Genomic DNA, 67,958 nt, shown 5'->3' on the forward strand with positions numbered 1-67,958 from the left:
AGTCATTCCTAGTTTGCAGTGCCGGAGGAGTAGTTGTTCCAAATCAACATTTATTTGTCACATACACATGGTTAGCAGATGTTAATGCGAGTGTAGTGAAATGCTTGTGCTTCTAGTTCTGACAATGCACTAATAACCAACAAGTAATCTAACCTAACAATTTCACAACAACTACCTTATACACACAAGTGTAAAGGGATGAAGAATATGTACATAAAGATATATGAATGAGTGATGGTACAGAACGGCATAGGCAAGATGCAGTAGATGGTATCGAGTACAGTATATACGTTTGAAATTAGTAATTTAGGGTATGTAAACATTATATTAAGTGGCATTGTTTAAAGTGGCTAGTGATACATTTATTACATAAATTTTTCCAATATTAAAGTGGCTAGAGTTGCGTCAGTACGTTGGCAGCAGCCACTCAATGTTAGTGGTGGCTGTTTAACAGTCTGATGGCCTTGAGATAGAAGCTGTTTTTCAGTCTCTCGGTCCCTGATTTGATGCACCTGTATTGACCTCGCCTTCTGGATGATAGCGGGGTGAACAGGCAGTGGCTCGGGTGGTTGTTGTCCTTGATGATCTTTATGGCCTTCCTGTGACATCGGGTGGGGTAGGTGTCCTGGAGGGCAGGTAGTTTGCCCCGGTGACGCGTTGTGCAGACCTCACTACCCTCTGGAGAACCTTACGGTTGTGGGCGGAGCAGTTGCTGTACCAGGCGGTGATACAGCCCGACAGGATGCTCTCGATTGTGCATCTGTAAAAGTTTGTGAGTGCTTTTGGTGACAAGCCAAATTTCTTCAGCCTCCTGAGGTTGAAGAGGCGCTGCTGCGCCTTCTTCACCATGCTGTCTGTGTGGGTGGACCAATTCAGTTTGTCTGTGATGTGTACGCAGAGGAACTTAAAACTTACTACCCTCTCCACTACTGTCCCTTCGATGTGGATAGGGTGGTGCTCCCTCTGCTGTTTCCTGAAGTTCACGATCATCTCCTTTGTTTTGTTGACGTTGAGTGTGAGGTTATTTTCCTGACACCACACTCCGAGGGCCCTCACCTCCTCCCTGTAGGCTGTCTCGTCGTTGTTGGTAAGCAAGCCTACCACTGTAGTTTCGTCTGCCAACTTGATGATTGAGTTGGAGGCGTGCATGGCCACGCAGTCGTGGGTGAACAGGGAGTACAGGAGAGGGCTCAGAGCGCACCATTGTGGTGCCCCAGTGTTCAGGATCAGCGGGGTGGAGATGTTGTTACCTACCCTCACGACCTGAGGGTGGGGTCGTTTAGCTCAGTTACCTTAGCTTACTTGGTAACAGGAACTATGGTGGCTCTCTTGAAGGATGTGGAAACAGCAGACTGGGATAAGGATTGATTGAATATGTCTGTAAACACACCAGCCAGCTCGGCTGCGCATGCTCTGATGACGCGGCTGTGGATGCCTTCTGGGCCGGCAGCCTTGCGAGGGTTAACACGATTAAATGTTTTACTCACTTTGGCTGCAGTGAAGGAGAGTCCGCAGGTTTTGGTAGTGGGCCCGTGTCAGTGGCACTGTATTGTCCTCAAAATGAGCAAAGAAGTTGTTTAGTCTGTCTGGGAGCAAGACATCCTGGTCCGCGACGGGGCTGGTTTTCTTTTTGTAAATCCGTGATTGACTGTAGACCCTGCCACATACCTCTTGTGTCTGAGCCGTTGAATTGCGACTCTACTTTGTCTCTATACTGACACTTAGCTTGTTTGATTGCCTTGCGGAGGAAATAGCTACACTGTTTGTATTCGGTCATGTTTCAGTTCACCTTGCCCCGGTTAAAAGCAGTGGTTCGCGCTTTCAGTTTCACACGAATGCTGCCATCAATCCACAGTTTCTGGTTTGGGAATGTTTTAATAGTTGCTGTGGGTATGACATCGCCAATGTACTTGCTAATAAACTCGCTCACCAAATCAGCGTATTCATCAATGTTGTTTTTTGGTGGATTTACTGCCTTGCTCAAATGCAGAGTGCCAGACTTTTCCACCTTACCCGCTTGGTGATTCAAACCTTTTCTGGGGATGTTAGGTTAATATTCCCAAAGTAGCTTTAGCCTACTACAAATTACCATGTGCATCTCTCATTTAATCATTTAATAGGCTATTATTTCAAGTATTTTGCTGTATGCATCCGAAACGGGTTTTAATATACAGTAGAGTTGAACAGATGAACAGACAGTTGATATTTTGCATTGAAGTGTGTAGGCTACCACTGTAAGTGGGCCTACTATAAATGTACATTTTTGGGGTGGAGTAGACAGACAGTACATTATATTTAGGTTCGGGAAAAAGTACCTACTAAATATTATTGAATTCAAATGATCTATTTACAGGTTTACAACAATTTGCTATTGATTTTTTCTTTAAGAAACTGACCCACCAGAGACAGGCCCTACATCAAATGTCACTGGAAAAGATTGCAACATTCTGCCAACACCTCCAGAGACATTTGATCAAGTTCACCATATATATTCTTTAGACACTTCCTTGTCCTAATTCCAATACTTCCAAATTATTCAGCCAATAAGGGCCTTATTTTCACCATAAAAGGTGAATGATGAGCTTTTTACAGGTGGAGTTATTACACGCGTTCACATGAGCACCGTTTCAAGAAGGGTCTGGTTTATAACCGGAAACATGCATATATATGAATGTTGTTTCAGAAGCATCGGCACCCCACCAAGGCAAACACCGTGGGAAACACTGACATATGATTCTGACTTGTAAGACTCTGGCTATGTCCCTATATGACCTTGTATCCTCTGTTCAGTGATGGTCACAGCACCACCCCATCTTTCTGCAATAGCCTGACAGACAGCAGTGGGTGTGCGACAGGCCAGGCTAGGTGTTTGTGGTTGGAAATAGATCTGACTGTCTTGTGAGGCTGTCTTCTAGTGGTCTGTGTAATTTGAGAAATATTGTCTGAAATCCATGTAAATTCAGAATAATATATGGCAGTAACGTTCCTATCTGTCAAAAGTTCAAAAGGTTTCATAATATATGCCATCTGGTTTGCTTAAATAACACATTTGAAATGATTTATAATTTTACTTTGGTACTTAAGTATATTTTAAACCAAATACTTTTAGACTTTTACTCAAGTAGTATTTTACTGGGTGACTTTCACTTCTACTTGAGTCATTTTCTATTAAGGTATCTGTCACGACTTCCGTCGAAGTTGGTCCCTCTCCTTGTTCGGGCGGCGTTCAGCGGTCGACGTCACGGACCTTTTAGCCATCGCCGATCCACTTCTCATTTTCCATTGGTTTTATCTTGTCTTCCATCACACCTGGTTCCTATTCCATCCATTACATGTTGTGTATTTAACCCTCTGTTCCCCTCCATGTCCTTGTCCGTAATGTTTTCGTGTAGTGCTTGTGCACGGTATGCTGGTGATTACCAGGTTTTGTTTGACCCATTTCATGTATTGTTCTGTTGACGGTGGTTTATGTTTATTAAACGACACCATTGTAATTCAGTTTTCGCTCTCTAGCGCCTGACTTCTCTGCTGCCAGTACGCACCTCATTACAGTATCTTTACTTTTACTCAAGTACAAATATTGGGTTCTTTTTCCACCACTGAAAGTCTCTTAAACTGAACTGCATCTCTGTCTCTGCCTGATCTTTAACTAAAGTCCCACAGTAGATGGGCATCACCATAAACCTCATCTGACCATGCTTTCTGGAAGAAATGTTTGGGGTGTGGTCATTTTGTTCTCAATGCTACATGTTGAGTTTAACCCATCAATGAGTTTGTGACCATATTCAAGATGTTCATTATGTAAAACCACTGCAATGATGTCCTTTTGTTTTCAGTTGGTTTGTTTCGATAAGCTTTGCTGGTTTGAGATCCAGGCAGTTTATTTGGCAGCTCCTTCCAATAAAGGTGTCTTCAAGAGGTAATTTGCATTAAAAAAAAAAATATTGCTTATGTAAACGTAGTGGTTAACTGTTATTTATTTTCTACCCTCAGAAATACAGTATTGTTAGTCATTATTTTTGGTCCTCTCGTGATCTTGGTCATCTGTATCTTTATGAAAGCACTGTTGTATTTCATCTTTTATTTCTGTCTCTTTTATCTAGTGGAATAAACAGATTGAAGTAATTTTGGTGTACTCTTGTTAATGTGTGTTATTTCTCTCAAACAAGCTAATCTACTGTAATCTACTGTAATCTACTGTAATCTACTGTAATCCTCAAAGTTTTAATAAACTTTGATTGTTTTTTATCTGCCTCTTTATTTTTTCCCTTTAATGGGCCTAGAATCCATTTAGATGTTGCAATTGTAATATATATTTTTATTTTGATAGACAGTATTAACTGCCTGGTGTTACAGTTTTCTTCCGTCGAAAGAGAGTCGGACCAAAATGCAGCGTGGTTAAATCGAGACATCTTTAATGACGACGAAGACGAACAATACAAAAACAACAAACGGAAAATGTGAAAACCTATACAGCCTGTCTGGTGACAACTAACACAGAGACAGGAACAATCACCCACAAACACACAGTGAAACCCAGGCTACCTAAATATGGTTCCCAATCAGAGACAACGAGAATCACCTGACTCTGATTGAGAACCTCAGGCAGCCATAGACTATGCTAGACACCCCTACTCAGCCACAATCCCAATACCTACTAAAACCCCAATACAAAAACACAACACAAAATAAACCCATGTCACACCCTGGCCTGACCAAATAAATATATAAACACAAAATACTAAGACCAGGGCGTGAAACCTGGTTAAAGGAATACCATGAGATCTGGGATTTGTTTGGTCCCTTGCTGAAAATGGAGGAGGGACAGAGATCATGGTCCTGATTGGTCCTTTGTGTGTTTCACAGTATGTATGACTGCTTCCTGACCCACCTGAGCCTGGAAAGAAATGACGGACGGCAGCGTGGCGTGTGTGTTTGTGGTTTCTCTCAATGTGTATCAACCCTGGGGCAGCAGGTAGCCTATTGGTTAGAGCGTTCGGCCAGTAACCGAAAGGTTTCTAGATTGAATAACCAAGCTGACAAGGTAAATATCTGTTGTTCTGCCCCTGAACAAGGCAGTTAATTCACTGTTGCTAGGCCTTCATTGTAAATAAGAATTTGATCTTAACTGACTTGCCTAGTTTAAAAAAATAATATCAACCCTTGTTCTTCTATATTTAGCTATTTGAGCTTTCTGGGTCTTTTCAAAGTGTCTATCCTGTACTCTACCTCTAGATCATGTGACCTGACTGTCCAATACTGAGATCTGTAAGTTCTGTGTGTCCTGCTGTCCAGGTGTCTGCCCCTCCATGGTGTCTGTGAACTTGTCCGGGAACCTGGCGGTGACCTAGGTGGTACTCCAAAGCCTCCTCTCCACCTAGCGACCTTTGACCTATCTCAACCTCCAAGGCACAGTAGGCCTATAGTAGTCATCTCTCGAGGTAGAGTGTCATGAGTCTTGCAAGTGAAACAATGTTCTCCCCCAAGTTGGTGTGAGCTTCTGAAGACACACAGCTTCACACTGTGGTTTCCTTGTTCTTAACACACTGACTGGCCTTCTTCTCACTGTTTAATATTTCCACAAAGGAGGGTGTTGGGTGGGCTTCAAGATACTGTGGGAAAGTTCCTAGTCACACATTAGTGTTGTCACCTCAGTGTATCACTTTATCACTCAGAGATTGGGCCAAGGCAATTATGTTTAGGGTAACTAATTTCGTCACCTGTTATAGTGATTTCCAATTTATAAAAAGCAATTACTAAATGATTTCTGTTAGTGCAATTTGTGGATGGTGCTACTGACACCTTGTTAACTATTTAATTAAGCATACCCATTTGTTTGAATGCTGCTAAGCAGGGGCACAACTTTCAGTGGGGATGGGAGGGTCATGTTCCCCACACAGTTTTAGCCTGCTTGAATGAGGACCCCACGGACATCAAAGAGTGGGCTGATAGGCTATGTGAAAGCAAAGGTTCTGGAAGAATGGCTAGACCAGCACGGTAGAGTTGAGCATACTGTTGTTCAGTGTGTATGTGTTGCATTCTTTCACCAAGTTGTAAAAGCAAGCAGAGCAGAAACGGGCTATTATTTAGTTGACTGATGTAGCTGGAAAGGTAACTGCTGTTTAACTTCACAGAAAAAAATGAACTACGGTTTATTCCCAGTGCATACCGTGCTGCAATGATCTCTGTTGGAACCCGCAGGTCCTGCAGGCACCCGAGGGAATACAGCCCTCTAGTGCAGTCACAAAACACTGCTCATCATGTCTTCGCATGTCTTCACAGGATCAGATGATGACACGGGTACCAGAAGGGTCAGAAAGACATGGAAGACCAGGTGAATTTTGCAGTATATTAACAATTTCAGTGAACGATACTAAGTTCAACCTCGAATTGATGGGTACACCCCCCCAACAATTTTTTTGGGGGGGGGGCTGCCTCTCGTGCCTGCTCCGCTGTGCTAACTCCTCGTAGCTTCGCCACTCTGTTTTAGCTGCTTCCAGTTCCTCCTTAGGACGGCGATATTCACCAGCCTGTGCCCAGGGTCCCTTGCCCTCCAATATCTCCTCCCATGTCCATTCCTCCAGAAAGCGCTGCTCCTCCTTACCACGCTGCTTGGTCCGTTTGTGGTGGGAAGTTCTGTCATGACTGTCGTTCAAGGAAGACCAAGGTGCAGCGTGGTGAGCGTACATTTTCTTTTATTTAGTAAAATGTCGCCAACAAAACAAGAAATAACAAAAACGACCGAGAAGCTTACAAGGGCTATAGTGCCCCTAACAAAGACAACTTCCCACAATGACAAAGGGGAAAAAGGCTGCCTAAGTATGATTCACAATCAAAGACAATGATGACAGCTGTCCCTGATTGAGAACCATACCTGGCCAAAACAGAGAAATACAAAAACATAGAAAACAGATCATAAAATGCCCACCCAAATCACACCCTGACAAAACCAAATAGAGACATAAAAAGGCTCTCTAAGGTCAGGGCATGACAACTTAGGACAGTGTTTGAGTGAGCTAGCACAGGTGTCCATGTGCTTGCACAGGTGCCTGAGAGCTATGACTGCGCCAAGGGCTAGCATATTGTGTGTTGTTTCTTCGTGTGCAGGTATGTCTTTTATTTTGTCCGAATTATGTTCTGTATCATCTTACTTGTATTGTATAGTGTGCTGTTGTGCACTGAATGTGTGCACGCAGCACCTGTTATTTCCTTTTGACCCTCTCTTTTGCCTGACCTTCGGCATAGCAAGGTGCCTGAGAGCTATGACTGCGCCAAGGGCTAACATATTGTGTGTTGTCTCTTCGTGTGCAGAGCAAATAAAAAAATAATTCAACCAGCAGACCTCCAGTTGTGGCATTGTCCCTTCGGCCCCTCTTTCTCCACCTCTTCTTTACTGCAGATCACAGGGATCGGGGCCTGTTCCCAAGGAAGCAGTAAGTCCTTCGCGTCGGACTCGTCAGAGTTGTGAACTGAAAAAAAGGATTGTGCTAGTCTGTGGTAAGTAATCGCAGGCCTGATGTCTAGAAGTTATTTTCGGTCATAAGAGACAGTAGCGGCAACATTATGTACAAATAAGTTTAAAAAACAGTAAATACAACAGAATACTAATGTCATGTTTGCAAAAACACTACAATGAATACAAGAGAATATAAATATAGTAATACTACAGTATTTAGACAATAGGACAGTGTGCAGTATTCTACACAATTCTATAGTGAGCACTACATGATCGAAGGGGGAACGTCCGAGGAAATCCCCGTCATGATCTCCCCAAGGACAGCACGTTCAAATCCAAACAGCATCGACAAAGCTAGCAGGAAAGCTAGCTAGCTGTCCAATCGACCTAAAAGTTATAAAGTAAGCACTATATAATCGAGGTATAGTATAGTGTACTACAAAATATTATAGTAAGCACTACATGATCGAGGGATACTACAGTGTGTAGTATAGAATAATCCAGTATACTTTCAGATTGATGTGCATTGTTGAGAATTGCTAGATATTACTGAGCTGTTGGAGCTAGGAACACAAGCATTTCGCAACACCCACAATAACATCTGCTATGTGTTTGCGACCAATAAAATTTGATTTGATTGGTACAAAATAATATAATAAGAAATACACGATTGAGCTACATTGTGGAGTATAGGATTCTACAGTTTAAAATAGAATTCCGTAGTAAGTACAGTAGTATATTATAGTAAACTATTTTTTATGTGGGTTGTTTGGCTAAAGAACTGCACAAACTATCAGTGTCAAGGTAGATACTTAGTAGAGGACATTTGTCAAGGAAGGTATACAATAAAGACTGCAATTATAATAAATATATCCATAAATCAAGACATTTTTAACATAATTTTTTCAAACAATTGGTTCTGTTTCTGGTGATGACTCTGGCTTCTCTGTAAAGTCATTGTGATCTGTGGTTTGCTAACCAGTAAACCTAAACCACAGGTCTGAGGCAGGTGCCTTGGAAGCTGTGAAAACAATTCACAGGTTGAAAGGAAAGTAGAGTATGTCATCCACTTATCTGCTGCACTACTTTGCCTTTGGTATTCAAGCCAAGAAGCATGTGCTGATATCCTCCTAGTATTTCATTTTCATTTTATCTAAAAGACATCATGGGGACACTATGACGTGTGGGGGTGTGACCTGTCCAGGTGTCTGCCTGTCTGTCCCTCCATGGTGGCTGTGAACCTGTCCGGGAACCTGGCGGTGACCTAGGTGGTACTCCAAAGCCTCCTCTCCACCTAGCGACCTTTGACCTATCTCAACCTCCAAGGTACAGTAGGCCTATAGTAGTCATCTCTCGAGGTAGAGTGTCATGAGTCTTGTTCTCCCCCAAGTTGGTGTGAGCTTCTGAAGACACACAGCTTCACACTGTGGTTTCCTTGTTCTTAACACACTGACTGGCCTTCTTCTCACTGCCACCAATCTGAAGTTCTTGATGAACTTGCGGTAAAAGTTTGTGATGCCCAGGAAACGCTGAACTTCCTTAACAGGCTTGTGGGTGGGTCAATCCGCTACCACCCCTACCTTCCTGGAGTCCATTTGGACTCGACCGGGTTCCATTACAAATCCCAGGAATTGTACTCGGGATGAATGGAATTCACATTTTCCCGTCTTAACATAGAAATGGTTGTCTAGGAGGCGTTTGAGTACTTGTCTGACATGCTTTGTGTGTTCTTGAAGGGAGCTCGAAAAGATGAGGATGTCATCCAAGTAAACGAACACGAATATGTTAAGCATATCCCTAAGCACATCGTTTATGAGCGCTTGGAACACAGCCGGGGCGTTGGTCAGGCTGAAGGGCATCACCAAGTATTCGTAGTGACCAGTAGGCGTGTTGAAAGCGGTCTTCCACTCGTCACCGGGTCTGATCCGCACAAGATGGTATGCGTTCCGCAGGTCAAGCTTAGTGAAGACAACTGCTTCCTGGAGCAGCTGTGGCCATAAGGGGTAGCGGTTACGGACGGTTATGGCATTGAGTCCCCAGTAGTCGATGCAAGGACATAATCCACCGTCTTTTTTGGCCACAAAGAAAAACCTTGCTCCCGCCGGCGAGGTGGATGGACGCATGAGGCCTGCTGCCAGAGCGTCCTTGATGTAGGTATCCATAGCAGCTCGTTCGGGAGGAGATAGGGAAAAGATCCGACCCCTGGGGGGGCAGGTGCCCGGAAACGGGTCGATGGGGCAATCGTAAGGTCTATGGGGTGGTAGCATGGTGGCCCTCTGTTTGCTAAATACTGGTTTGAGGTCATGGTAACTCTCGGGAACTCGGGACAGGTCGATGGATTCTAGAGACTCGGGAGGAGAACTCGGGGAACTCGGGAAGATACAAGTGGCTTGGCACGTAGGACCCCACTGCTTGATAGTGCCCACAGACCAGTCAATGTGAGGGTTATGGCTGTGAAGCCAGGGGTATCCAAGGACGAGAGGGAACTCGGAACAGGAGATCAGATGAAAGTTCATCACCTCCTGGGTGTTGGGAAACTGAAAGTCGCAAGGAGGTAGTGACACGAGTGACAAGTCCAGATCCCAAAGGGCTTCCATCCAATGTAGTAACCCTCATGGGGTCACTTAGAGGTTCAGAGGGAACGCCATTCTCCTTCGCCCAGACACCATCCATGAAGTTACCTGCGGCTCCAGAGTCTACCAAGGCTTGAAGGGGAAGCTCGTGGTTGTCCCAGGAAAGGGTGACTGGAATGAGCAGGTGGGAGTTGGATGGATTGGAGGAGGTTATGTTTCCCGTTACAGTCCTCCCAGGCCTGCACGGGACAGTGCGTTTCCCTGGAGCCCGGGACACTTGGAGCGGAAATGGCCCGGTTTGCCGCAATATAGACAGCATCGCACCCTCATCCGGCCGTCTCTCTCAGCCTGGGAGATGCGTCCAATCTGCATGGGTTCCGGTGGAGCCAGCGAGGATAAAGGTGGAGACTCGGAGCTGGGACCGATAGGAGCTAGGGTGAGAGGTCTACGGTTGAGTTCTCTCTCTCTCAGACGCTGGTCTATGCGCAAGGCCAACTTGATCAGGGACTTGAGGTTGTCCGGTGGTTCCTGAGTGGCCAGTTCATCTTGGATGGTGTCGGAAAGACCCTTCAAAAAGCACACTGTGAGCGCCTCATCGTTCCAGCTACTCGCTGCTGCCACCATGCGGAACTGGATGGCATAGTCCGTCACGCTGCGCCGACCTTGGCGGAGAGTCAGGAGCTGTTTGGCTGAGTCAGGGCCGCTGGTAGGACCTTGAAATACTCGCTTGAATTCTTCAGCAAAGGTAGAGTAGCTGGCACAGCAGGGACTTTGGGCATCACACACAGCAGTAGCCCAGGCTAGGGCTTTTTCTGACAGCAGGGTGATGATATATGTGATCTTGGACCGGTCGGTGGGAAACGACGAGGGTTGCAGCTCGAAGGAGAGAGAACATTGGGTAAAAAAAAGCTTACAAGCACCTGGATCACCTGAGAACCGTTGGGGAGGTCGGCAGACAAGGTTCAGCCAGGGGGTTAACTGCCACGGGCACTTGAATCTGATGTACTGGGGCAGGAGCGGTTGCCGGGGAAAGTCGATCAGATATCTGCTTTATGGAAGTCAGCATCTCTGACAGAAGTCGAGAATGTCTAGCCATTAAGGCCTCTTGCTGACCCAGAGCAGCTTCGTGGCATTGGAAAGTCCCCTCGTGGTGGGACAGCATGGAAAAAATGTCCTGGGTACTGGCTGCCTCTGGGTTCATTTTGTTGGCTCTGTGTTTCTATCAGGACCCAGTTATGAACTCGGGTCTCCGGTGTGAGAAACAGTCACTTAGTAAACTGAGCCACTAATAGTCGGCAGAACCCAGAAGATGAGGCAGACACAGCAGTACTACAGACGGTGATTTAATAAAGAAAAAAGGAAAAGATCTTCAGGCAAAAATATAAATCCACAACGTCAAAAGTAATTCCAAGAGAAAAAATTTATATCCTCCAAGAGACAAGGAAAAGTGGTAAGAACAGCAGGGAAAAAACAAACCTCAAAAGAATAATAAAAAATAAACAAGAACAAAACCAGAGTACCTCAAGTTCACAGCATGGCTGGGGCTGGGTGCTAACATACAAACACAGAGCAAAGAACTGAGGAAAACTAAGGGTTTAAATACAATCAAGGGTAACGAGGCACAGGTGCAAATAATAACTGGGAACAAGGGAAGACAAAAGGGTCAAAAAGCATAATGGGGGCATCTAGTGACCAAAACCGGAACAACCCTGGCCAAATCCTGACAATCCTAACTTCTGTTCTCAAAGACTCTGCATCAAAACTCAACAGGACAGACAATGTCTTCTCTGTTTCACCACGCTGCATCACACCAAACAGCTGGTGTCATAGACACCAGGAACCTTCCATTTAATCTGATCCCCCTCAACACCTAATCCCACCCCTGTTATCACTCATTTAATGAATGAGTTGGACTAGCTGCCAGAATTAGTCTGCTAGGGGTGTATTCATTTCTCGGATTCTGTTGAAAAACGTTTTGCAATGGAAACCATTTACTCCAAATGGAAAATGTTTAGCAACGAATACGACAGTTTCTATTGGACAGATACAGGTAGGTCCCTTCCCGTTTCATTCAATTTCATCTGTTTCCTTCCATTTGGTTCATATAGTAAAAGCTAAACGTTTTAATTTGCAAAACGTTTTTAAACAGACCAAAGGTTTCAATGTACTTCCTGAATTGACTGGAATTAAAATATAATTGATCCCAACCCTGCCGTATATTCAATGTGTCAAATTTAGTTTCACTGATGTTTATACCTAGTAAATGTGTCGAGTGGGTAATCTGCCTCTACTATTAGTCCTATTAGCCAACGTACAATCATTGGATAACAAAATAGATGAGCCACGATCATGAATATCCATACCAACGGGACATTAAAAACGGTAATATCTTATGTTTCACCGAGTCGTGGCTGAACGACGACATGGATAACATACAGCGGGCGGGTTTTACACTGCATCGGCAAGATAGAACAGCTGCCTCTGGTAAGACAAATGGGTGGTGGTCTGTTTATATTTGTAGACAACAGCTGGTGCACAAAATCTAATATTAAGGAAGTCTCAAGGTTTTGCTCACCTGAGGTAGAGTATCTCATGAAAAGCAGTAGGCTATTTATCAAGAGAGTTTTCATCTATATTTTTTTCTAGTTCTCTATTTACCATCACAAACTGATGCTGGTACTAAGACCGCACTCAATGAGCTGTATATGGCTATAAGCAATCCGGAAAACGCTCATCCAAAGGCTCATAGTAGCTGAGGACTTTAATGCAGGGAAACTTAAATCCTTTTTACCTAATTTCAACCAGCACGTTAAATGTGATAATGAACACAAAAAACCTTGCTTACGCAGGTTCTAAGAAGCCCATTTATAACTTACAGACTTGTGATCTATAAATCTCAAATTAACTTAAAATTAACGGCACCTGAACGTGCCTTAAAATCTGTGATTTCCCATTATAGGATGCTAGCACAAATTAGTGTTTAGTCAGGAATAACCATGGACCAAAAGAGAAAAGCAAACTTTTTGGAAGACGCAATCACTTGTGACAGGATGCGGCTGAATGATGGCTATGATATACCTGACCTGTCACTTATTTCCCTATGGAATATCCCAGTAGTGAGGAATCCCATCCCTTGGACAGATACGGGTATGGTATGATTACAGCGTGTCTTCCTTTCCAGATTAGGGGCTAAATCCGCGCACAAATCTAACGGAACATTTCTTGGGAGACGACAGCGATTTATAAGCCATGGATCATCATGCACAAAAAAGTAATTCCGGTCTCTGAAAACTCTCTCTCTTCTAAAATCACGGTTTACAATGTCTTCCAATAACGCAAGAACAGCCATGGTTACTTTTTTCTAATTTGACACACTACTTATAGAACATCGCATCCTGTTTCTAATTCAGACACCTTGCGTCTGGCAAATAATTCCTCACACCTTTAATTGATAATTCCTAACAAATTGTTCATTAAGTTAGTGCAACGTTCACCACAGACTTGGAAGTATATGCGTTCCAAACTGCAATACCCCTATATAACCAGTAGGACAACCACTTACGTCAAGTCTAGACTTTACTTAGAGATAAGATCATTTCCACTTTAAAGTAAGGTTTTATAAATAACTACTTGTACGTGGTTTTCTGCGTAAGTAATATTTAAGATAAAAATTGACCAAAACCTATGTTTTTTCTCTCTCGTTCTGCAGTGTCGTTGTCCTCCAGTAAGGGATTCTCTCTGAGGACAACTGACCACCACCCCCAACCTTCCAAGTCACCCCAGACCCACCACAGCACTCAGCAAGTCAGAGACACAGAGTAAGAGCTGACCTGACTCAAATACTATTTGAGCATTTGCTTCAGCCTGCCGAAAGTGCCAGGTGGGCAGGGTTGCACTTCTGGACCTATTGATACCATTGCAAAAGACAACCTCAATCAAGTACAGCAGATACAGAATCAGCTAATACCGGAACATCAGTCATCAAGATTCTGTCTTGATTCATACGTAGACGTTGATGAATGTTAGGGATGAAAGTATGGAGATGGCGATATTAAGGTCCTAAAGAGGTAAACAAACAGTCAAAGATATGTCTTGGACTTTGGTGCAAGAGTGACGATGACACCCAATTGGAATTTTCCACTTGTATTTTGCATCATTGGATAGGCAGTTTATGTGAACAAATAGGTATTGAATGGTTTCTGACATAGAAATATAATGACTAGACTGGTTTACCCATCACAAATCATGAACTTGAATTCGGATTTAGGAACTATTTCTGGCATTTGAACACCTGAAGTGCATTGTTAATCCATGCAATTTGTGAGTGTGTCTGTGTGTGTGTGATGTGATGTGTGTCCAGAGGAGAACAAGCATGTGGTTGGTCTGTATGAGGTCAGGACGTCAGTCGCTCTGTGTTAATGTGTGGCCTCAGCCTGTCTCACTCCTCCGTCTCTCTTCTCCTCCTCACCCTCAAACTGCAAGCTAGACTAACCCAGCTGTCTGGCAATCATCTCCACGACGACCTCTTCCCAGAGCTACAATGCCCGGACTCCACCTCCTGAAAGTGGGAGTGTATGTGGGAGTGTCTTAAGACGACAGTGAATGCCTTGGAAGGGCATCCTCAGCTTTCTTTCCCGGTTATTTATTATGGGTCATTTGTATTTACTTAGTTAAATTTGTATAAAGTTAGTGTCATTTTTTGAGTAGTTGATATTGCTGGGGAAATACTCTCAGCTGGACAGCAAGTGATGCTATGAAAGTCTGGGGCCTCATTTATAGTTCGCACAAAACATACCCCAAAACATTTGTTTTACACAAAAATGGGCATTTATAAAAAACTGAACTTGTAGTGATAATGTGCTTTTATTCCAGCATGCTTTAGACCATGCGTACGCATTGCAAGCAAGCAAGTAGGGGATACCTAGTCAGTGAACTGCAGACTTTTCCACCTTGCCGGATCAGGGATTCAAACCTTTTCTGGCCATGATGGGTTCATATTCCCAAAGTAGCTTTAGCCTACAACAAATGACCATGTGCATCTCTCATTTAATCAGGCTGCTATTAAGTATTTTGCTCTATGTATCCGAAAGGCAGCACAGATTTAATATACAGTAGAGTTGAACAGATGAACAGACAGTTGATATTTGGCATTGAAGTGTGCCGGCTACCGCTGTAAGTGGGCCTACTATAAATGTACATTTTTGGGGTGGAGTAGACAGACAGTGCATTCATTATATTTAGGTTTGGGAAAAAGTCAACGCTAAATATTATTGAATTCAAGTGATCTGTTTACAGGTTTTCGACAATTTGCTATTGATTTCTTTCTTCAAGAAACTGACTCACCAGAGACAGGCCCTACAGCAAATGTCACTGGAAAAGTTAAAAACATTCTGCCAACACCTCCAGAGACATTTGATCAAGTTCACCATATATATTCTTTAGACACTTCCTTGTCCTAATTCCAATACTTCCAAAGTATTCAGCCAATAAGGGCCTTATTTTCACCATAAAAGGTGAATGATGAGCTTTTTACAGGTGGAGTTATTACACGCGTTCACATGAGCACCGTTTCAAGAAGGGTCTGGTTTATAACCGGAAACATGCATATATATGAATGTTGTTTCAGAAGCATCGGCACCCCACCAAGACAAACACCGTGGGAAACACTGACATATGAAACTGACTTGTAAGACTCTGGCTGTGCTATGGCCCTATATGGCCTTGTATCCTCTGTTCAGTGATGGTCACAGCACCACCCCCTCTTTCTGCAGGGAGCAGTGGGTGGGCGACAGGCCAGGCTAGGTGTTTGTGGTTGGAAATAGGTCTGATTGGTGTATGAGGCTGTCTTCTAGTGGTCTGTGTAATTTGAGAAATATTGTCTGAAATCCATGTCAATTCTGAACAATATATGGCAGTAACGTTCTTATCCATCAAAAGTTCAACTCAGACAAGTTGAATACATTTTAAAGGCAGACATTTTTTATTGTATTTGTCAGACAATCATTAACCAATCCAGCAGTTTTACACTGATGTGCTTAATATATGCCATCTGGTTTGCTTAATATAACACATTTGAAATTATTATACTTTCACTTTTGAAACTTAAGTATATTTAAAACCAAATGCTTTTAGACTTTTACTTAAGTAGTATTTTACTGGGTGACTTTCACTTCTATTACAGTATCTTTACTTTTACTCAAGTACAAAAATCGGGTTCTTTTTCCACCACTGAAAGTCTCTTAAACTGAACTGCATCTCTGTCTCTGCCTGATCTTTAACTAAAGTCCCACAGTAGATGGGCATCACCAATAACCTCATCTGACCATGCTTTCTGGAAGAAATGTTTGGGGTGTGGTCATTTTTTTCGGAATGCTACGTGTTGAGTTTGACCCATCCAATGAGTTTATTAATTTGACCATATTCAAGATGTTCATTATGTAAAATCACTGCAATGATGTCCTTTTTGTTTTCAGTTGTTTTTTTTTCGATAAGCTTTGCGGGTTTGAGATCCAGGCAGCTTATTGGCAGCACCCTCCAATAAAGGTGTCTTCAAGTAGTAATTTGTATTTCTAAAAATCTATTGCTTATGTAAATGCAGTGGTTAACTGTTATTTATTTTCTACCATCAGAAATACAGTATTGTTAGTCATTATTTTTGGTCCTCTTGTGATCTTGGTCATCTGAATCTCTGTGAAAGCACAGACTATCTCGAGGAAGTAACAGATTTAAGTCATTTTGGTGTACTCTTGTTAATGTGTGTTATTTATCTTTCAAACAAGCTAATCTACTGTAATCCTCTAAGCTTTAATAAACTTTGTTCTTTATCTGCCTCTTTATTGTTTCCCTTTAATGGGCCTAGAATCAGTTTTGATGTTACAATTGTAATTTTCATGACACAAGGCAAGACCCAGATGCAGACACAGGAGGCAGATGATTGGAGTCTACAATGTTTATTAATCCAAAAGTAGGCAAGAGAATGGTCGTGGACAGGCAAATGGTCAAAACCATATCAGAGTCCAGGAGGTACAGAGTGGCAGACAGGCTCGTGGTCAAGGCAGGCAGAATTTTTATTTTATTTGATTTATTTCACCTTTATTTAACCAGGTAGGCAAGTTGAGAACAAGTTCTCAATGGGGTGGAGACAATAACAAGGACAGGTGAAACTGATCAGGGTTTGACAGTAATATATATTTTTATTTTGCGAAGGTGTTGTCTGCGCTGTTGCATTACTCAGAAGTGATGCTTTTCTGTGGAAAGTACAGTAGTATTCTATAGTAAGCTGTAGTCTTTTTTACGTGGGTTGTTTGGCTAACTATCAGTTTCTAGGTAGATACTTAGTAGAGGAAATGTGTCCATGAAGGTATACAATAAAGACTGCAATTATAATAAGTATATCTGTAAATTAAAATAAATTTTTAAGACGGCAGTGAATGCCTTGGAAGGGCATCCTCAACTTTCTTTCCCGGTAATTTATTATAGGTCATTTTATTTACTTAGATTAACTTTATACAATGTCATTTTTCATTTTTAAAACAACTGGTTCTGTTTCTGGTGATGACTCTGGCTTCTCTGTAAAGTCATTGTGATCTGTGGTTTGCTAACCAGTAAACCTAAACCACGGGTCTGAGGCAGGTGCCTTGGAAGCTGTGAAAACAATTCACAGGTTGAAAGGAAAGTAGAGTATGTCATCCACTTATCTGCTGCACTACTTTGCCTTTGGTATTCAAGCTAAGAAGCATGTGCTGATATCCTCCTAGTATTTCATTTTTGTCCTCTCTAAAAGACATCAGTTCTTGGTCCGTATCTCCGAGGCCATACAAGCCACTGTACCTTTGAGAGGACATTCTGGGATTTTCAATGCTATGACGTGTGGGGGTGTGACCTTGCCATTTTTATCTTCCTGCCGCGACTATGTTTTTCACCTACTGTACCAATTGACTGTAATGTAAAATAAAACCTACAATAAAAGATAAATAACAATATTTTTTAAACCCCAAACACATGTCTCAGGAGCAGTGGTGACCTGTCATTCAGGGCAGGTGGGGCAGAGCATTAATACGTGTCACATATCAGTTTGCATACAATGTACAATGTATCATTGAGTTAACAAAAAGCTGGTTCTCCAGGAGATGCTGAAGGACATGTTGGACGTGAAGGACATGTTCTTGAGCTGACCGGGAAAAAACAAGGATGTCGTAAAGGTAGACAAACACAAACCAGTTCAACATGTCATGAAGCACATTGTTGACCAGGGCCTGGAGCACTGCGTGAGCATTGGTCAGTCCAAATGACATAACAAGGTACACATAGTGCCCGCTAGCTGTGTTAAAAGCTGTCTTCCATTCATCTCCTTCCCGAAGCTCCAACATTGAGAAGATTGTCACCCCCTGGAGAGGCTCGAAAACTGAGGAGATGAGTGGTAGAGGGTAATGTTTTGTAACTGTTATGTCATTAAGGCCCCAGTAGTCGATACACGGCCGCAGAGTTTTGTCCTTTTTCAACACAAAGAAGAACCCTGTGCCGGCGGGGGAGGCAGAAGGATGAATATGCCCGGCAGCAAGAGATTCCTCAATGTACTTTCCATGGTCTTGGTCTCCGGACCCAACAGGGAATAAAGACGCCCCCGAGGCAATGTAGTTCCTGGTAGAAGGTCGAGAGTGCAGTCAAAAGGTAGATGCAGATGGAGAGATGTAGCGCGGGCCTCTTTGAAAACCTCCCGGAGTTCCTAGTACTCCGCGAAAATGGCCAAGAGATCCGAGGCCTCTCCCAAGCCCGCAGGAAGACATCCCGTGGCAGGTTGTGCCGACTTCAGACAATGGCGTGAAAGAACGGGCCCATGATAGAACCAGTAGCCCAGTTGATTAGAGGATTGTGCCTCTGGAGCCATAAAACCCCTAAAACTACGGGTGCATGTGGGGATTCAATGAGCAGTTCTAAAACCAAGAAAACAATTTATAATCTACCACTTCCGTCTCCTGCAACTCATTTGAATGGAGTAATATCCTAAAAATGCTCAACAAACACTTTTCACTCTTAATTTATATCCAATATCTACCCCCCCCCCCCCCCCCCCCATAATACTCTACGGCACAACCCCAATACAACACACTAGGTTAATTATCTGATCCTAATCCTATGATTGGATGGACAACATGTCAGTTCATACTGCAAAAGCTTTGATTGGTTGGAGGACGTCCTCCGGAAGTGGTCATAATTACCATGTAGGTCTATGGAAGTGGGTGAGGCCTAAGAACCTCCTAGGTTTTGTATTGAAGGCATTGTAGCCAGAGGAAAATGGAAGCTAGCTGTCCTCCGGCTACACCATGGTTCTACACCAGAGAGTGCTGTTGAAGTTACCATAAAACTTAATTGCAAAACAGTGTGTTTTAATCAATTATTTGGTAACATATGAATATATTTAGTATAGTTTTATACTGTTTTTAGAGTTTTTATGTTACACTATTGTTATTATGACATTTCAATGAAGAGGATGGTCCTCCCCTTCCTCCTCTGAGGAGCCTCCACTGGTGTACACCGCCATCTTGTCTTTTTCAAAACTTCTCTCATTGATTGAAAAAAATGATATGGTGTTACAATCTGTAGCTAGCGAAAATAGTGTGGTGATTGGTCAAATTACATAATTGCATAATATGTGGAATCGCGGAATCCTGGCGGGAATGATCTTTACATTCAATCTTACTTTCAATTAGAATACACGCTACTTTTTAATCCATGTAGGGAAATTTAATTAGCCAAGATATAAAACAAACGTACAATAACCATATTACCAAATTCAATAATGATCGTCATTGGCTACATAAAGGATACACATGGTTTACTGTTTATTTGAGGAATATACTGGAATATACTATATCTTCTTTACATTACATTTCTATCCAACTGGTTTAGGAATAGGAGGAATCAAATTCTTAAATGTAATTGAAATATTACTGAAAGGATTATTACAACTTTTCTGGTCTTGTTCATTTCTCAATAATACCCCTTGTGTTAATTAAAACAATCATCCTCAGTGTTGCTTGACTTATTTACAGTGTCACTGTAACGGCTTGCAACAAGAGGATGGAATGTGGTGTGATTTCTTAATTAAGCCCCCTAGAGTCAATGTCCGAAAAACAGCATTTTGAAATGGTTTTTCTTGGCCAGCAGCCACACACAAGCATAAAATCCAAATGTACTATGCCAAGCGTCGGCTGGAGTGGTGTAAAGCTCGCCGCCATTGGACTCTGAAGCAGAGTTAAGCACAAACACTAACATAACATTTGTTTTCATATATCATTTGATTTACCTTGAGCTTTCCTATAACTCTCAGATGCATTTAAGATACTTCAAAACATACCTCATGTTGATTTATTTTGCTATGAATTTTCTGTTATACAATGGGTTTCTATAGCAGTAAGGTCAAATGTAATGCTTAATCAAGAAATTTGTAAACAAACAAAAAAATCATATACCTGCAGGTTTCCTAAAATACAAATTAAAATAGCTAAATGGTCAATTGTATTACTATCTTAACTCCATATCTTAGCTTAGTAGCCCTAAATGTATCACTTCTAAGCTAGCTGAACACATTTTAATCAATATGTCAGTGTGGTGTATTCTGCTGGAAACATACACTGAGTGTACAAAACATTAAGAATACCTGCTCTTTCCATGACATACAGTACATGGCTTAATCTGTAATTGATTAATTAAAATGAAGATCAGAGAGTGGAGAGATGGAAAAAGGTGATTATGAAAATGGCTCCGCATCAATATGTACTGTAGGTCTAAACAGTAACATCCTGTTGACTTGTAAGGTTTGTGGTTTATGTTAATTGTACTATCAATAGATTGAACTGTAGGTGGGGTTTGTACAGGGGGCTGTGGATAGAGGGGCCTCTATATATAAAGGGGCTTGTCTGATTCCTAAGTCACTTTACCAAACCCCAACACGACTTTACTCTTCACATCTCCACCACCACAATCATGAAGACATCTCTGGTCCTCCTTGCCCTCAGTCTGCTGGCTTGTTCAGGTGAGATTTTATTTAACTAAAATAGTAACTACTGTATATGCAGCACATACATTGGGTCAGGGTGCAAGGGGAACTGTGGGCAGGGGGCCTAAATGAACTCCAAGTTCACCTTTGGTTTCAATACAATACAAGTGAAGTACCCATCACTTGAGTGACTGTTGTGTCATTTTGTCTTTGCAGTTTGGGAAATCCATGGGCAATGCCAAGAGGTTGACCTTGATGACCAGGAAATAGTGGAAGCAAAGCCGGAAAAGCGCATGGTAATCTCACTCTCACATTACATATTCAAATGTACTTAAACCATAACACTGAATACATCACACCATAATTTAATTCATAATAATAATTTTGGGGGTGGTTATATTTTTTTAAAGTGTGTTTTGTCCTCCTTGTCTGTTTGTTGTTTTTAAAGGAGCAACAGCTAAAGGGGACCTGCTGGGTGTGTAAGTGGGCACTGAACAAAGTGAAGAAATCCATCTCCACTTCCTCTAGCCCGGTAGCCACCATAGCATTACAATTTATAAGAGTGTGCTTTCATGAAATTGCACTACTAACTATTTACTGTGATATTTCTCTGAAAATGTCAACTGTTGTTGATGACGATTTCTTGTCAACAGGAGGAGCTAAAGCAGACGCTATTGTCCGTTTGCGATAATATTGGCTTCCTAAAATCTGGGTGTAAAGGCCTGGTGAAAAAACACTTGTGGGTGCTGATTGAGGAGCTTAGCACAAGCGATGATGTGAGGACCATCTGTGTTAACATTAAGGCCTGCAAGTGAGTACAAGAAACCATTCGACATACTCTTTAGTCACTGTTCAGACAACTAACGAGTATTGCGATGATCACCCGTGCTTGTTAATAGAAACAGTATAGAGTCAAATGTATTAATTCATATGAAAATGTTATGTCTTCCAATCTTCGGTTATGTCTTCCAATCTTCCACTCATTTAGTATTTCTGTTTATCTTTAGACCAAAGGAAGTTTTGGACCTGAGCTACTGACCAAGCAGCCAGTATCCAGATTCCAAAGTGAGAAGATGGATGTTCATTTATCAAGACAATGCTATGCTGCCAGTATCTTGCTCTTTCTTTTTCAAACTAGTCACAACACAAACATATATATGGATGATGAAGTTATTGGAATGATTATGTTCTGAAATAATGTTTTGTGAACATGTCTTATAATTAAGCAATAAGGCCAGAGGGGGTGTGGCATATGGCCAATTTACCATGGATAAGGACTGTTCTTATTTACCATGCAACGCAGAGTGCCTGGATACAGCCCTTAGCTGTGGTGTAACGGCCCTATAACACAAACCCCTGAGTTGCCTTGTTGATATGATAAACAGGTTACCATTGTAATTAGAAAAGTAAGTAAGTTGTTTTGCTGATTGGCTGACAGCCGTGGAATATCAGACCGTATACCACGCGTATGACAAAAAAAAGACTTTACTGCTCTAATTACGTTGGTAACCAGTTTATAATAGCAATAAGGCACCTCTGGGTTTGTGATATATAGACAATATACCATGGCTAGGGCTGTATCCAGGCACTCTGTGTTGCGTCGTGCTTAAGAACAGCCCTTAGCCGTGGTATATTTGCCATATACCACACCCCCTCGAGCCTTATTGCTTAAATATACCACAGCTTTCTGGATCAAATGATTATCATAATGTATGTGTCAATTTTAAAATGCACTCTTTTTTTGTATCACGTACAAATGTAAAAAATGTGCCATTTTAGTCCAAAAGGTTGAAAATGTTTGTGTGATGTTTTTTGTTTGGGCAAAAAATAAACCTCAATTGACAGAGAATACAACTCCAACTCTTATTTGACACATCTAACATAACTCTAGAAATGTATCTAATTAGAATTTTTATGTATGAACATATCGTAATATTCTTTTATGATAAAGCATTTAATTACATTGTCTAGGAACTCATTTTGGCAAACTTTTTTATTTAGAATCTTAGTTTTCTGAAGAAAAAGTATTGATTGTTTGGTAGGTGGCTTAAAGTAACTATTCCAAAATGTATCTGTCCAGTGTTTCCAGATTTCTATGAAATATGACTTATAATGAAGAACAATATGAATGAAATAGTTTTCCTTCCTAAATGTTTTAATTAAGTATGTTAAAAAGCAACTTTTCTGTGAGTGGTGTGGGCGTACCCAACAACAGAATGGTGTGGGTGTCAGATGTCGTGCTGTTTGTCACCTTATTTGTCCTCTGTGTTTAGGCATCATGTTCTTCACCTTCCTCAGGACCCACTTACATCTCCAGCAGACTCCAGGAAGCTTTGCTTCAACCTGGCTCTCAACCTGTAGTGTTATAAAACAGCTGATTGCCAGCTGGGTCATTCCTATAAATTATGTCCTCATAACTTTGAGGAAAAGTACATATTTTTTTGTATTCTATCAGAAAAAGGACATATTGGTCAAGCTCAGGAGGGTACATTAATTTTCAAACCTGTTGCATATTTGTAAAAGTGTGGACATTTGGAGCCTAATTAGTCATATAGTAGCTTGGCAAATGAGCAAGACTGAGCTAACGTAATGGTGAATACTGACATTTTGTTAATCTTCTCTATAATTTAGCCAAACAGGGTGGAAATATATAAGTGGGACATACAGACCAACAACATGAATAAATAGTTTATATTTATTTAGCTTTGCAACATTTCTTTCCCCACCAAAGAAATGATGACACTTCCTGAATGTTGTGTCCTTGTAGTAAGAGGATGTTTTATGAAATTCAGAATTACAACAAACTAACAGGGCATAATTCATTTTTGTATTTTTTATGAAAGGCTTTTATTAAACAAGGTATGACCCACAACTTCTGGTTAGTTGAAGCGGAAGGGATCTAGAACGAGAGAGATGCTTGCTTGGCTGCCTGCTATGAGTTGAATCCCATCTGATGCAAACATCCAAGATGATTTACTCACAAGGCTACACACAAAAGACATAGTTAAGGCATAAAATAATTACCATATTTGTGTGGGTGTGGGGGATCTGCTGCTGGGTAAATTTTATTATCTGTCTGATAGTGATGAGAATTACACGAACGATTCATTCTCTTTGAACGACTCTTTGTACTTATAACCTCAGGAGGCTGAAGAAATTCGGCTTCTCACCAAAAACACTCAAACTTTTACAGATGCACAATCGAGAGCATCCTGTTGGGCTGTATCACCGCCTGGTACGGCAACTGCTCCGCCCACAACCGTAAGGCTCTCCAGAGGGTAGTGAGGTCTGCACAACGCATCACCGGGGGCAAACTACCTGCTCTCCAGGACACCTACACCACCCGATGTCACAGGAAGGCCAACAACCACCCGAGCCACTGCCTGTTAAAAATTTGATGTAATAAATGCATCACTAGTCACTTTAAACTATGTCACTTTATATAATGTTTACATACCCTACACTACTCATCTCAAATGTATATACTGTACTCTAAACCATCTACTGCATCTTGCCTATGCCGTTCGGCCATCACTCATCCATATATTTTACGTACATAATCTTATTCATTCCTTTACACTTGTGTGTATAAGGTAGTTGTTGTGAAATTGTTAGATTACTTGTTAGATATTACTGCATGGTCGGAACTAGAAGCACAAGCATTTCGCTACCCTCGCATTAACATCTGCTAACCATATGTATGTGACAAATAAAATTTGATTTGATTTCTGATTCATTTGCTGTTATTTTAATGGACAAACAATTTACTTTTCTTTCAAAAACAAGGACATTTCTCAGTGATCCCAAACTTTTGAACGGTAATGTACATCTATGGTTAAGTTCTGTTACACAGTAGCAGGTTGAATTTTCTTATAGAAGTTGCAGAAATGTCTACACTTTCTGCTAGTTCATAACATTTTGACCATAGCATACTATTACCATGCGCTTCTCCGGCTGTAGTTCCACTACTTCCTGGTCATCAAGGTCAACCTCTTGGCATTGCCCATGGATTTCCCAAACTGTGAAGAAAAATGTATACGTCACTCAAGTGATGGGTACTTCACTTGTATGGTTCTGAACCAAAAAGGTTAACTTGGAGTTGATTTAGGCCTCCCACCCACAGTTCCCCTTGCACCCTATCCCAATGTATGTCCTGAATATACAGTAGTTACTACTTGAGTTAATACATAGAATCTCACCTGAACAAGCCAGCAGACTGAAGGTAAGGAGGACCAAAGATGTCTTCATGATTTGTGGTGGGAGAGATGTGAAGAGTAAAGTCGTGTTTGGTTTTGTGACTGAGGAATCAGACAGGCCCCTTTATATATAGAAGCCCCTCTTTCCACAGCCCCCTGTACAAACCCACCTAACACGGAATCCAATCTGGCTGCGCACGTGCGCCATCGTGCTCCATTATGCATACATTTATTCTGTCCCCCTACACCAAACGCGATCACGACACGCAGGTTAAAATATCAAAACAAACTCTGAACCAATTACATTAGTTTGGGAACAGGTCGACAAGCATTAAACATTTATGGCAAGTTAGCTTTCACTTACTAGCTAATTTATCCTATTTAGCTAGCTTGCTGTTGCTAGGTAATTTGTCCTGGGATATAAACATTGAGTTGTTATGTTACCTGAAATGCAGAAGGTCCTCTACTCCAACAATTAATCCACACATAAAATGGTCAACCAAATCATTTCTAGTCATCTCTCCTCCTTCCAGGCTTTTTCATCTTTGAACATATATGGTGATTGGCATCTAAACTTCCATAGTATTACTACACCGACCGGCAACACAGTTAGTCTTTCAATCACCCACGTGGGTATAACCAATGAGGAGATGGCACGTGGGTACCTGCTTCTATAAACCACTGAGGAGATGGGAGAGGCAGGATTTATAGCGCGATCTGCGTCAGAAATAGAAAGGAGTTCTATTTTAGCCCATGGCAACGCAGACGCTCGTTGACGCGTGCGAGCAGTGCAGGTGCAATAATTGAATAACATAGATTTGTACATTTATTTTGCAACACTCGCTCACGCGATGCGAGCGGTGTGGTCAGCCTTTAAGACATATTGCTAGTACAACTCACATTAACCACAAGACACAAACCTTACAAGTCAACAGGATGGTACTTGGAAAGACTTCATCTTTTAGGCCTTCAGTATATACTTTTTCAATCTCTCCACTGTCTGATCATTGTAATTCATCAGTTACAGATTAAGCCATGTCCTGTATGTCATGGAAAGAGCAGTACACTCAGCGTATATTTCCAGCAGAATACACCACATTGATATATTGATCAAAAATAGTTCAGTTGGCTTAGAAGTGAAACATTTAGGGCTAGATCTACTAAGCTAACATATGGAGTTGTTTTAAGATAGCTAAATGGTCCATGTTATTACTATTTTAATTTGTATTTTAGGAAACCTGAAGGTATATGAAATAATAAAAATGAACAAATTATTTGAAGCATTACATTTGCCTTTACTGCCATGATTAACACAAAAATACATAGCAAACTTAATCAAAAGTGTCTGAAATGCATCTGAGATATTGGAAAGCATGGCATTGTGCATTGTGATCTCAGGCTTGTGTGCGGCTGCTGGCCAAGGAAACCCATTTCAAAATGCTGTTTTCCGGACATTGACTCTATGGGGTTTAATTAGAAATCACACCACATTCCATCCTCTTGTTTTAAGCCATTCCAGTGAATGGGACTTGAGTTCCTGTATGTTGTTATGATCACACCATGTCTCTTTAATCATGAGGCATACCCCCCTCCCTTCTTACCAGAGAGATGTTTGTTTCTGTCGGTGCGATGCGTGAAGAAACCAGGTGGCTGTACCGACTCAGCTTGTCTCGAGTGAGTCACGTTTCCGTGAAACAAAGAACATTACAATCTCTGATGTCACTCTGGAAGGCAACCCTTGCTGGGATTTCATCTACCTTGTTGTCAAGAGACTGGATTTGGCGAGTAGTAAACTCGGGAGCGGTGCGCGATGTGCCCGTCTATGGAGCCTGACCAGAAGACCGCTTCTTCTGCCCCTCCAGCGGCACTGCTGGGATCCGATCCATTGTCCTGGGTGGTGGTCCAAACATACGATCCGCTTCGAGAAAGTCGTATTCCTGGTCATAATGTTGGTAAGTTCACGTTGCTCTTTTATCCAAACGTTCCCCTCGGCTGTATGTGATAAAACTTAATATTTCCTGGGGTAACAATGTAAGTAATACATAAAAATAAATAATACATTAAAAAAAATAAAAAAAATACTGCATAGTTTCCTGAAAACGCGAAGCGAGGTGGCCATCTCTGTCGGCGCCGGATGTATAATGTGTAGACATTGTTAATGTTGTAATTGACTTGTGTAGCTGTAAACGGCAGATTTTTTTTGTGTTGACTATCTACATACAGTTGAGGTCGGTAGATTACATACACTTAGATTGGAGTCATTAAAACCCATTTTACAACCACTCCACAAATTTCTTGTTAACAAACTATAGTTTTGGCAAGTTGGTTAGGATATCAACTTTGTGCATGACACAAGTAATTTTTCCAAAAGTTGATTACAGACAGATTATTTCACTTATAATTCACTGTATCACAACTCCAGTGGGTCAGAAGTTTACATACACTAAGTTGACTGTGCCTTTAAACAGCTTGGAAAATTCCAGAAAATTATGTTATGGCTTTAGAAGCTTCTGATAGGCTAATTGACATAATTTGAGTCGATTGGAGGTGTACCTGTGGATGTATTTCAAGGCCTAACTTCAAACTCAGTGCCTCTTTGCTTGACATCATGGGAAAATCAAATGAAATCAGCCAAGACCTCAGAAAAAAAATTGTAGACCTCCAGAAGTCTGGTTCATCCTTGGGAGCAATTTCCAAATGCCTGAAGGTACCATGTTCTTCTGTACAAACAATAGTACGCAAGTATAAACACCATGGGACCACGCAGCCATCATACATCTCAGGAAGGAGACGTGTTCTGTCTCCTGGAGATGAACATACTTTGTTGCGAAAAGTGCCAATCAATCCCAGAACAACAGCAAAGGACCTTGTGAAGGTGCTGGATGAAACAGGTACAAAAGTATCTATATCAAGAGTAAAACGAGTCCTATATCGACATAATCTGAAAGGTCGCTCAGCAAGGAAGAAGCCACTGCTCCAAAACCGCAATAAACAAATCCAGACAACGGTTTGCAACTACACATGGGGACAATAATCGTGCTTTTTCGAGAGATGTCCTCTGGTCTGATGAAATAAAAATAGAACTGTTTGGCCATAATGATCATCACTATGTTTGGAGAAAAAAGGGGGAGGCTTGCAAGCCGAAGAACACCATCCCAACCGTGAAGCACGGGGGTGGTAGCATCATGTTGTGGGGGTGCTTTGCTGCAGGAGGGACTGGTGCACTTCACAATATAGATGGCATCATGAGTAGGAAAATGATGTGGATATATTGAAGCAACATCTCAAGACTTCAGTCAGAATGTTAAAGCTTGGTCGCAAATGGGTCTTCCAAATGCACAATGACCCCAAGCATACTTCCAAAGGTGTGGCAAAAAATGCTTAAGGACAACAAAGTCAAGGTATTGGAGTGGCCATCACAAAGCCCTGACCTCAATCCTATAGAAAATTTGTGGGCAGAACTGAAAAAAATGTGTGTGAGCAAGGAGGCCTACATACCTGACTCAGTTACACCAGCTCTGTCAGGAGGATTGGGCCAAAATTCACCCAATTTATTGTGGGAAGCTTGTGGAAGGCTACCCGAAACAATTGACCCAAGTTAAATAATTTAAAGGCAATGCTACCAAATACTAATCGAGTGTATGTAAACTTCTGACCCACTGGGAATGTGATGAAATAAATAAAAGCTGAACTAAATCATTATCTCTTAAATGTCAGGAATTGTGAAAGACTGAGTTTAAATGTATTTGGCTAAGGTGTATGTAAACATCCGACCTCAACTGTGGGTGTACAGAGGCCCATTATCAGCAACCATCACTCCTGTGTTCCAACGGCACGTTGCGTTAGCTAATCCAAGTTTATCTTTTTAAAAGGCTAATTGGTCATTAGAAAACCCTTTTTAAATTATGTTAGTATAGCTGAAAACTGTTGTTCTGATTAAAGAAGCAATACAACTGTCCTTCTTTAGACTTGTTGAGTGTCTGGAGCATCAGCATTTGTGGGTTCAGTTACAGGCTCAAAATGGCCAGAAACAAAGAACTTTCTTCTGAAACTCATCAGTATATTCTTGTTCTGAGAAATGAAGGCTATTCCATGCGAGAAATTGCCAAGAAACTGAAGATCTCGCACAACACTTTGTACTGCTCCCTTCACAGAACAGAGCAATCTGGCTCTAACCAGAATAGAAATAAGAGTGGGAGGCCCTGGTGTACAACTGAGTAAGAGGACAACTACATTAGAGTGTCTAGTTTGAGAAACAGACGCCTCACAAGTCCTCAACTGGCAGCTTCATTAAATAGTACCCACAAAACACCAGTCTCAACGTCAACAGTGAAGAGGCGACTCCAGGATGCTGGCCTTCTAGGCAGAGTTGCAAAGAAAAATCCATATCTCAGACTGGCCAATAAAAAGAAAAGATAAAGATGACCAAAAGAACACAGATAATGGACAGAGGAACTCTTCAAAATGTTTAATGTATGTTTGCGTGAACTTTTTGGACAGGCAAAATTTAAACCTCAAACGATAGAGAGTACAACTCCTTCTTCGACACCTCTAATATAAAACTCTGAAAATGTATCCAATTAATATTTTTACTGACTAACATAATTGTATTTTTTATATTTTTTTTATGATGGCACTCATGTTGGCATTTTAGCTACCTTTTTTATTCAGAATCTCAGTTTTGGGTAAATAATCTTCATTATTTGGTCGGTGGCTTAAAGTAACTGTCCAGTGTTTCAAGATTTCTGTGAAATATTACTTATACTAAATTACAATATGAGTTAAATAATTTTCCTTCCAATAAATGGCAATTAAGTATATTAAAAAGCAGCTTTTCTTTGAAGGGTGTGGGCGTACCTCAACAACCGAATGGTGTGGGTGTATACCCGCCATTACAAATACTTATGCTAGTAGACCACTGATTGGCCAGCTCATCCTGCTCAGGGAGATGACATCATGTTCTATGAGGAAAAGCAAGCATTTTTGAAATGGTGTGTTTGAGATACTAGTTTGAGATGGGGTTTTTGAAGTGTTTTTTTTTCTCCAATTTATGCTTTTGCTACAAATATGAGTACAGGATGAGTGAACAACATTATTTGAGTTTGAGAATATATTTTCACTGTACAGTTACTTTAAATGACATCCAGCAAGAGTTTGTCTGAACAATTTATAGAAATATGAATTCTAGAAATAATCCATGCAATCAATTAATGATGAAAAGCCATTTCAACACCTTTCACAAATTGCGTTGAACAATAATGTATTTTTACAGTACTTAGTTGCAGAACAGACAACTTATCCTAAAAACAAGACAGGTCAAAGTAAAATGGGCAATATGGAATGGACAATCACAACGGCTGTCCAGGAGTTTAGCCCCATTGTCAAGATCAGTGGTTTCATCAATTTGTATCAAACAATTTTTGACAAGCTGATCACAGCGAAAAAATTAAATACTTCTGCATTTCTCACTGTGTAAAGACATTGCAAAAAGGCTTGTGACAAATCATGAAGTTCGGTAGCTGATATTCAGAGCTTACATAGCCAAATTGATTAGTCAAAGGAATCAGGACTAATAAAGCCAATTCAATGGCCTGCAAATGGTGGGCCTACCAGATGGATGGGCAATTATACAATTTCATTGCTGGCAAAATGGTAGGCTAGACCCCAGTAAGAACATTATTTTAAAAATATTTTTGGGGTCCTATTTGTGTATTTTTTTTTTGTGTTTTACAAAGTGTAATTTCAGGCAACACCTCAGTTAGCATGTTTTTATTTTTTTTATCAGTGTCAATGTTTGGTTCAGATTGTGTCCAGTCTGGACCAGCCTTGATTTGGCCCAAACATAGATGTCTAAATTTACATCATTTAGCAGACACTCTTATCCAGAGTAGTGAGTGCATACATTTTCATACTGGTCCCTTGTGGGAATCAAACCCACAACCCTAGCAAGTGCCATGCTCCACCAACTGAGCCAAACTGGACAGCAAAGCACTTATTTTCAACTTTCATTCAAAATGAACCTGATTTCAGTACATTTGGACACTTCCTGAATGTGGTGTCCTTGTAGGAGAAATACAACAAACAGGGTGGAAAGGGATTTTTATTATTTATTTTAATCAAAGGTTATCGCAAACTAGAAATGACGCAGCAGCTTCTGGTTGGTTGAAGCGGAAGAGCCCTAGCGAAAGAGAAAGTTGCCTGCATGCCATGAGCTGAATCCCATCTGATGTAGACGTTCTAGCGACGGTGAGATTTGCTGTTAAGGCTACACACCAAGACACAGTTAAGGGATGTGGTAATTACCTTGTTTGTGTGGGAGATCGTCTGCTTGGTTAATGCCATTGTATGATAGTGATGTGCACTTCGCGAACGATTCGTTATTTTTGAACTACTCTTATTACTGAAACTACAGACATGATTCGTTTTTCTGAGTGACTCGTTCATTTAAATCATCGTTTGACATGCTAGTGCTTAATACACGCTCTTCCGACACAGCGGCTCCAGAGACTTCCTCCGACCACAAACTGTCTATCACAAGCGCAGGTAAATAGATAATGATCATAGATGTACAAAATACATGTTTAGAATTAATAATTGGTGCAAGAATGACTGCAATGAATTGATTGTTTAACGTTATGGACACAACAGCGTCCTAGAACCAAAACAAGCACAGCCTCTGCCATAGGAGCGGGAAGTAGAGGTGCTGAAGCTACCTGAAAAATCAGAATATGAAAATATAAAGGGAAAATGCAACAATTTTAAAAGATTTTACTGAGTTACAGTTCATAGAAGGAAATCAGTCAATTAAAATAAATAAATTAGGCCCTAATCTATGGATTGCACATGACTGGGGAGGGATGCAACCATGGGTGGGCCTAAGAGGGCATAGGCCCACCATTAGTATGTTTTGTCCCATAAAAAGGTTTTATTACAAAAATAAATACTCCCCAGTTTCATCAGCTGCCTGGGTGGCTGGTCTCAGAATATCCCGCTGATGAAGAAGCTGGCTGTGGAGATGCTGGGCTGTGTTACGGTTTTCTTCCGTCGAAGGAGAGTCGGACCAAAATGCAGCGTGGTTAAATCGAGACAGCTTTAATGATGATGAAATACGAACAATACAAAACAGACAGTGAAAACCTATACAGCCTGTCTTGTAACAACTAACACAGAGACAGGAACAATCACCCACAAAACACTCAAAGAATATGGCTGCCTAAATATGGTTCCCAATCAGAGACAACGAGAATCACTTGCCTCTGACTGAGAACGCCTCAGGCAACCATAGACTTTGCTAGAACACCCCACTAAGCCACAATCCCAAAACCTACGAAAAAACCCCATACATAAACACAACACAAAATAAACCCATGTCACACCCTGGCCTGACCAAATAAATAAAGAAAACACAAAATACTAAGACCAGGGCGTGACAGGCTGGCATGATTACAAGTGGTTTGCGGTTGTGAGGCCGGTTGGATGCACTGCTAAACTCTCTAAAACGATGTTAGATGCAGTTTATGGTAGAGAAATTAATAACCGCTTTGGTGGACATTCCTGCAGTCAGCATGCCAATTGCACACTCCCTCAAAACTTGAAATGTGTGGCATTGTTGTGTGACAAAACTGCACATTTTATATTTGCTGGTTATTGTCCCCAGCACGAGGTTCGCCTGTATAATGATTGATTTATTCAGCTTCTTGATAATACATCCTTCTAACAGGTGTGGCATATCTTGGCAAATGAGAAATGCTCACTAACAGGGATGTAATGAAATGTATACAAAAACATTGAGAGAAATAAGCTTTTGGTGCATATGGAAAATGTCTGAGATGTTTTATTTCAACTCATGAAACGTGACAAACACTTTACATGTTGCGTTTTATATACACTGCTCCATAAAATAAAGGGAACACTAAAATAACACATCCTAGATCTGAATGAATGAAATATTCTTATTAAATACTTTTTTCTTTACATAGTTGAATGTGCTGACAGCAAAATCACACACATTATCAATGGAAATCAAATTTATCAACCCATGGAGGTCTGGATTTAGAGTCGCACTCAAAATTAAAGTGGAAAACCACACTACAGGCTGATCCAACTTTGATGTAATGTCCTTAAAACAAGTCAAAATGAGGCTCAGTAGTGTGTGTGGCTTCCACGTGCCTGTATGACCTCCCTACAACGCCTGGGCATGCTCCTGATGAGGTGGCGGATGGTCTCCTGAGGGATCTCCTCTCAGACCTAGACTAAAGCATCCGCCAACTCCTGGACAGTTTGTGGTGCAACATGGCATGGCGTTGGTGGATGGAGCGAGACATGATGTCCCAGATGTGCTCAATTGGATTCAGGTCTGGGGAACGGGCGGGCCAGTCCATAGCATCAATGCCTTCCTCTTGCAGGAACTGCTGACACACACCAGCCACATGAGGTCTAGCATTGTCTTGCATTAGGAGGAACCCAGGAATGCCACCCCACACCATGACTGACCCACCGCCAAACCGGTCATGCTGGAGGATGTTACAGGCAGCAGAACGTTCTCCACTGCGTCTCCAGACTGTCACGTCTGTCACATGTGCTCAGTGTGAACCTGCTTTCATCTGTGAAGAGCACAGGGCGCCAGTGGCGAATTTGCCAATCTTGGTGTTCTCTGGCAAATGCCAAACGTCCTGCATGGTGTTGGGCTGTAAGCACAACCCCCACCTGTGGACGTCGGGCCCTCATGGAGTCTGTTTCTGACCGTTTGAGCAGACACATGCACATTTGTGGCCTGCTGGAGGTCATTTTGCAGGGCTCTGGCAGTGCTCCTCCTGCTCCTCCTTGCACAAAGGCGGAGGTAGCGGTCCTGCTGCTGGGTTGTTGCCCTCCTACGGCCTCCTCCACGTCTCCTGATGTACTGGCCTGTCTCCTGGTAGCGCCTCCATGCTCTGGACACTACACTGACAGACACAGCAAACCTTCTTGCCACAGCTCGCATTGATGTGTCATCCTGGATGAGCTGCACTACCTGAGCCACTTGTGTGGGTTGTAGACTCCGTCTCATGCTACCACTAGAGTGAAAGCACCGCCAGCAATCAAAAGTGACCAAAACATCAGCCAGGAAGCATAGGAACTGAGAAGTGGTCTTAGGTCACCACCTGCAGAACCACTCCTTTATTGGGGGTGTCTTGCTAATTGCCTATAATTTCCACCTGTTGTCTATTCCATTTGCACAACAGCATGTGAAATTTATTGTCAATCGGTGTTGCTTCCTAAGTGATCAGTTTGATTTCACAGAAGTGTGATTGACTTGGAGTTACATTGTGTTGTTTAAGTGTTCCCTTTATTTTTTTGAGCAGTGTATTTAGATTTCTGTTTTTTTATGTTCCTGGCCACAGATTATCCCATCTCTATGCATCGTATTCATAAGTACCACATTTTTGCCTTTTTTTGGCACGTAGGACATTAGGGAGGAATTGATTGGCCTGTTCCATGTATTCAACAACTGAGGTTGGAGCCCTGGCTTGTTTTTTTCGTACTGTTCCTACCATCGTCAGCTTCCTCTTTAGGAACTCCTGTCCCAGCTTGTGCGAAGTAAAAACATTATCACATGTGATGTTGTTGCCATGGAGTCCCTGCTTTAAACTGCCTCTGGAAACAACGTTAGCATAATAATTGTTTGTCGGGAGCTTCATGAAATGGGTTTCCATGGCCTGCAGCCTCACACAAGCCTAAGATTACCATGCACAATGCCAAGCATCGGCTGGAGTTATCACACCCTGATCTGTTTCACCTGTCCTGTCTCCACCTCCCTCCAGGTGTCACCCATTTCCCCCATTATCCCTTGTGCATTTATACCTGTGTTTTCTGTTTGTCTGTTGCCAGTTCGTCTTGTCTTGTTAAGCCTACCAGCGGTTTTTCCCCCATACTCCTGTTTCTTGTCAGTTCCTGTTTTCTAGTTCTCATCGTTTTTGACCATTCTGCCTGCCCTGACCCTGAGCCTGCCTGCTGTTCTGTACCTTTCGGATTCTGCGCTGGAATACCGACCTCTGCCTGTCCTATCTTAAAACAACTATTCTTATTATTTTAGTAGATCTAGCCCTAAATGTATCACTTGTAAGCTAGCTGAACAAATGTTTATCAATATGTCAATGTGGTTGGAAACTGAGTATACCAAAAATGAAATTAAAATGAAGATCAGACAGTGGAGAGATGGAAAAAGGTGATTATGAAGATTGCTCCTCATCAGTATGTACTGCAGGTCTAAACCACAAGAAAAGATGAAGTACTTCCAAGTATCGTCCTGTTGACTTTTAAGGTTTGTGTCTTGTGGTTTGTGAGTTGTACTATCAATAGATTGTACTGTAGGTGGGGTTTATACAGGGTGCTGTGGATAGAGGGGCCTCTACATATAAAGGGGCTCGCCTGCTTCCTAAGTCACTTTACCAAATCCCAACACGACTTTTACTCTTCACATCTCTACCACCACAAATCATGAAGACATCTCTGGTCCTCCTTGCCCTCAGTCTGCTGGCTTGCTCAGGTGAGATTTTATTTATTTAACTCAAGTAGTAACTACTGTATATGCAACACATACATTGCGTCAGGGTGCAAGGGGAACTGTTGGTAGGGGGCCTAAATCAACTCCCAAGTTCATCTTTGGTTTCAGTACAATACAAGTAAAGTACCCATCACGTGAGTGACTGTTGTCATTCTTTTCTTCGCAGTTTGGGAAATCCATGGGCAATGCCAAGATGATCAGGAAGTAGTGGAAGCACAGCCGGAGAAGCACATGGTAATAGTATGCTATGGTCAAAATGTTATGAACTAGCAGAATGTGTAGACATTTCTGGAACTTCCTAATAGAAAACTCAACCTGATACTGTGTAACAGAACTTAACCATAGACGTAAATATAACTAAAGACACATTGACTGAAGAAACTATTGTCCCACCTGACTCTCACTCTCACATTACATATTCAAATGTACTTCAACCATAACCCTAAATACATCACACCACCATTTTATTAATAATGAGAATCTGGGGTTGGGGTGCATATATTTGTCTTAGGTGTGTTTTGTTCTCCTTTCTTGTCTGTTTGTGTTTTCCAATGCAGCAACATCTAAAGGTAGCCTGTGAGGCATGTAAGTGGGCACTGAAAAAAGTGAAGAAATCCATCTCCACTTCCTCTAGCCAGGTAGCTTCCATAGCATTACAATTAATAAGAGTGTCCTTTCATAAAATTGCGCTATTTACTATTATAGTGATATTTCTCTGAATATGTCAACTGATATTGATGATTTCTCATCAATAGGAGGAGATAAAGCAGAAGCTATTGTCCTTTTGCGGTAAATTACCCTTAGGAATGTCTACCTGTGAAGAAAAAAATAAACCTCAAATGATAGTACAACTCCAACTCTTCTTTGACACGTCTAACATTACTCTAGAAATGTATCTAATTAGAGCTTTTACTGATTAACATATTGTAATAAAGCATTTAATTACAATGTCTAGGAACTCATGTTGGCATTTTGCTGCTGGTTTTATGGAAAACGGAGATTCTAAATAAAAAAAGATCTTCATTGTTTGGTACATGGCTAGAAGTAACTTATCCAACATAACTGTCCAGTGTTTTCAGATTTCTATGAAATATGACTTACAATTAATAACAATATGAGTGAAATAGTTTTCCTTCCAAAAATGTTTTATTAAGTATGTTAATTAAAAAGCAGCTTTTCTTTGAAGGGTGTGGGTGTACCCCAACAACAGAATGGTGTGGGCGTATACTGGTCATTACACATTTTAATGCGAGTAGACCACTGATTGGCCAGCTCATCCTCCTCAGGGAGATGATATCATGTTTTATGAGGAAATAGCAAGCGTTTTTTGAAAGGTCTGTTTGAGATACAAGTTTGAGACTGGGTTTTTTAAGAGTTTTTTTCTCCAAATATGAGTATGGGTTGAGACAACAACATTATTTGAGTATGAGTTAACCTCTCCCGGATCAGTGTCCCCCCCCCCCCCACGAGATGGTTGAGCTAACATTGGCTAATGTGATTAGCATGAGGGTGTAAGTAACAAGAACATTTCCCAGGACATAGACATATCTGATATGGGCAAAAGAGCAAAGACACTGGACAGAGGAACTCTGCCTAGAAGGCCAGCATCCCGGAGTTGCCTCTTCAGAGTTGACATTGAGACTGGTGTTTTGGAGGTACTATTTAATGAAGCTGCCAGTTGAGGACTTGTGAGGTGTCTGTTACTCACACTTGACACTCTAATGTACCTGTCCTTTTGCTCAGTCGTGCCCCGGGGCCTCCCACTCCTCTTTCTATTCTGGTTAGAGCTAGTTTGCGCTGTTCTGTGAAGGGAGTAGTACACAGCGTTGTACGAGATCTTCAGTTTCATGGCAATTTCTCGCATGGAATAGCCTTAATTCAGAACAATAATAGACTGAGTTTCAGAAGAAAGGTCTTTGTTTCTGGCCATTTTGAGCCTGTAATCAAACCCACAAATGCTGATGCTCCAGATACTCAACTATTCTAAATGAATGGCGATAGAGCAAATATATATACACTACTGTTCAAACGTTTCTCAAAAATGTCTCTCATTGATGCAAGGGCAAGGCTCAGAGTGACCAGAGTTTTTTAATAAAGTTAATTGTGGAGAAGGTTGATTCACAGCAGTATGTGGAGCCAGTATGTGTATAGTGCCAGTATCTTGAGAACAGGGACATCAGCTGCATGCACTATCTTTCCCCAGAAAGTAACAGGGTCACAATCACCAGCCTGCTCCTTCAAAGACACATTTTTTTGCAGCTCAATCAACTCCATTTCATCTACCCATCTGAAGATCTGACAACTTTGTCACATTTGTGACCAATAAGGGGTTCTGGATGAGCAGCAGCAGTTCTCTGCCAACAGTGAAGTCATCAAAGCGTGCCTTGAATTGGCACATTTCAAACTGTCCTTTTGTGAGGTGTAGGCGGGAACTAGTTCAGCACGTGCTCAAGCCAGGTTACGAACTTCCCTTTCTCACCTCTTTCAGCAAACAGGTAGTTAGTACCTGCGCTATATAAGCAATCCACAGATTAAGTTATCAAGGAATGGCCAATGTACCCTGTGTTGTGCTTACTACAGATATATGGACCTCCAGGGCTACAGAGAGGTACTTAATTAACATACTTCTTCTGCTCAGTGTAGGCCTACAACACAAGAAGACTAGAACAGTGCTAAATGGTGTATATAATGAAGGTGGGTGGAATATATATATATATTTCTTTACCTTTATTTTACTAGGCAAGTCAGTTGAGAACAAATTCTTATTTTCAATGACGGCCTAGGAACAGTGGGTTAACTGCCTGTTCAGGGGCAGAACGACAGATTTGTACCTTGTCAGCTCGGGGGTTTGAACTTGCAACTTTCTGGTTACTAGCCCAATGCTCTAACCACTAGGCTACCCTGCCGCCCCATATATGAGGCCTGTATATCACAGTTGGGGTTAAAACCATTTAAATTCCAGTCAATTCAGAAAGTTAACCTAATTCCAAATTCCCCACATTAAAAAGTATTGAAGATAATTGGAATTTCAGTGTACTTCCTGAATTAACTGGAATTAAAATGGAATTGACCCCAACCCTGCTGTATATTCAATGTGTCACATTTAGTTTTACTGATGTTTATATCTGGTACATGTGGATACATCATCTCACTCACACACCTTTTGTGAGGTCTTTAATCAGCTTAATTTCCAGAAAAAAATGCATCTGCCACAATATACTTCTGTTGCTGTAAGGACATTAAATATTCTACTGTGTAGTTAATGTTTCTACACTCCATTTCAGTGCTGCTCATGGGTCCTTCACCACTCTGCCAGAGAGTCAGCTCTTTCATACAGAGAACTCAGAGCGTCTGAACCCCACTGGAGGGCAGTATTTATCCACCAGGAGATTGCAGTAGCACCTCACCTCACACTGAGGCTCTCTAATGGCACAGAGCGGCTCCCACAACGTCACAGACACAGAGGGATAGAGGTCTCCATCATCTTTGGGGTACTAGTTGAATTACAACATTGGGAATGAGATTAATATAATTGTTTTAAAATCAAACCAATTCTCAATGACTCAACACTTTCAGACTATAACAGAATGTGTGAGAAAGTACAAAGACAAGAGAAGCAGGTCTGGATGTGTTTTACTCCTTGTTGAAGTAATAAACGAATCAAATCACATTTTATTGGTCACATACACATGGTTAGCAGCTGTTATTGCGAGTGTAGCAAAATGCTTGTCCTTCTAGTTTTGCAATAATATCTAACAAGTAATCTAACAATTCCACAAAAACTACCTAATACATACAAATCTAAGGAAAGGGATGGAATAAGAACATATACATGCAAATATATTGATGAGCGATGACCGAGCGGCAAAGGCAGCATGCAATAGATGGCATAAAATACAGTATATACATATGAGATGAGTAATGCAAGATATGTAAACATTATTAAAGTGACATTATTAAAGTGACTAGCGATCCATTTATTAAAGTGGCCAATGATTTCAGTCTGCATGTAGGTAGCAGCCTCTCTGTGTTGGTGATGTCTGTTTAACAGTCTGATGACCTTGAGATAGAAGCTATTTTTCAGTCTCTCGGCCCCAGCTTTGATACACTTGTACTGACCTCGCCTTCAGGATGGTAGCGGGGTGAACAGGCAGTGGCTGTTGTCCTTGATGATCTTTTTGGCCTTCCTGTGACATCGGGTGCTGTCGCTGTCCTGGAGGGCAGGTAGTTTGCTCCCTGTGATGCGTTGTGCAGACCGCACCACCCTCTGGAGAGCCTTGCATTTGTGGGCGGTGCAGTTGTTGTACCAGGCGGTGATACAGCCCAACAGGATGCTCACAATTGTGCATCTGTAAAAGTTTGTGAGAGTTTTAGGTGACAAGCTAAATTTCTTCAGCCTCCTGCTGTTGTGCCATCATCACCACACTGTCTGTGTGGGTGGACCATTTCAGTTTGTCCGTGATGTGTAAGCCGAGGAACTTTCCACCTTCTCCACTGCTGTCCCGTCGATGGGGATAGGGGCGTGCTTCCTCTGCTGTTTCCTGAAGTCCACAATCATCTCCTTTGTTTTATTGACATTGAGTGAGAAGTTGTTAACCTGACACCTTTCTCCGAGTGCCCTCAACTCCCAGTAGGCTGTCTCGTCATTGTTGGGAATCAAGCACACTACTGTTGTGTCGTCTGCAAACTTGATGATTGAGTTGGAGGAGCGCATGGCCACGCAGTCATGGGTGAACAAGGAGTCCAGGAGGGGTCTGAGCATGCACCCTTGTGGGGCCCGAGTGTTGAGGATCAGCAAAGTAGAGATGTTGTTTCCTAACAAATCATTTAGTTCAGTTACCTTTGTCTTCTTGGGTACAGGAACAATAATGGTGGCCATCTTGAAGCATGTGGGGACAGCAGACTGGGAAAGGGAGAGATTGAATATGTCCATAAACACACAAGCCAGCTTGGGCCTGAAGCCTTGCGAGGGTTAATCACATCAGCTGCAGTGAAGGAGAGTCTGCAGATTTTGGTAGCGGGCCATGTCAGTGGCACTGTATTGTCCTCAAAGCGAGCAAAGAAGTTGATTAGTCTGTCTGGGAGCAAGACATCCTGGTCCTCGACGGGGCTGGTTTTCTTTTTGTAATCCGTGATTGACTGTAGACCCTGCCACATACCTCTTGTGTCTGAGCCATTGAATTGCGACTCTACTTTGTCTCTATACTGACGCTTAGCTTGTTTGATTTCTCTTGTGAAGGGAATAGCTACACTGTTTGTATTTGGTCATGTTTCCGGTCACCTTGCCCTGGTTAAAAGCAGTGGTTCGCACTTTCAGTTTTGCCCAAATGCTGCCATCAATTTCTGGTTTGGGAATGTTTTAATAGTTGCTTTGGGTACGACATCGCCAATGCACTTGCTAATGAACTCGCACACCGAATTAGCGTATTCGTCAATGTTGTTGTTTGACGCAATGCGGAACATATCCCAGTCCACGTGATCGAAGCAATCTTGAAGCAGATTGTTCGGACCAGCGTTGAACAGACCTCAGCGGGGGGGGGGCTTCCTGTTTTAGTTTCTGTCTATAGGCAGGGAGCAACAAAATGGAGTCGTGGTCAGCTTTTCCGAAAGGAGGATGGGGGAGGGCCTTATATGCGTCGCGGAAGTTAGAATAACAATGATCCAGGGTTTTACCAGCCCTGGTGGCACAATCGATATGCTGCTAGAATTTAGGGAGTCTTGTTTTTAGATTAGCCTTGTAAAAATCTCCAGCGACAATGAATGCAGCCTCAGGATATGTGGTTTCCAGTTTCCATAGTGTCAAATAAAGTTCATTCAGGGCCATCGATGTGTCTGCTTGGGGGGGGGAATATATGCGGCTGTGATTATAATCGAAGAGAATTCTCTTGGTAGATAATGAGGTCGACATTTGATTGTGAGGAATTCTAAATCAGGTGAACAGAAGGACTTGAGTTCCTATATGTTGTTATGATCACACCACGTCTCGTTAATTATAAAGCCCCCCCCCCCCCCCCTCTTCTTACCAGAAAGATGCTTGTTTCTGTCGGCGCGATGCTTGAAGAAACCAGCTGGTTGTACCGACTCCCACAGCGTGTCTCGAGTGAGCCATGTTTCCGTGAAGGACATTGGCGAGTGGTATGCTCCGTAGCGGTGCACGATGTTCCCGTCTCCGGAGCCTGTCCAGAAGATCGCTTCGTCTGCCTCTTTTACGGAGTCGTTGTTTTGGTTCGCCGGCTGGGATCCGATCCATTGTCCTGGGTGGTGAGCAAAACAGAGGATCCACTTCGGGAAAGTCTTATTCCTGGTCGTAATGATGGTGAGTTGACGTTGCTCTTAAATCCTTTAGTTCCTCCCGACTGTATGTAATTAAACCTAAGATTACCTGGGGTACCAATGTAAGATATAACACGTAAAAAAAACATACTGCATAATTTCCTAGGAACGCGAAGCGAGGCCGCCATCTCTGTCGGCACCGGATCATATGTCGTTAATCATGAAGCATATAACCCCGCCCTTCTTCTTCCCAGAGAGATGTTTATTTCTGTCTGCGCGACGCATAAAGAATCCCAGTGACTGTACCAACTCGGACAACAAATGCAGAGAGAGCCATGTTTCATTGAAACAGAGTATGTTACAATCACTGATGTTTCTCTGGAAAGCAACCCTTGCCCTAATTTCATCTACCTTGTTATCTAGAGACTGGAAATTGGCGAGTAATATACTTGAAAGAGGTGGGTGGTGTGCACACCTCCGAAGTCTGACCAGGAGGACGCTCGGTATACCTCTTCTGCGGCGTTGTTGTTTTCGGTAGGCCTCTGGAATCAGATCAAATGCCCTGGGTGGTGGTGTGAACAAAGGATCCGTTTCGGGAAAGTCGTATTACTGGGTGTAATGTTGGTAAGTTGACGTCGCTCTGATATCCAATAGTTCTTGACTGGCGGTATGTAATAACACTTAGGATTTTCTGTGCTAACAATGTAAGAAATAGTACATTAACCAGTTGCGACGAGCAAACCCGTATCCGGGAGCATAATCATAGCCTCAAATGCATTAGCATAACGCAACGGACATAAATACCCCTAGAAACTTTTCCTATTCATGAAAATCGCAAATGAAATTCAATAAATATATTCAAACACAAGCTTAGCCTTTTGTTAACAACACTGTCATCTCAGATTTTCAAAATATGCGTTACAGCCAACGCTAGACAATCATTTGTGTAAGTTTATCATGGCATAATGCTATGGTAGGCTCTGCTGGCAGCAGGCAACATTTTCACGAAAATAAGAAAAGCAACCAAATTAAATCATTTACCTTTGAAGAACTTTGGATGCTTTCACTCAATTAGCTACATAATTAGCTACATAATATCGACAGAAACACTGCAAACGTTGTTTAGGATCCATCCTAAAGGTGTTTTTAACAAATATATTTGATAATATATCCGTCGAGGCAGTTGGTTTCTCATAAGAAGCGATTGGAAAAATGGCTACCTCAGTATTTTACACAAGGTTTTCTGCGGGAGACACCATGTGACCACATGCCATATATGGTCCCTTACAGCCATTCTTCAAGGGAAATGCCTACAAATGCTGCAGACACCTTGGGGAAAACGTGGAAAACGTAAGCTGACTCCTAGCTCCTTCACAGCCATATAAGGAGTCATTGGCATGAGGCGGTTTCAAAAAATGCGGCACTTCCTGATTGGAATTTTATTTGGGGTTTTTCTGTAACATCAGTTCTGTGGCACTCACAGACAATATCTTTGCAGTTTTGTAAACGTCAAAGTGTTTTCTTTCCAAAGCTGTCAATTATATGCATAGTCGAGCATCTTTTCATGACAGAATAACTTGTTTAAAACGGGAACGTTTTTCATCCAAAAATTAAAATAGCCCCCTAAATCCAACTGGTTAAAAAACAAAATACTGCATAGTTTCCTAAGGACTAGAAGCGAGGCTACCCTCCCTGTCGGCACCATCTTGCCTACGTCGGCACCATCTTGCCTACGTCGGCACCATCTCGCCTACGTTTCCCAGCAGCCACCACTCCATAGGAACTGCCAAAAGTCAGGAAACAATCTCTTCTGTTCCTGAAGCGAGAGAGGCTGCGGCACCCCTACTTTTCACAATTTCACAGTATTATTCCAAATCATAGTGTGGAAATATATTTAAAATATAGAAAAAAATCAAGATTTTAACTGCACTGGGCTTCAAACTAATTAACATAATAAAATAATCCCTATTCAAATCTGTCTGTTTAAGCTAGAAATATACTTTTTTTGTTGTATAGCCTCAGTCCACCTCATCCGCCTGTCGGCCTTCCGTATCTGCGGTGGAAAGTGGCAGGGATACAGCACTATTTGTCAGACTAGGAGACATCCAAAAAAATCGAATTTGTCAAACGGTTTGGCCTACTAACTAACATACCTTTCTATGGAAAAATGAGAGTGCCACAAACGATGGTGTTTTCCGTTTTGGTCTACGACCCCGACAAGCCCCACCGGACTTTTCTGAAGTAGGTACCGTTGATGTGCCAACTTTTGTCCTTGTTGCCTGCCTTTCCTTCACTTTGCGGTCCAACTATTCCCAAACCATCTAAATTGGGTTGATGTCGGGTGATTGTGGAGGCCAGGACATCTGATGCAGCACCGTCATTCTCCTTCTTGGTCAAATAGCCCTTACACAGTCCTGTTGAAAAACAAATTATAGTCCCACTAAGCGCAAACTAGATGGGATGGCGTATCACTGCAGAATGCTGTGGTAGCCATGCTGGTTATGTCATGCCCCGATCTGTTTCACTTGTCCTTGTGATTGTCTCCACCCCCTCCAGGTGTCGCTTATTTTCCCAGGTGTATTTATCCCTGTGTTTCCTGTCTCTCTGTGCCAGTTCGTCTTGTCTTGTCAAGTCAACCAGCGTGTTTTTCCCGTGCTCCTGCTTTTTCCTATCTCTCTCTCTAGTCCTCCCCTGACTCTGTACCCACCCGTCTGCCTGCCTGCCACTCTGCCTGCCACTCTGTACCTTCTGGACTCTGACCTTGTTTTTAACTTTTTGCCTGTCCACGACCATTCTCTTGCCTGCCCCTTGGATACTAATAAATATCAGAGACTCGAACCATCTGCCTCCCGTGTCTGCATCTGAGTCTCGCTCTGTGCCCTTATAGGTTAAGTGTTGCTTGAATTCTAAATAAATCAGTGTCACCAGCAAAGCACCATCACTCCTCCTCCTCCATGCTTCACTGTGGGAACCAGACATGAAGAGGTCACCCGTTCACCTACTTTGTGTCTCACAAAGACAAGGCGGTTGGAACCAAAAATCTAAAAGTTGGACTCATCAGACCAAAAGGACCAATTTTCCCCCGGTCAAATTTCCATTGCTTGTGTTTCTTGGCCCAAGCAAGTCTGTTCTTATTATTGGTGTCCTTTAGTAGTGGTTATTTCTGCAGCAGAGGTAACTCTGTCTTCCTTTCCTGTGACGGTCCTCATGAGAGCCAGTTTCATCGTATCGCTTGATGGTTTTGCGACTGCACTTGAAGTTCTTAACATTTTCCGGATTGACTGACCATCATGTCTTAAATCAATGATGGACTTTCATTTCTCTTTGGTTATTAGAGCTGTTCTTGGTCTTTTACCAGCTAGGGCTAACTTCAGTATACCACCCCTAATCTTGTCAAAACACAACTGATTGGCTCAAACGCATTAAGAAGGAAAGAAATTCCACAAATGAACTTTTAACAAGGCACACCTGTTAATTGAAATCCATTCCAGGTAACTACCTCATGATGATGGTTGAGAGAATGCCAAGAGTGTGCAAAGCTGTCATCAAGGCAAATGGTGGCTACTTCGCAAAATATCAAATAAATATATATTGTATTCATTGGACAATAAATTAGATGATGTACGATCACAAATCTCCTACCAGGACAAAAAAAACAGGACATAAAAAACTGTAATATCTTGTGTTTCACCGAATTGTGGTTGAATGACGACATGGAAAACATTAAACTGGCGGGAAATACCCTGTACCAACTAGATAAAACGGCACACTTTGGTCAGACAAGGGAGGATGTCTGTGTATATTTGTAAACAACAGCTGGTGCATGAAATCTAAGGAAGTCTCTAGATTTTGCTTGCCTGAAGTAGAGTATCTCATGATAAGCTGCAGACCTAACTCTTTGCCAAGAGTTTTTATCTATTTTATTCGTGACTGTTTGTTTACCACCACAGACGGATGCTGGCACTAAGACCTTACTCGGTCAGCTGTATAAGGAAATAAGCAAATAGGAAACCACTCACCCAGAGGTGGCGCTCCTAGTGGCTGGGGACTTTAATGCAGGGGAAACTTAAATCAGTTTTACCTAATTTCTATCAGCATTTTAAATGCGCAACACTCCATTTGGCAAATCTGACCATAATTATATCCTCCTGATTCCTGCTTACATGAAAAAATTAAAACAGGAAGCACCAGTGACTCGGTCTATAAAAAAGTGGTCAGATGAAGGAGATGCTAAACTACAGGACTGTTTTGCTAGCACAGACTGGAATATGTTCCGAGATTCTTCCGATGGCATTGAGGAGTACACCACATCAGTCACTGGCTTTATCAATAAGTGTATCGAGGATGTCGTCCCCACACTGACTGTACATACATGCTAGAGGTCGACCGATTTATAATTTTTCAACACCGATACTGATTATTGGAGGACCAAAAAAAGCCGATACCGATTAATCTGTCAATTTTTTGTTATTTGTAATAATGACAATTACAACAACTGAATTAACACTTATTTTAACATATAATACATCAATAAAAATCAATTTAGCCTCAAATAAATAATGAAACATGTTCAATTTGGTTTAAATAATGCAAAAACTAAGTGGAGAAGAAAGTAAAAGTGCAATATGTGCCATATAAAAAAGCTAACATTTAGGTTCCTTGCTCAGAACATGAGAACATATGAAAACTGGTGGTTCCGTTTAACATGAGACTTCAATATTCCAAGGTAAGAGGTTTTAGGTTTTAGTTAGTATTTATAGGACTATTTATCTCTATACCATTTGTATTCCATATACCTTTGACTATTGGATGTTCTTATAGGCACTTTAGTATTGCCAGTGTAACAGTATAGCTTCCGTCCCTCTCCTCACTCCTACCTGGGCTCGAACGAGGAACACATCGACAACAGCCATCCTCGAAGCAGCGTTACCCATGCAGAGCAAGGGGAACAACTACTCCAAGTCTCAGAGCGAGTGATGTTTGAAACACTATTAGCGCGCACCCTGCTAACTAGCTAGCCATTTCACATCTGTTACACCAGCCTAATCTTGGGAGTTGATAGGATTGAAGTCATAACAGCTCAATACTTGAAGCACAGCGAAGAGCTGTTGGCAAAACGCATGAAAGTGCCAGACGTTTTTTATAATCAATCCTCAGGTTGTTTTTAAAATATATATAATCGATAATATATCAACCGCAAATGTCTTTCACAGTAGGAGAGGGAACAACAATAGCTGTCCAAATTCTGTTGCATGAGCAATACTCATGTGACCACTTGACGCAATGTTATCGTTCTGGCTCATTTTTCAAAATAAAAGCCTGAAACTATGTCTGAAGACTGACACCTTGAGGAAGCGATAGGAAAAGGAATCTGGTTGATATCCCCTTAAATGGAGCAATGGCAGGCTATGGAACATGGAGTTTTCAAAATAGAAACCACTTCCTGCTTTGATTTTCCTCAGGGTTTCGCCTGCAATATCAATTCTGTTATACTCACAGACAATATTTTGACAGTTTTGGAAACTTTAGAGTGTTTTCTATCCCAATCTGTCAATTATATGCATATTCTAGCATCTGGTCCTGAGAAATAGGCCGTTAACTTTGGGAACGTTATTTTTCCAAACGTTAAAATAGTCCCCCCTAGCTGCAAGAGGTGGAAACAGTCAAAGGGTGTGAATACTTTCTGAAGGAATTGTATGATACTGACTTGTAAGTCTCTGTGCTATGTCCCTGTAGGGGCACATGATTCAGTACCCTCTGTTCAGTGATGGTCACAGCACCGCCCCGCTTTCTGCAGTAGCCTGACAGTCAGCGGTGAGTGTGCAGGACAGGCCAGGCTAGGTGTTTGTGGTTGGAAAATGGTCTGACATATGAGGCTGTCTTTTACACAAAATCTTGTCTCTCCCCCACACCCGCCATTGTCGTGTCTGGAGAAGTTGGACTGGAGTGTGAACCCGCTGGGTGACGGACCCTGTCCTGCCTGCTGTCAGCCTGCCCCCTAATGACCAGCTTCTCCCTGCTGGCCTGCATCTTCAAACTCTGCTGCTTGTAGCTACACAGCCTCCTACGGGCCAGCGCCTTCGCAGGAATAAAGCAGCACCGCCTCTTACTGGCCAGCACACTGGCAGGTAAACAGGTTCATTGATACGCTTTTTACATTGATATGACACATATTATTAGCATTAGAATTAGAACATTTATATAAATGGTGAAAAGCATAGGAGACAGAATGGATACATTGCTATCCACATGGATACATTGCTATCTGTTTGTTAGGTGGTTCTTGAAATGTGACCTAAGAATCAGCCATATCATCGTCCTACAGGAACAGGGCACCTGAAGTCAGTGAATCTGTCCAATGACGCCCTGTGCTCTACGGGATTTGAGCTGGTCCTGAAAACTCTGTCTCTTCAATGTCTCACTCAACTCGATCTGTCTGCCATCCACTGTGGAACCGCTGACCACCCTCCTTCAAAACATCTGACGTTAGTACTCCTTTCCCAGATGAACACACACACACACACACACACATACAAATGCACAAATACAAATGCACACACACACACAAATTAAAATAAAATAATATTCTATTGTGTACTTTTACATGAATTAAACATTGTTTGTCTAAATAACTGCATAAACTTTCACAGTCTCATCAGTAAATATTTACTTAGTTGAGGAAATTTGTCCAGGAAGGGACATGATGAAGACTGTAAATACAATAAATAAATCAGTAAAATCATAAAGAAGCTTTCAACAGAATTTGTTGAAACAATTGGTTGGGTTTCTGGTAATGGAACTTTTGTTTCTCAGTAAAGTGTTTGTTATCTGTGGTCTGCTAACCAGTAAACCTAAACTACGGGTCTGAGGCAGGCGCCTTGCAAGTTGTGAAAACATTTCACAGGTTGAAAAGGAAGTTTGTCATCCACTTCTCTGCTGCACAACTTTGCCTTTGGTATTCAAGCTAAGAAGCATGTGCTGATATGGTAGGATACAATGGTTGTCTATTCAAGTGTGTACACCATTTGACATAATGGAGAGCTATGGCATGATGGTATTATTTCATTTTTACCTTATGGGGTATTGTGTGTAGGCAGGTGACAAAAAGCGCCTGTTTTCTGTGGTCTGCTAACCAGTAAACCTAAACCACGGGTCTGAGGCAGGCACCTCATGTTGAAAAGGTAGTATGGCATCCACTTATCTGCTGCACAACTTTGCCGTTGGTATTCAAGCTAAGAAGCATGTGCTGATATAGTAGTTAGGATACATTGGTTGTATATTAAAGTGTGTACACCATTTTACTTAATGGAGAGCTATGGCAAGATGATCTTCAATAGAGGAACAAATGTAGTGATGGTCCCCCTGTAAGTAGGATTCATGTCAACTAGTAATGTTTAAGCTGGAGGCCAAGCTGAGAACTCAACACTGACATATTGGGTGATAGACATAGTACCAACTGCCTGGTCAAGGGCATACCATTATATGTGGGATTTGATTGGTCCCTTGCTGAAAATGGGAAAGGAGTCACAGAGAACATGGTTCTGATTGGTTCTTTGTGTGTTCCACAGGAAGACTGCTCCCTGACCTACCTGAGTCTTGCAGGAAATCAACTGATGGACGGCAGAGTGGCCACCCTCGCCAGGTGTGTGTTTGTGGTTTCTCTCAATGTATATCACCCTTGTCCTTCTATATTTAGCTGCCTGGGTCTTTTCCAAGTGTCTGCCCTGTACACTACCTCTGGATCATGTGACCCGACTGTCCAGTACTGAGATCTGTAAGTTCAGTGTGTCCTGCTGTCCAGGTGTTGGCCTGTCTGTCTCTCCGTGGTGTATGTGGACCTGTCAGAGAAACAGGCAGGGACCTCAGTGGGACTCCACAGCCTCCTCTCCACCCAGCTACCTTTGACCTATCTGAACCTCCATGCAACCTCCCAACATTTGCTGATGGACTGAAGAAATGGTCAAGCTGAGAAATGATTAAATCGCTTTGATCTGTCATGTTCCCCCTAGTCTCTTCCCACAGCCACTGTATCTCTGACACAACACTGGGGGTGGAGCATCATGAGTCTTACCAGTGAAACAATGTTCACACCCAACTGGTTGTGAGTTTAAAATAAACACAGCTTCACACTTTGGTTTCCTGACAGGCCTTCTTCTCACTGTTTAATATTTCTACAAAGGAGGGTGTTGGGTGAGCTTCAAGATACTGTGGTAAAGTTCCTAGTCGCACATCAGTGTTATCACCTTAATGTATCACTATATCACTCAGAGATTGGGCCAAGCCAATTATGGTTAGGATAACTCATTTCATCACCATTTATTGTAATTTCCCATTTCTAAAAAGCAATTACTAAATGGTTTCTGTTAGTGCAACTTGTGGATGGTGCTACTGCGACCAAGTTAATTATTTAAGCATACCCATTGTGCTGCTAACCACACTATTACACTATTACGGTTGGGGACATTTTTTTTAAACATGCAAACATTTTCACAGTTTGAATCATGATGCATGCATTCATACTGAAATACTTTATAGAGAATGTGGAATCATTGGACACGTAGTCAAATCATTGGACACGTAGTCTCTTCCCACAGCTGCTGTGTCTAACCTTTTAGTTTGAGGCAAGCCAGACTAAGACATGCATGTGGTTATACTCAAGTCTAGCTAGAATCCTCTCAGATGCAGATATATAAACATTACACTACATAAACCTATGTATGTTTAATTTGAGTCTTCCTAAAACTGCAACCCTTCCCAGTTGGCTTTACAGCATTTTTGTATTTTATTTGACTAGTAGACCTGTATACTTTTAGGAACTCAGTCATGGTCCTACTGTTGTATAAGGTAGTTGTGAAATTGTTAGATTACTTGTTAGATATTATTGCTCGGTCGGAACTAGAATCACAAGCATTTCGCTACACTCGTATTAACATTGTAACGGCTTTCTTCTATCTCCTCCTCTGACGAAGAGGTATAGCAAGGATCGGACCAAAATGCAGCGTGATGATGATTCATGATATTTTAATGAAGGGAAAAACTATACATGAAGAAACTTCAAAATAATGAAATGTGAAAACCGAAACAGCCCTATCTGGTGCAAACACAAAGACAGGAACAATCACCCACAAAACACTAAAATAATATGGCTGCCTAAATATTGTTCCCAATCAGAGACAACGATAAACACCTGCCTCTGATTGAGAACCACTCCAGACAGCCATAGACTTTGCTAGATACCCCCACTAAGCCACACACCCAATACCTAATAAAACCCCAAGACAAAACACACCACAATAAACACATGTCACACCCCGGCCTGACCAAATAAATAAAAGACAAACACAATATACTTCGACCAGGGCGTGACAGAACCTCCCCCCCTAAGGTGCGGACTCCCGGACGCACATCAAAACAATAGGGAGGGTCCGGGTGGGCGCCTGTCCATGGTGGCGGCTCCGGCGCGGGACGTGTACCTCACTCAATCAATGTCTTAGTCCCTCCTCCTCGCGTCCTTGGATAGTCCACCCTCGCCGCCGACCATGGCCTAGTAGTCCTCACCCAGAACCCCACTGGACTGAGGAGCAGATCGGGACTGAGGGGCAGCTCGGGACTGAGGGGAACCTCGGGACTGAGGGGAACCTCGGGACTGAGAGGAAGCTCAGCACTGAGAGGAAGCTCAGCACTGAGAGGAAGCTCAGCACTGAGAGGAAGCTCAGGCAGGTAGTTGGATCCGGCAGATCCTGGCTGGCTGGCGGTTCTGGCAGATCCTGGCTGACTGGCGGATCTGGAAGAGTCTGGTTGACTGGCGGATCTGGAAGAGTCTGGCTGACTGGCGGATCTGGAAGAGTCTGGCTGACTGGCGGATCTGGAAGAGTCTGGCTGACTGGCGGATCTGGAAGAGTCTGGCTGACTGGCGGATCTGGAAGAGTCTGGCTGACTGGCGGATCTGGAAGAGTCTGGCTGACTGGCGGATCTGGAAGAGTCTGGCTGACTGGCGGATCTGGAAGAGTCTGGCTGACTGGCGGATCTGGAAGAGTCTGGCTGACTGGCAGATCTGGAAGAGTCTGGCTGACTGGCAGATCTGGAAGAGTCTGGCTGACTGGCGGATCTTGGCAGACTGACGGCTCTGGCTGCTCCATGCTGACTGGCGGCTCTGGCTGCTCCACGCTGACTGGCGGCTCTGGCTGCTCCATGTAGGCTGACAGCTCTGGCGGCTTCTTACAGACTGGCAGCTCCTTGCAGACTGGCAGCTCCTTACAGACTGGCAGCTCCTTGCACACTGACAGCTCCGTGCAGACTGGCAGCTCCTTGTAGACTGGCAGCTCCTTGCAGACTGGCAGCTCCTTGCAGACTGGCAGCTCCTTGCAGACTGGCAGCTCCCTGCAGACTGGAAGCTCCTTGCAGACTGGCAGCTCTGGCTGCTCCATGCAGACTGGCAGCTCTGGCTGCTTCATGCAGACTGGCAGCTCTGGCTGCTCCATGCAGACTGGCAGCTCTGGCTGCTCCATGCAGACTGGCAGCTCTGGCTGCTCCATGCAGACCGACAGCTCTGGCTGCTCCATGCAGGCTGGCAGCTCTGGCTGCGCTGAACAGGCGGGAGACTCCGGCAGCGCTGGAGATGAGGAAGGATCTGGCAGCGCTAGATAGGCGGGAGACTCCGGCAGCGCTGGAGAGGCGAGGTGCACTGTAGGCCTGATGCGTGGTGCTGGCACTGGTGGTACTGGGCCGAGAACACGCACAGGAAGCCTGGTGCGGGGAGCTGCCACCGGAGGGCTGGTGCGTGAAGGTGGTACTGGATAGACCGGACCGTGCAGGCGCACTGGAGCTCTTGAGCACCGAGCCTGCCCAACCTTACCTGGCTCGATGCCCACTCTAGCCCGGCCGATACGCGGAGCTGGAATGTACTGCACCGGGCTATGCACCCGCACTGGGGACACCGTGCGCACCACTGCATAACACGGTGCCTGCCCGGTCTCTCTAGCCCCCCGGTAAGCACAGGGAGTTTGCGCAGGTCTCCTACCTGGCGTAGCCCTACTCCCTGTGAGCCACCCCCCCCAAGACATTTTTGGGGCTGACTCTCGGGCTTCCGTCCGCGCCGCCGTGCTTGCTTCGCCAACTCCATTCTCCGATAACCTTCAGCGCACTGCTCCATCGAATCCCAGGCGGGCACCGGCACTCTCCTTGGGTCGACCGCCCACCTGTCTATCTCCTCCCAAGAAGTATAGTCCATACTCTTGTAGTCCAAACCGTACTCCTCTTTGGGCTGCTCCTGTTGCCTCTTCTCCTGCTGCACCTTGGGGCGGCTACACTCCCCTGGTTTAGCCCAGGGTCCTCTCCCGTCGAGGATTTCCCTATTACGTATCTCATGCTGCTGCTGTTGCTTCTCCTGCTGCTCCTGCCTGTTGACACGCTGCTTGGTCCTGTTGTGGTGGGTGATTCTGTAACGGCTTTCTTCTATCTCCTCTGACGAAGAGGTATAGCAAGGATCGGACCAAAATGCAGCGTGATGGTGATTCATGATATTTTAATGAAGGGAAAAACTATACATGAAGAAACTACAAAATAATGAAATGTGAAAACCGAAACAGCCCTATCTGGTGCAAACACAAAGACAGGAACAATCACCCACAAAACACTCAAAGAATATGGCTGCCTAAATATGGTTCCCAATCAGAGACAACGATAAACACCTGCCTCTGATTGAGAACCACTCCAGACAGCCATAGACTTTGCTAGATACCCCCACTAAGCCACACACCCAATACCTAACAACACCCCAAGACAAAACACACCACAATAAACCCATGTCACACCCCGGCCTGACCAAATAAATAAAGACAAACACAATATACTTCGACCAGGGCGTGACAAACATCTGCTAACCATGTGTATGTGACCAATAAGATTTGATTTGATTTGATTTGAGAGTTAGAAAAGTGGAATTCACAAGGTGTATCTTTTGATGACAGGTTGCAGAGTGATCTCAGGCATTTATATTATGTTATATTAATATTATGCATTATGTAGATATATCTACTTCAGTGTGTCTTTGTGGGGGCGGTTAAACAGTGCATTCGGAAAGTATTCAGACTCCTTCAATTCACTAAATTGAATAAATCGTTTTTTGTTTTCATCAATCTACACACAATATCCCATAATAACAAAGAAAAAACAGGTTTTAGGATTTTTTTTGCAAATGCATAAATTTTTTTTTAAAAGAAATATCAAATTTACATAAGTATTCAGCACCTTTGGCAGCGATTACAGCCTTGAGTCTTGGGTATGACGCTACAGGCTCGACACACCTGTATTTGGGGAGTTTCTCCTATTCTTCTCTGCAGATCCTCTCAAGCCCTATTAGGTTGGGATGGGGAGCATCGCTGCACAGCTTTTTCAGGTCTCTCCAGATATGTTCAATCGGGATCTCGGGATCTGGGGAGCCCCGGTCTTAAGTCAGGTAACAGCGTTTAATTCAAGAGAGTACTGGTTACATACACATTTTTCCACAGGTTATAAACTGAAAATGACGTCAGCGTTTTCTAAATGTTCTATCTCTTCATGACACCGGTAGAGAGGCCCTATAGTTCTCGAGCCTTCCCTCCTCGCCTGAAGCCAAGGTCAGTCAGTATAAATCAGCATTCTAGACAGTCTGGAGATTGTACAAATGAATGAACTAAGGAACAGACCGTCATTGTTACTAAACTCCTGACTATATTATATACAATTGGGAATGGGAGCAAGAGACAAAATTAATTATGTACAGTACATAATAGCATTTGGACTAGTCAGTCCTGATTGAAATGTATACATAATTAGTCATCATTGATAAAAATTCCCTTAACATATCCACCCTTTGATTAAATATTATACATTCAAACACACATTGTAATTATATTGTAATATTGAAATGCCCATTTCTATTTTTATTAGAGATATTTCTTGTCATCAAAACATCACCTAAACATAACCCAACACTTGCAATCGCCATAACTGTTTCTCAGGCCTACATCCGAATCATAACTCTTCTTATCAGGATTTTTGTTACAATCTTCATTAAAAAACAGTCTAATATTGAGATGGGATACAACCTAGCCTCCCTAAACATAAAAAATGGTCTCATCAAATATAAATTCCCCACAAATAAAAGATCCAGATTCATCCACTTGTGCTGTATACATGCATTCAGTCCTCCACGGGTCAGAACCTGGAATCGGCCCATACCGCACCATCTATTGTCATAGATTTCTCCAGAGTCCTGGAAATAAGGCCTCATACACAGGGAATTAGACACCAGCCCCCTAAAACTAAAACAGTCACACAGGTGAATGTAGCCCATAACACAGTGATCATAACATTTTTCAATTTTCCAAACGTACAATCAGCCAGAGAAGTATCCACCCCAGAGTTTTCTGCCAACCCGTGAGCCAGGGTGGTCAAACCAGCTGAGGCGTCGGGCACTGATTCGTCCGGAGCTGTGTTATTTGGGATGTAAGCACAAACATGGTCCACAAATCACGCATACTTCTCCCTTTTCAGCCATTAACATATCTAATGCAATTCTATTCTGCCAAGCCATCCAGCTGGTTGCTTCAGTCTGTTCTGCAAAACCTTTAATAGCATCTCTGGTATACTTGTTAAAGCGCTGTTGATGATCATAAATATAATTAATCCAGTCCACGTTCTTATTGAGAGTAGACTCCCTGGAAATGCTTAACTCTAATCCTGCTAGGATCTGATTTCTTGCTTTGACTCATCTGGCACCCCCCTTGGAACCCCAATGTTATCAATGTATACTTAGTCAATAAGAGACCCGGATGGAATAGCTCTTTTCTCCCATTTGGCTATACTTCATGTCTTGGTGTTGAATGAGTGTGAAAGGCATTACAATGGAGCATAATCCTGTCCAATCTGTTGGTAAAACCTCGCCCTGACATCATTTCCCAAGAGTACTGTACCGGGCCAAACGGTAATAATCTCCTCCGGTCACTGTAAAGGGAGGAACCTGGGGATTTAAATAGTGCAAATCAATACAACTGTCATTATCTGGCATTCCTGCTTTCGTGAACAGCTTTACCATACCGGCCTAAACTCCTCTACCCAGAACCGTACTAGGGTGTCGACCAAGACCTGGTCATATCTATACCACAACCCTAGATCCTCCTTTATTTCTGTTTAAAGGGTTAAGCGTATCTTTATGCAATACATCCCTCTCTCCTGATTACAATCAATAACTCTCATCTTCACTCTACTCTACCTTCTTCCATACTGGGTGAGTGGATTCATATAGCCCTCTCTCTCCAAATGAGCTATGACCTGTGTCCACGATCAATATGGGAACCTGCACCGATATATGCCATAATGGCTCAGAGTCCTAGACTGCCATGTAGTTAGAGACTCCATTTTGCTCTACATAAAACTCCATTGAGAGATCCTTCCCAACCTCTACTCTAACTTCCTGTCTACCCAGATCTAGGGATCTCTTATGCTTATTTTGGAACAAAATCCTCATCGTCTAACCCATGGGTCAAATTACCACTCTCCGCATACTCAAGTAGGACGTGCTGTATCAGGAATATGTCACCCACGATAAAACAGCTCAGACGAAAAGCTTCCATGTGAAGCCCCACCCTGTCCCCGAGAACACATCACTTAGCAAGAGCCAGACACATCTTCACTTCTATGAACAACAACAGGGATGATAAGACAGGGAGTGTTTTTTCATTCGAGAGATGGCCCCCGGAATTCTGTTAATTCCAGTTCTCCTCTCGAACACTGTTTATTGTTCGACAGGGTCAAGGTGTCTTACCCTCCCGCCGTGCGATATGAATCCGGGTAGCTCTTTCAGCTAGCTGTCACCAGGAGTCCTTGGTATGGTCCCCCCAACAAGCCTCTGGGACTGGATTGAGTGACTTCACCTGTAGTTCACCTGTAATGCATAAAATCCTGGACATACAGGCTTGGTTAATTAACAAACAGTTTCTCATATGTTTTATCTGATAGGTAAAAAATGTTTTTATTTATTTTTTATTATTAGTTTCTTATCCAATAGGCCACTAACTTACCCACCCCCCTTTTTATACCTGTCTCTGCCCAGGTATCAACCTTATATACCCTAAATAATGACTTAAGTAGGATTAGTAAATTATCCTTATTTTCTGACATTATCATGTATATCCAATTCTCTCTTGGGCATCCATTCATCCCAATCCCGTATCAATTCTCTGTCCAGTGGCTTATGTAGTTTAAGAAGTATCTGTGCTATTTATATATGTTCTTAAATATATATATTTACCGACAGCTATTACCGAAACAGCTATTTCTCAAAATGCCACTAAGTGTCTCACTGTTTATCTAAAATCATTGATTTTAGAAAAAACATGTCTATAAGTGGCCATCTCTAAAGTCCTTACATTTCCTTAATCAATCCATCTTAATCCTTACAATCCTCTATTTCTCAAAATGATAAATATAACAATTTTCTGTTGTAATATCAAATCCATAATAGCCAATTCAAAAACTTCCCCGCTAATATTGTAAATCAGCTTCAGTGATTCAAACAATAATTCTAAAACCCCAAACTACATCCCATTATAACTAATTTACCTTAAAATTAGTAACCCAACTGACCACAATTCATTATACAAATGGCTCTCCCCCGGGGCTGATCAGACCCCAAAAGATAGCCACGATAAGGTCAAAAAGGTCACACGATATTAGACAGAAAGAACCCTTTATCCTTAAAATAGAAATAGTCACCTGTGTAATTAAAACCCATAAAATAAAAACTCATAAGGTTCCATATGTGAGCATCCTCTTTAAAATACCTTTGCACTAAAACAAATAGTTCTAACAATTGTTTTATGTGTATATACTTGCAGACCTTTTTTAATTTGGTCGTTTATGGCCGCTCTCTCCCCAAAATTATAATCCCAGGAGGCTTCTAAAAGTGAGACACAACACGCCTAACTAGCATTCACTATGCTACTTCGATTCAGAAACTCAATAAGTGAACTATAACTAAACCTAATGATAATTCCCCTTTGACTCAAATCATTAATCATAAGTTTTAAACATCGTGTACGTATATGTTTACTTAAATGAACATGCTACCCTTAGATACAATTAAACCTGATAACATTATTATCCAATGTATTACTTTTTCCCTCTGCCGCAAATGTCGTACATTTCTCAGTGTAAGAAATCCGTAATTTATCCCAGATATTTAATAAAAATGCAGTCGCATTCTCCCATGGCTCCTTTAATTTACTTATTTTAGATAACTTCCATCCGTCCCGGAATGAAGAATCCTACTTAAACACGCCAGAATACAATGTTTACCTAAATTAAATCAAACCCCAAAATTGACCATAACTAGCAAACAAATAATCAAACCACTTTTATCAGCTAAAAACAAACTATACGAGAACTCACTACTTATAATGCTTCAGATGGCAAAATTACTCAGAGACTCACGTTCACATCTGTTAGTTCCTCAAGAAAAAAACAAACCCCAACTTGCCCCTGTTACGGATGTCTACGTATCAGGGGAAAAGCTTGAATAACCAAATTCAACCTAGCTAACTTCCCGAAACATATGCAGTTATGTTTTTCTATAGAGGTTGCTTTTCAAACTTTAAATACCCTAACATGGTTCCAAACAATGGAAAGTGCTCAAATTCACTGGTGTTACATAAACAATCAAACCTGGAATCACAACCATCGGAATCCATTACCACGATGTTTTACGATTCAGACATCCAGTCTCTCTCTCCCATAGCCTAGTTCAATCCAAACAAAGGCCTCAAATCTTATGATGCCTACCTAACGTATCAGCTGCTAGTTTTTAGCATCTTTCCTGACTATCCTGGCGACTCTCAAATTACTGTTAAAAATGTATTTTGTAATTTTTTTCAACTTCTGTAAAGTTACTCGAAACACTAATGCACACATTAACAGACAAACAATTTTCTCTGTTACCCCCATTCACAATGTAATTTCCGTGGCGACCAATAGTGCTTCGCTAGTGACGTCATCATCAAGCGCTCAACCTTGGCTCAATCCGTAACGACTTTCAATGAATTGTAAATAATTGTTGTTCGATAAACCAAACCTGATTTATCACATCTGTTCAAATCCTGAATTATAATTTACCACCCCAACCAATATCTCTAAATTCGCTAATTTTATAAAAACATTTCGATGGGCATAAATCGTAATTGTCTCTTCGTTATTATTTAGAATTCATTTTGATCTAAGTAACTGTCTCGTCTTTGACTTGGTATTTTAATTACGACTCTATTCCCAATACGTTATTCACTTGTCTAATTAAAACTCATAATAATCCATATGTGAGTGTACTCATTTAAAATACCTTGTCACTGGGAACAGGGAAATCCTCTTAACCCAAACTTTTACTATTACAACGAAACCTAATAATTCTGATAATCCCTTCACATCATTTGTTTTAAATCTCTCGATGTTTCATGTAACTCATTCAGTCTTCAAATTGTCGTCCCAAAATATTTTATACACTGCCATACACTCAAACCACTGTGATTGACGTGCACTGTCCCTTTAAGTTAAGGCATATACTTTTTCCCCGTAAAGAAAAATAGATAGTTTTTTAGGATACGTTAACTTCTAGTTCGAATTCCCAGGCGTTACCTAACCAAAAATCAATACTTGGAAAAACAATCACAACTTTTTACAATTAAACTATTCTTACCTATTTTATAGTCCAAAGCATTGCACTATATAGCCCATTGAGTGCCTAGCACTTCCGTTGCAAGCTGTAGCATCTTTTCAGACTATCTTTACGATACTTCTCCTTTTTAAAAGAAATGTATTTGGAACTTTTGTCCGCTTTTGAAAAGTAACTCTAAGCTATAATGCACGCATTTTCCCTCTAAATGCCACAACCCCTTTTCTCTGTTTAAATTTGAGGAACGATGTTGTTCAACGTGAAACGACACCACAAATCTGCCTGCCTCTGTAAAATATATATTCCCTATTCAAATTGCGTTCAGTTTTAAATTCTAATCATCAAAGTAAAACCAACCCAGCTTCTCGACTTACTATACCCTAACATCTGAACGTACCATGTTTTGTGCTAAATTTATCATATGTCAGTCAATTCATAAATAGCTATAACGTCCGGATAGCACGAAATTGTATCGTATCTCTCCGTTATTCCCTACATTTAACTTTAGGTGACTTTATCTTCTATGATACATTGATTTAAATACGACTCCCATCGCAATACATTATTCCCCCAGATCATTTTGGGCAAAATAGCGTATTACCTCAATTGTCTCGCCATTATTTTTAATGCCTTCTTTTTTTAAATTCAATCTAAAACATAATAAACATTCAGTTATATTTAGACAAACACTGGCGACCGTATTTTTCCGGCAAAACATGCAAATAGGTGAATTACACTCTAATGTCAGTTTTATTTAACCACCTCGGCTGGGAACCGAACCGTGGATTGCCGTTGGTAAGACTGCTGCGCTCACCACTATACTACCAATGCTATGGAACTGACTGAGATTCTCCGCAAATAGACCCATTTTAAAGTTATCTGTATTTGTTACTCCGTCATCTGGACAACAGAAAATAGCCCCAATTTAAACGGCCAAAGTTTTCCCTCAGTTAGGATTCTCATTAATCTCGCTCCCTTTATATCTGACTCTTCCTTTTTTTACCCGATTGTCGCCTCTGACTTTCCCCACAGTTAAATTACAACCTTGTTGACGACGTTTGCAGGGAGTGTTACACTCCCGGGCGAAATGTCCAATTTTGTTACAATTAAAACATCTTATATTTTTCTTTTGACTCACCTTATCCACTTTTCTCGACTTTATTCCCTTCTCTAACTCCATTATACCTCCCTCGGCTTCAGCGGGATCCACATACATGGGTGGTAATTTCACAGGTAGCTCCTGCGGCCGTATTCTTATAACCACTTTTTCGTCGACTGGATTATCTCTGTATTGTTGGTATAATCGAGGAAGATATAGTTTGTTACCCTCACCTACACCCAATTGGTTAACTTTTTCATCTGCGGGAGCGGAGAGCAGCGCCTCTCGAGTCTTGTCAGATTTAACCTTTTTTCCTGCGCGTCCAATTCTCTTTTTTGCTTCCGAAAGCCAAACTCCGGCTGTGTATAACCCCTGTTTATTCTGCTTTTTCACATTATTTCCACATTCCTTATGTATCTGTTTTATAAGTGATTCCAGCTTTTCTACATTTAGACGGCCATCAAAATCGTATTTCTTTCCCCATCTTAGACTGAAATCAATGTTTCTCTTGTTTCTCTGTTCAATATAACGCTCGTCTCCCGTTAGTTCCGGGACATCTTTTGAGGCCTTTCCACCCATTCTTAATCCTTACCGTTACTAGTAGCTATGGTATTTAATCACTTATCTATGCCTTACTATATTTAATTTTAAATTCTACGTGCGTGTCTTTATACGAATTTGCAATTTACCGTTACTTAGTTACTTTTAGTGCTTTTCTGTCTGACTATGTGTGTGTCTCTTTAAAAATAATCAGTATGTATTTTCTTTCCTATGAACCGCGTCCATAGAAGACTTTTGATCGGACATTTACATTTCACCCATAGGATATTCTTTTTGGGACTTTCAACGTTAATGTCTCATATCTCACTACTCTAGACTAAGTTAACCTCTCCTTTTTTGGATATTAATTTCTTTCAGCATCGTACAGGTTCAATTATTCTGTTCGCCTAGAATTACCCTGCCTTCTCACCACGCCTAATTTATCCTCACCTGTTATATATATATCTTATCTGCTACCTCTTGATAGTCAGACTACCTCCCATATACAGATAGACTACTCAGGTTCAAACTTTATTTAGGTATGTCTTTTGAATGAATGGTTATCCTATTTGTACGGAACAAGCGTCCTAATTCTCCAATGCATACTATATCCCTCCTTAATAACCTTCTGGCTTGCAAAACCAGGATTTATTAAGCTCTAGTTTATCTGTGGTAGTGCACCTTACCACAGGTCAATTTCAGACCTGTTTCCTTCCTATCGATTTTGGTTAAAACCCAAGGTAGAAACCCATTGTATTTGTTCAGAATATTCAAGCACCTATTATTGATCAAATTCAAGTCCTTTATAACATTTTAATCAATAATTATCCTAAATTATCCCTCCCAAATTCGAGAATAAAGGCTACTGACCTGCTACCGACTGGGAAAAGCATTGTTCGTTTGAATCTGTCACCTCCCTTTCATCTGGGTACACACACCGGGCCTGTTTTTAACCTCAATTCAGAAGTCAGGTCTTTTTTTATTTTATTGATTAACGTGCACGTTTTTTTCCGGCGTACGACCTCCAGATGGCAGGGACGGATTTTTAGATCCCGGCTTCGAAGGACCAATTGTTAAAGGAATTCTAAATTCCTCTGTATTATTTCCCAATCAGAATTCATTACTCTGTCAATACATTCGAAGGGTTTGTAAGACCCTATATATTTATAAGGATGGACAGAGCCCCGGTCTTAAAAGTCAGGTAACAGCGTTTAATTCAAGAGAGTACTGGTTACATACACATTTTTCCACAGGTTATAAACTGAAAATGACGTCAGTGTTTTCTAAATGTTCTATCTCTTCATGACACCGGTAGAGAGGCCCTATAGTTCTCGAGCATTCCCTCCTCGCCTGAAGCCAAGGTCAGTCAGTATAAATCAGCATTCTAGACAGTCTGGAGATAGTTCATTCATTTGTACAAAGGAACAGACCGTCATTGTTACTAAACTCCTGACTATATTATATACAATTGGGAATGGGAGCAAGAGAGAATTCATATATGTACAGTACATAATAGCATTTGGACTAGTCAGTCCTGATTGAAATGTATACATAATTAGTCATCATTGATAAAAATTCCCTTAACAACACGTTACAGGTCCAGCACCGCACCAACCAGCTGCTCAGAGAAGAGCAAGAGAGAAACACCCGGGAGTTAAGAGAAGGCCTAAAGGGGCTAGCGGACCAAATTGGGGCTCAATTACCAGCTGCAAATACCCAGAGGAGGGCCAATCATTTTCTTCAAAAAATGACAGCGCAGGATGATGTGGAAGCATATCTTACCACCTTCGAAAGGACGGCAGAGAGGGAGAAGTGGCCGAAAGAAGAATGGGCAGGGCTTCTGGCACCATACCTGGCAGGGACGCTCAAAAAGCGTATTTCGACCTGGAGTTGAAAGATGCACAGGATTACGATAAACTAAAGGGAGAGATCCTGACTAGACTGGAAGTGACCGATACCGTGAGGGCACACCGCTTCCACCAGTGGTCCTACCGACCGGGACAACCCCCACGAACACACATGTTCGACTTGATTCACCTGGCACGGAAATGGTTGCGACCAGAGACCCAGTCATCCGCCGAGATCGTCGAGACCCTCGTATTCAACCAGTTTCAGCGAGGTCTACCCCAAGAAGTGAGACGATGGGTTGGCCAGAACGAGGTACTTGCCGCCGACCATCTCGTGGGCCTTGTTGAACGGTATTGTACGGCAGGAACAGCTGAGCAGGCACAGGAGGAAAGATTCCCGTTCCCCTGGCATGGGCGAACCAGCGGACAGGGTAAGGCTGTCCCAGCATATAGAGGGGGAAGAGAGCAGCGTGGGGCCATGAGGAAAGAATCAGAATCAGGCCGAGACACTAAGGGAAAAAACGGAAACCGGGACTGGGTGTCGATGGGGTCTCCCCCCGAACCCCTATTATCTGTTACAATTGTAATCAACCAGGACATATTGCAGCCTACTGCCCTATTAAAGAAGAGTCAATGCAATGTAACCTCTGTGAAAATGAAGATGATATACGGTATGCATGTCCTGTTGTAATCACTGTACTTGAAAGATCAAGAAACAAACATATGTGCAGGGTGAAGGTTGAAGGGAAAGAGGTTGAAGCACTGCTGGATTCCGGCAGTATGCTAACCCTGGTCGTTGCAAGCCTAGTGCCGAATCATAAACTGGATACAAGACAGGATATCAGTGTTACATGCATTCATGGGGATACCCTCCTGTACCCCACGGCCTTAGTGAGCATACAAACAGAGGACGGTCTGCTGGATTATGAGGTCGGCGTGGTCCCATAGATGCCATATGATGTAATATTGGGTAGAGACTTTCCTAACAAGAATGGCATATTTGAGAAGCCAACAACCCTGATCAATCAGGAGGAAGCATGGGGCCTTCAACCAAAGCCAAGAAAAGAGGTCTCCCAGGGGACAACATCACAGGTGCTAGTAGGGGAGGAGGAGGATGAAGTGGCAAACCTCGCTGATAACGAACAGCCCGGTACTAGTGCGGCTGGGGTCGATCTGAATCCAGAGGACGACGATCTAGAACCAGCAGACCTGGCAGGGTCCTTGACTAATTTCGGGACGGCCCAAAACCAGAATCCAACCCTGCAGCAAGCCAGAGCAGATGTGCAGGTCGTAGATGGTACTCCCATAAATGTTGGGATGATGCCTAATAGTTTTCCCCACTTTATTATGAAAAATCGTTTGGTGTACAGAGTCTCGAAAATAGGGGCTGATGTGGTGGAACAGTTGTTGTTTCCCACTCGGTACCAGAGGACAGTACTGGATCTAGCTCATGGGCACATTCTGGGTGGACACCTTGGTATCGATAAAACCCGAGACCGGATTGTAAGGAGGTTTTACTGGCCAGGAATTCAAGCTGTAGTGTCTCAGCATTGTGGAGAGTGCCCGGAGTGCCAGTTAACAGCTCCCCGACCAGCTGTTAGAAGCCCGTTAGTGCCACTCCCTATAATCGAAACGCCATTTGAGAGGATAGCGATGGATTTAGTGGGCCCACCACCCAAATCCGCCAGAGGGCACCAATACATTCTGGTCATTCTAGATTATGCCACTCGCTACCCAGAAGCCATTCCCCTTCGGACGATGGCTTCCAAAAATATCGCAAAGGAATTAGTGCTCTTGTTCACCAGAGTACGGGTTCCAAAGGAGATCCTTACCGACCAGGGGACCCCCTTTATGTCCCGCCTTATGGCGGACCTTTGTAAACTGTGGCAGGTGAAACAGTTGAGGACATCGGTTTACCATCCTCAGACGGACGGGCTGGTTGAGAGATTCAACCGAACCCTGAAGTCAATGCTCAGGAAGGTAATCGATAAGGATGGGAAAAACTGGGGTTGCATGTTGCTGTATCTGATGTTTGCCATTAGAGAGGTTCCTCAAGCCTCGCTGGGGTTTTCTCCCTTTGAGCTGGTATATGGGAGGCATCCCCGGGGAATCTTAGACATCGCCCGGGAAGTCTGGCAGCACCAATCCACCCCGTATACTAGTGTCATAGAGCACGTCACGGCAATGCAAGACAGGATAGCCACAGTCATGCCCATCGTCAGAGAGCACATGAGACAAGCACAGGAGCACCAGCGGCACACTTATAACTGGCAGGCTACCCTGAGGGAATTTCAACCGGGAGATAAGGTGTTAGTGCTGATCCCCACGGTTGAGTGTAAACTACTAGCCACATGGAAAGGACCATATGAAGTACTGGAGAGAATAGGAGAAGTCAATTATCGGATCCGACAGCCAGGTCGACGGCCCCAGGAACAGATTTATCACATAAACCTGTTAAAAGCATGGAGAGAGAGAGAAACACTAATGGTCACATACCCCACACACACTCAGGAGACAGCCGAAGTAAATATTTCACCCACTCTGTCCCCAGCACAAGTACAGGAAGTAAAGACCCTGATCCAGAAAAACCGAGATGTGTTTTCAGAGGTACCTGGCCGAACTGAGGTTACGGCTCATGATATCGTTTCCCTACCAGGGAGAAAAGTGAGTATGAGGCCATATCGGGTACCCGAGGCTCGACGGGCCGCGATTAGAGCAGAGACGGAGAAAATGTTGACAGCTGGAGTGATCGAAGAGTCACATAGTGAGTGGTCTAGCCCAATTGTGATGGTCTCCAAGCCCGATGGGTCTTTGCGGTTCTGCAACGACTTTCGGAAGGTAAATGAAATCTCCAAGTTTGATGCCTACCCCATGCCCCGAGTAGATTAACTACTGGAGAAAATTGGTAATGCTCGGTACATTACGACCCTTGATCTGACAAAAGGGTACTGGCAAATTCCTCTGACCCCCAGGGCCAAAGAAAAGACAGCCTTTGCAACACCTGACGGTTTGTTTCAATACACCGTCATGCCATTCGGCTTACACGGAGCCCCAGCCACCTTTCAACGGCTCATGGACAAAGTCCTAAAACCTACGCCGCAGCTTATTTAGATGACGTGGGGATCTACAGCCCAGATTGGGAATCCCACTTACCCCGGGTACAGGCAGTGTTAGGCGCCCTTAGAAAGGCAGGGCTCACGGCAAACCCTGTCAAGTGTTATGTGGGGTTAGAGGAAACAGAGTGTCTGGGATACACTGTGGGAAGAGGGTTAATCAAACCCCAACATAAGAAGGTGAAGGCAATTAGAGAAGGCCGAAACCAGTAAATAAGAAGCAGGTTCGAGCCTTCCTAGGGCTGACCGGTTACTACCGGATGTTCATCCCAAGTTATGCCACAGTGGCTGCCCCACTTACCGACATGACTAGAGCCAGAGGGCCAAACATGGTCAAATGGGATGAAAGGGCCACCAAAGCATTTAGGACATTACAGGAGGCTCTCTGCTGTAATCCAGTGCTGGTGGTACCAGACTTTGAGAGAGAGTTTGTGGTTCAGACGGATTCCTCAGAGGTCGGCTTGGGAGCAGTGCTATCCCAAGAGGTAGAAGGGGTGGAACACCCCATCCTGTTTTTAAGCAGGAAGCTGGAACCACGGGAAACCAACTACTCAGTCGTTGAGAAAGAGGCGCTGGCAGTAAAGTGTGCTCTAGAAAGCCTGACATACTACCTGCTGGGGCGCCACTTCACCCTCATCAGTGACCATGCCCCACTCACCTGGATGCATAGGGCTAAAGAGAAGAACGCTCGGGTGATGCGGTGGTTTTTGAGTCTCCAACCGTTTCATTTTGACTTGAAATACAGAGCAGGGAAGGAAATGGGAAACGTGGATGGGTTATCCCGCATGCACGCATATTTTGCTGCGGTAGCCCGACCTAGGGGGTCGGATCTAGGGAGAGAGATGTGTGGCAAAGAAGGGGGTTGAGTGATAAATGACAGATATATGAGAGCAGAACTAATAAACGGGCTCTTCCCGATCACTAAAATGGCCAACCCTGTCAAAACTACAGATCACAAAATGGGCGACTGCCCAGAAGCAAGGGGAACCCTCAGAAGGTGGAGCAAAATGGGCGACTGTCCCAGAAGCAAGGGGAACCCTCAGAAGGTGGAGCCGACTCACAGATAAAGGGTCAAGAAAAACCAGGAAGTGAGAGAGTGCTGGAAGGATCTATGAACAATAGAGAAAGAGACAATAGAGATTGGCTAGATTTACCGTGTATGAGCTGGATTGTTTTGGACTTACCGGTTGGCGTTTGGACCTGGACCTACCGAGAACCCGATTTGTATACCGAACCCTGCTATCCTTGACCTCGCCTACGGCCTGGGTGGACCAGGAAGGAGAAACAAACACACAGGTACTGTCCTGTTCGAAATAACTCTCATTCTTGGGTGATTTGGTGACAGTTTACCACTTAATTTGTGACAAACGCTCCTAACCTTGAAGAGGTTTGCCACAGTACTTCCTGAATTTACTGGAATAAAATGGAATCGACCCCAACCCTGCTGTATATTCAATGTGTCACATTTAGTTTCACTGATGTTTATATCTGGTACATGTGGATACATCATCTCACTCACACCTTTTGTGTGGCCTTTAATCAGCTTAATTTCCAGAAAAAAATGCATCTGCCACAATATACTTCTGTTGCTGTAAGGACATTAACTATTCAACTGTGT

General features: G+C 42.5%; 1 protein-coding gene and 3 long non-coding RNA genes across 5 annotated transcripts; all 4 read left to right on the plus strand.

The window, feature by feature from the left end:
- The first annotated feature begins 4,915 nt into the window (after positions 1-4,915).
- On the plus strand, positions 4,916-6,619 carry LOC116374707 (uncharacterized). 2 transcript variants are annotated; one of them, XR_004210666.1, is made up of 4 exons: positions 4,916-5,044; positions 5,296-5,441; positions 6,283-6,334; positions 6,472-6,619. It is a non-coding gene; the product is annotated as an uncharacterized LOC116374707 (long non-coding RNA). The 2 variants fall into 2 exon arrangements; XR_004210665.1 differs by having other exon boundaries at positions 6,491-6,619.
- Positions 6,620-20,973: 14,354 nt separating this feature from the next.
- Positions 20,974-22,877, plus strand: LOC109893987 (antimicrobial peptide NK-lysin-like). Its single transcript, XM_020487202.2, has 5 exons — positions 20,974-21,064; positions 21,245-21,324; positions 21,477-21,560; positions 21,682-21,839; positions 22,036-22,877. The coding sequence occupies exons 1-5, from the start codon at positions 21,016-21,018 to the stop codon at positions 22,064-22,066; spliced, it is 402 nt and encodes a 133-aa protein (XP_020342791.1). The 5' UTR covers positions 20,974-21,015; the 3' UTR covers positions 22,067-22,877.
- Positions 22,878-37,820: 14,943 nt separating this feature from the next.
- Positions 37,821-39,732, plus strand: LOC116374708 (uncharacterized). Its single transcript, XR_004210667.1, has 2 exons — positions 37,821-38,461; positions 39,052-39,732. It is a non-coding gene; the product is annotated as an uncharacterized LOC116374708 (long non-coding RNA).
- An 8,886-nt stretch (positions 39,733-48,618) lies between these two features.
- LOC109893988 (uncharacterized) lies at positions 48,619-50,174 on the plus strand. The gene is made up of 4 exons (XR_002255822.2): positions 48,619-49,026; positions 49,134-49,221; positions 49,609-49,682; positions 49,842-50,174. It is a non-coding gene; the product is annotated as an uncharacterized LOC109893988 (long non-coding RNA).
- The last annotated feature ends 17,784 nt before the right edge of the window (positions 50,175-67,958 follow it).

This window comes from Oncorhynchus kisutch, linkage group LG7, assembly GCF_002021735.2.
Source record: "Oncorhynchus kisutch isolate 150728-3 linkage group LG7, Okis_V2, whole genome shotgun sequence".
In the NCBI taxonomy this organism is placed as follows: Eukaryota; Metazoa; Chordata; class Actinopteri; order Salmoniformes; family Salmonidae; genus Oncorhynchus; species Oncorhynchus kisutch.

Bases quoted from the DNA above. Each gene is read 5' to 3' on its own strand.
- LOC109893987 (XM_020487202.2), top strand. From the start codon at position 21,016: ATGAAGACATCTCTGGTCCTCCTTGCCCTCAGTCTGCTGGCTTGTTCA. The intron at 21,325-21,476 runs GTAATCTCACTC...TTGTTTTTAAAG, and splicing joins CAAAGCCGGAAAAGCGCATG to GAGCAACAGCTAAAGGGGAC. The intron at 21,840-22,035 runs GTGAGTACAAGA...GTTTATCTTTAG, and splicing joins GTTAACATTAAGGCCTGCAA to ACCAAAGGAAGTTTTGGACC.